At 41.4% G+C, this 60,344-nt stretch overlaps 1 protein-coding gene across 4 annotated transcripts; it reads left to right on the forward strand.

The window, feature by feature from the left end:
- Positions 1–630: 630 nt before the first annotated feature.
- On the forward strand, positions 631–46,968 carry STAMBPL1 (STAM binding protein like 1). 4 transcript variants are annotated; one of them, XM_028512096.2, is made up of 11 exons: positions 631–1,255; positions 26,211–26,293; positions 30,270–30,487; positions 32,424–32,499; positions 34,218–34,313; positions 36,864–37,233; positions 38,348–38,472; positions 40,819–40,956; positions 44,160–44,272; positions 45,209–45,308; positions 45,979–46,968. In XM_028512096.2, exons 2-11 carry the CDS (start codon positions 26,264–26,266, stop codon positions 46,033–46,035), a joined length of 1,323 nt encoding a protein of 440 aa, XP_028367897.1. In that variant the 5' UTR covers positions 631–1,255; positions 26,211–26,263; the 3' UTR covers positions 46,036–46,968. The 4 variants fall into 4 exon arrangements, with proteins under 4 accessions (XP_028367897.1, XP_035882856.1, XP_035882857.1 ...); XM_036026963.1 differs by lacking the exon at positions 631–1,255 and adding an exon at positions 1,365–1,563; XM_036026964.1 differs by lacking the exon at positions 631–1,255 and adding an exon at positions 1,579–1,645.
- The last annotated feature ends 13,376 nt before the right edge of the window (positions 46,969–60,344 follow it).

Raw genomic sequence — 60,344 nt, forward strand, 5'->3', positions numbered from 1 at the left:
TTAGTGGCAGAGCCAGGGCTGGCAGTTTAATCTCCAAGGGAAAATCAGGCTAGGAAAAACTGGTATTCCACTGCCCCTGTAGGCCGCCACTTCGCTCACTTGCAAGTCGCCTCCCAACCAAACTATGGAAACGGGGAAAGTGCCTGTGTTTCATCAAGCAACAGCAATGTTTGTAAAACATTTATAAATCAGTAGAATCTTCCTGGCCAATAAAAATAGCTTTTGGTGTTAAATCAGATTTTAAATCTTAACTTCTACTGTTCCTTCATCATGGATAAAATGAGAGTGTCATTTACAAGTCTGTGGAGAGGATGAAATAAGATTTCAAGTTGGAGCATCTGGCGTTATACCAGGACCATACTAAAGACACTGCACATGATAATTATAATATAATAACATCCAGATGATATTATAATAATTTGCATTACCTGTGGAGGGTAAAGTGGGCATGGAGGGAAAGAGGATTAAAGTATTTCACGGTGGGAGTAGGTTATGGACAAATCTCAAGGTGGGATTCCTAATAGGCGGTATAAGTGGGATTTTCCCCCAAACCCCATCTTTTCCCCAAGTTCATGGTCAAATCCATCTGTATCACAGGTGTGTGCACTGCAGTCTTCCGTGAAATTGATGGTAGAGTAAATTGGGAGTCCAGGTGGTTCGGGGCTGTGGAGCGGCGTGCCAGGTTTCAGATGAGAAAGTCGCACCCATTCGTTTCGCTCTCGCAGTAGGCCCACCGCAGAGATTTGCTTTTCCACCTGCGAGCTTCTTCTGCCGGTTGCGGGAGGCCGCAGCGGCGGAAGAGGGGGCGGAGGCAGAGGCGGAGGCGGCACCCAGAGGCCGGGTCAGGGGAGGCCGGGACCACAGCAGTGACAATTTCTTTCCAGCAGCGGCGGCAGAGGAACGACGGCAACAGGCTCGGGATCAGCCGGCCTGCGCGTGGGTTTGCGGGGACGCTGATCGCCCCGGCGCTACGCAGCCACTGCAGCCAAGGGGAGGACGAGAACCACGCACGCACCCGGAGCGAGTGGACCTAGCAAAGCTCCATCGGTCCACGGAACCCGGAGGAAGGACGGCCGAGGCGAGCGAGCCGGCACCTTCACGCTGGCTGCCTTAGCACCCAGCTGCAGTGCCTTCTAGCAAAAGCCAGAGCGGCTCAGGCTGCAGCGGCAGGACGGATGCCAAGGCCACACGACAGGCGCAGGTGCAGCCCCTGCAGTCGCCGTCCCACGCGGGGTCCAGACATCGGGGGTTGCTGGTGAGTAGGTGCGCGTGCGCGCATGTATGCATGAGTGTGAGCGCGCACCAGCGCAGGCGAGTGTGCACGCCGATTCTGCGTGCACGGTGGCCTGGCGCGCCGCCAGTCCCTCTTCCGCTGGCGGCGTCGGGTCTCGGGTTCGTTGCGCGGGAAGAGAATGCCTTTTGCTGGCTCACTTCCTTCAGGTGCCCTGATCGGTTGCCTCCGCCTGCGATGCTTCAGTGCCGCCCCAGCCGGCCCCTAGGGGTTCGTTTCACCTTGATGAGTCAGGCAGGAAGCTGTGGCTCTAGGTGGCAGGGCCGGACTCTGTAAGTGACCTACACGCGTGTTTGTGGTTCCAACTTGGACATGGTGTTGGCATTGAAAGAGACCACCGCTCTGCCTTTGGAGGTGCGTGGTGTGGAGAAGGGAGGGGCCAGGATTAGAAAAATAGACTTTTACCTTTGTCGGGTATATAGCATGCCTCTCTAGATGACGTTTACTTTTATGCCGTTTATGGGCAACTCCTAACATTTCCCCTCACCTGAGCAATTTAGGCCTTAACCAAATGTCTTTAATGAAATGCACAAAGTGTAATGTCACTGGAACATAATTTTCCAGAACTCTCTAAAATAACCCACACTGTTGATATCCGAGGGCCTAAGATGGTGTGATTACTGAAATTTTTTTTAAATTACAAAACCTATATAATTTTATTAACCAATGTTACCTTAATGAATTTAATTTTTAAAAAACTTTAAAAATACGTATGTAATAAGTAATTCAAGAAACAGAATCTGATCTAGAGGAGTGAAAAAAAATCTTAAGTGTTTGAGTGGCATGGGGTGTGGGTGGCTCTCTGGAAATCAGTGTTTGGTAGAAAGTAAGAACAGACAGCTTTCAGATTAAGCTCCAGTGAGTGCACTGCTTTCCAAACATCTTGCTAGCCACTGGGAAGAAAACGGAGCCCTAGATTTTAGGGAGTTTCCAAAATTATTGTATCGGTAAGATGCTGATTTATGATTTCATGATTCAAGGCCTTGTCAGTGTCAGGTTTGCTCCAGCAGATAAATTACACCTGGATTTTTGACTTCCTGTGTGAAGTTTTTGGTGGTAGTTTTCTGTGATAGTTTTATAGGGATTAAGCCACTGGGTTTTATTTTTTCCCAAGACTTTGTTTCAATGAACAATCTTATGTTTGTGGGGTGGATCCTCAACTCAATTTCAAAAATGTACTCTATAGCTGAATTGTAGTAGACATTTTGTAGCTATAAATACTGATTTAAAAAAATTTCAGGTTCGTGTCTTTGAGAAATAGATTCCTCTTTACAATTACTCTGTTATAGCCTCTTCATTCAAAGGCAGGAACTGTCGTGGAATCTACCTGGAGAATGACTGGCTGCTGCTTTTCTGTTCAAGCCTATATCCAAGCATGTTGTCGGCCACTTGGGCATGTCAGCTGGAATTTATGTATCAGCTGATTCTTGGGAATTTTTTTAAAAAATTCATTTTATTATATTCTTTGGTAAAACAAGCACCATTGAAATTATGAGGCAGAGAATCCTAGTCACTTTCCCATGTTGTGGTCTTCAGGGCCAGTTCCTTGCCTACTTTTGCTGCTTCATAAGCTTGAGGAGAGGACCCGAGGGGAGCAGCATCACCAAGGGTGTCCTCAGCCAAGAGATTTGCCCCTGGAGCAGAGAATGTCTCTGGGGTTGGCTCTGGGACTGATAAAAGCAGTCAAAAGAGTTGTTAATAATAGTTACCTCTTTTTACTTTCATCAGCTAGGACTTAACAAAACCAGTCTGATCATCTTCCTCCCTCAGTGACTTCCCAGTCCTACTTACAGCATCAACCCGGGGAGTGAGGTTGCTTTTCACACAGAAGAGTCGGGTAATTCTTGCTCAAAATACGAAGGGTAGAAGAAATACGTAGTTGCTGCCTAGGAAATGGCAGGTGCCTTCGTGGAGCCTTCAGTTACAAATTAGACACGATGTAATCCCCTAGATTTGTGATTCTGTCTAATGCTAGCGTTTTTTTCTCAGCCTCGTGAAAGATTTATAAGTAACTTGAATGATACTACAAGAAATGACTCATAGTCATCGCTGAAAATATTAGAGTCAGCTGTCTCTTCCTTTGGGCTAATGGATCACAGATGCTCAATAAATATTTGTTAAATGAAAAACAATTCTAGAATGTCTTTACTTCCCAACTTAACTGCATCACATCTAGTGTTGATTATTTCTAGACATAACATTATATGAATCACCAAACTTTTTATCAAATTGAAGCCCATTGATATATTCAATAAAGTAAGATCAACTTCTTCCACAAAGGAACAGTAACAATCCCTTTGGGATACAACAAAAACAAACAAACAGAAGTACATTATTGGTATCTGTTGACTAGCTTATTCCAGCTGGATGAACATGTGACTTGCCCTGTGGCATATGTGAGTGTACATTCAGAAATCCTGAGTTGACAGCAGAATGTTCAACTCAGGAATAATCTGGATGTAGCCACATCCGGATGTACCTTTTGTCAGATATTATTTGCATTTCTAAGCAAGGCAGATGAACTTCTAGTACCGTCCAGCATCTCATGCTAAATGGAAAAGCCAATTAAACCTTTGGAAAATGGCTAAGTCATGAAAACACATGGTGTTTGGTTTTCTTTCTAAATTTTAAATTAAATTCATGTATGTTTGTCCATTGATGTGGCTGGTTCAGAGTCTAATTCAGACTGGTAGTTACTTAGTAACTTGCATTTATGAAAAGCAACTCCTTTATATAAGCACCAGTAATTCATATGTTTTAATTTGCTCTAGTTGGCCTTTCAAAGTCCTTTTGGAAATGGTTGCATTGTATGATCTGGAATATTAAGGCTGCTATGCCTTCCTCTTTTTTTTTAATAGTTCTGACTTTCCATACCCCATCATTAGAAGTTTATGATTCATGATCTAATTTCAGGACTAAAGATTAGAAAGATGTCTTAAGTTTGCCTGGATATTAACATTATCATGCATATTAATAATGCAGATTCTCTGTTTGACCTTCTTCCATTTATGTCCTCCAGTCAAACTTGTTATATTCTGAATAAAAAAATCAAATGAAATCTTTAAACGTTTATTTTTTTTCTAATGGGCTAGGTCCAAAATAAATAAATGAAATAAAAAATAGCTTATCACTGTTTTGAAGTAATACAAACACTGATATCCTCTGAAGAATGAAACCTGGCCATTTTTATCAGGTATTTACTTGGTCCTTGAACAAGTGTTAAAGGTGTGTTCCTTTCACGTTTTATTAAGGCCCTTGAAAACCAGGGAGCTGAATTTTGATTCGATAAGGTAGCCAATTCAAGATAGGTTCCCTGGAAGGATTAAGTGATGAAAACCTCTTTTTGGAAGAACACTTTGGCAATTGGGTGAGGAGTGAATTAGTAAAAGGAGGGAGGGCAGGTGGTGATCTCCTGCCAGATTATGATAGCCTGACTTTTAATCCAAACACTGAAAGGGAGAAGGGAAAATTTAAGACAGACATCAGAATTCTTTGTTCTATGCGGAAGGGGGATGGTAAGCCTGTGGCACGAGTCTGATTGTTCACATGTTCCACGTCCACGGGACAACACCCATTGACCGCAACCTTCTTATTTGCTGCTGAGCTTTGGTGTAACCTCAGTATCGTGCAAACGTTTGACTGATATTTAGTAATATTAGTTATTGAACACGTGCTACATGCTAGGCACTGTGCAAAGTCTAACACATGTTGTGTCTAGGATGATGGCATAGTTGGGAGTGTGAATTCTTGCCATTTACTAGTTGTGCATCTCTGAGCAAGTTACTAACTTCTCTAAGCCACCACTTCCCCATCGTTCAACTGGGATATCAATTTGTATCTCATGAGGCGTGGGGGAGGGTCAGATGAATACATAGGTATAAATGTAAAGGGATTAGAAGTGTCTAGCAAAAAGTTAAGTGTATATGCATTTGTTGTTATTGTTATTATTAATTTAGGAAACAACTTTATGTACTAGGTACCATTGTGCAGATTGAAACACTGAGGTACAGAGATGCAGGTGAATTGCTCCGGGTCATATGCTGGTAGGTGATAGAGCTGGGAGTCGGACCCAGATGGTCTGACGCCAAGGCCTGCTTTCCAGACTTGTACTGATAACACATCCCTGTCTCCTGTACTGCATGCTAGGTGCCGGAGGCTTGTGCTCATGGAGATTCCCGGGTCTATCATCTCCCTTGTAGAATATGCCATCTCCAATGTAGGATTCTGGCCCAGATTGTTGAACAAAATTTTTGCTATTTTTACTTGATTCTTTCATATTTTTAAGTGGTATTTTTCCTTAAGAAGCATTCCAATTTCTGTTATTATACTTGCTTTAAAAATCAGTTATTTTTTGGTTTTTGCCTAACAGTTGACATATGCAATACATATTCATTTGTAACATCTCTCCTTATACCCAGTGATTCTTTGCTGGAGGCAGCGAGGCTGTGTCTCCCTAATATAATGTGTAATATATAGCTCATATTATATATTATATAAGTAATGAATAATGTAATATTATCTAATTATATAATATATTATATACATTTAATATTGATGTAGATGTTACAGACATTGTATTAGGTATGCATCATATACTTTTGTATACACTATATTCCTATATGTATACATTCTATGATGTGCACATTGTATATAATATACAGTACCTTATATTAGGGAGACATTTACATTATATGCAACTTATACATAAAGAATCACTGGGTGTAAGGAGAGATGTTACAAATGAGTGTGTGCACATTAAGTTGTTGGGCAGGTACCACAGTCTTAGCATCTCTTATATCCCATTCATGAGTGATGGTGGAATTGTGACATTTTGTAACTATTTCTATTTACAATATTTTATAGAGTAACTGCAGAGTAAATTTTAGCTGTTCTTTGACTCACTGAAGTAATTATTGTCTAATTACAAGAGGCCAGATTTTAGTTTTAGTGGGAAGACTGCTATAGCAACTAAGAATATAAAGTTCCTAATTCCCCCAGAGCTGCTTTTTTTTTTTTATTGACTTTAGAAAGAGAGAGAGGAAGGGGTAGAGAGAGAGGAATAGGAACACTGATTTGTTATCCCACTTACTTATGCATTCATTGGTTGCTTCTTGCATGTGCCCTGACTGGGATTAAACCCACAACCTTGGCAAATTGGGATGATGGTGTAACCAGCTGAGCCGCCCCGCCAGAGCCCCCACAGATGCTTTAGGAGAGACTGACTGTGCCATCACCGATGCTACTATTTAACATTACATTAGTCTTTATATAGCTTCTTGTTCTTATCAATAATTTTCAGAAACCTGTAACTAGTATTGTTTTTTTCTAAGGAGGCAAAACCTTTTCTTGGTCTTGTGTAAAGTTCTTGGGTAAAACATGACTATTTCGTTGAAGAAAAAATGTTAAATCTCATCTTTAAAAACACAGTGTGCACCCTTTGATTTACCCTTTGGGTAAACTAGCATCGTTATTGAACTCAAGTTCAGTTCCTTTTAAAGGAGTTTTTTTTAAAATTTCATGAGTTTAAACTTGATTAAGGATGATAGAATTAGAGATTTGGTGAATTTGGTGTTTTGTTTTTTAAACTTCCCCTATACTTCTGTCTCAGTGGCATCACGGTGACTAAGCCACAGATTCGGTAAGGGTCCATCTAAGTGATAACGGTCCCCTGGGACCCATCATGAATTATTCATTTTGGTTGTTTGCTTTGATGACTGTTGGGTGAATTTGGAAGTGGGAAGGTAATGATGACTCATTTTTACCCTCCCTGGCTCTTACTGAATACTTCCTGCCCATTTTGCCTTTTCCTGTGTTCAGAGGGAAACCCCAGGATGGGTGGGTCCCTTGGGACAGTGTTACACTTCAAACTTGAGTGGTTGAAGCAGTTCTGCACCTTTTAATGAAAGGGGGTAGGAAGACCACAGTCAGTAATGGTGATCTTGGTTGAATTCAGCTCAGTTAAGGACCCTGTGATTGTATTTATTTTGTTGCTGGAGCCCTAGTTTTTGACACTGGAAATACGCATTTCCACCACTGAGAAGTAGAGGGAGCCTTTTGTGCCTGGGGGTTCATGCTTCAGCCTTCTGGTGGACTTACTGCAGTTCTTTTCTCAATCGATTTTGTCCTTGAAATGTTGGTTTATAAACTGGTTCATGAGATAAGTTTTCTTTAAGAGGAGGAAAAAATGGACACGTTGAAAGGAATGAGGTTAGAAAAGAGAGGGTTGGAGTAAGTCCTTCATGTGTTCGTGGTTTTGTTCAGTCAGGCAGAGAAACTGCTCTTTGATTCAATATAGTAGTTTAAGAAAAATTAACAAAAAGATGAAAATCAGTTGGAATCACTGGGTGTGGAACTTTATTTTCCCAATGAATAAATAATTCAAGAAATTAAAATGTAGGCTTTGAAAGAAATGTAAATTTCCATCACATTCTTATGACATAAAGGTTATTTTTCTTCGGCAAGTATAATGGTATTGAAAAGCTTTAGACAGGTAACTGGGGAGGGCAGTGCTTCTCAGACTCGTCTCTAAAAACCATGCCATCTTTCATCCCACCGCTATTGACTTCTATTCCATGTATTTGGGTGGGTCATCGTGACAACCTTCTTGAGGGATTGTGATGCAGGTGGTCAATTAAACCGCACTGAGGAAAACCTACTTAAGAGCTAAATCTAATTTTATATTCAGATTTGTATTTCTATTTTTACATTTTCTGCATTTTCCCTCCTGATTTCCATGGACATTTTTATGTAATAACATAATCATCAAGCTGCTTTCAGGTTTCTATAATGGCACTGTATACTTGTTTCATTTTCTTACTAACATCTGCTTTTCAATGGATGGATTCAGACAACCGCAGGGCCTGTGGGAATTTTAGAGGGCGTTGCACACTGAATGGCAGGTGTTTGGACAAGGCAGAGAGGGTGTGACCAGAAAAGGAAGCAGGGGAAGATGGGTAGTGGGGGGCAGTGGCAAACAAAGTCTAATGATGCAGCACAAGAGAAAAAGGGTCAGATCTCTGGCTCTGAAGGGCTGGTGAGGGTATTTAGACCTCTCCCAGTATGTTTTTTTTTTAATTATTGGCTTTAGAGAGAGAGAGAAAGAAAGAACATTGATTTGTTGTTCCACTTATTTATTCATTCATTGGTTGCTTCTTGTATGTGCCCTAACCAGGGCTTGAACCCACAACCTTGGTGTATTGGGTACCAATGTGTATTTTTTATTTTATTCTCACCAGAGGATATGTTTTTATTCATTTATTCAGAGAGAGAGAGGAAGTGGAAGAGAAGAGAAAGAAGCATTGATGTGATAGAGAGACATCGATTGGTTGCCTCTCATATACTCCCTGACCCTGACCAGCAATTGAACCCACAACCTAGGTATCTGTCTGTGCCCTGACTGGGAATCAAACCCGCAACCTTTTTGGTGTACAGGATGATGCTCCAACCAACTGAGCCACCAGGGCACCAGTGTGCATTTCTGAGCAGAGAACTAACCTGATGCAAACAAGTGTTACATCTTGAGCTACAGATGTACAGTACCTGGTCCAGATTAGAGGGTTAAAGAACAGGTGGGTAAAACCAACTGGTTTGTCACCATAAAGGCTGGAGGGAGCAAGGGTGAGCAGTCAGGGCCTTGAATTTGGTAGGACTGACTTTGAAGGGTTTATGCAGCAGGGTTTAGGCAGAGTTCTCTGGCTCTGTGTTCCAGGTCTGCAGTCAGTCAAGTTCTGTTTCCAGCAACTGCCTGTATGGTGTGTGACAGACACTAGGGCCACGCAGCTCAGCTGTCAGGCCAGACCAGTGCCTCTGGGTTGAGAAAGCCCTTAAATAGCCACTGCACCATGACTACCTTAATAGTATTGCAAAGCAAGGAGGATGCAGTTATTCTCCCTGTAGGCTAGAGAAACGCAGTAATTTATCAAAACTCACATATCTGGAAACACAGATGTGGCAGAACTAAAATTCAAATACGGAGCTACCTACTCAAATTTAAAGGCTTAAAATAAGTGTGATTTGTCTGATTAGGAAGTGATACACACTTGTAACAGATTGTACAGAGATAAATGAATTGAATGTGACATCCTTCATGATTCCATTCTTCATAGAACAGCTGAGAAAAATTCAGTGTATGTTGTTCAAACTATTTTCTTGCAAATGCCAATACACATTAAATACATTTGTGTTATAGCATTACAGAGATGGAGTCATACTTCCTATAGTATTCTACAACTTGCTTTTTTTCTCACTTAATGCTATAATTTGAACAACTTTCTGGTTCAGCACTTATAGATGTAAGTCCTCCCTCAGGGCTTCATCCACTGTACAGATTCTTTATTTTACATACCCCCTTTTGTAAGCTATTTCATTTCTAAAATGTTAATATTTTTATATCATGCTGTAATGGAGTGGGGAGAGAGAAAGGGAGAGAATTATTTGGGCAAGATAGTCTATGGAGAAATCTTGTAAATGCTTGGTCAATAGGAATGCATGTTAAAAACATTGCCCATATTTTGTCCAATTCTCATCATATTGAGTGTGACAATTATGTAAATTTTATCAATCATAAATAAAAATATCTTGTTCAAAGTCATAGTTTCCTAAGTACTAGTGAAGTTAAACATTTTTCTCGTGTTACTTAGCTATTTATATTTCTCTTATGACTTGTTTATTTGTGCCATTTTTTTTACTTTTTATTTTTTTTAATTTTATTTATTTTTAGAGAGGGGTGAAGGGAGGGAAAAAGAGGGAGAGAAGCATCAATGTGTAGTTGCCTCTCACATGGCCCCCACTGGGGACCTGGCCTGCAACCTAGGCATGTGCCCTGACTGGAAATCGAACTGGTGACCCTTTGGTTTGAAGCCCACACTCAATCCACTGAGGTACACCAGCCAGGGCTTATGTGCCATTTTTATTCAACTCTTTCTCTCATTCTTACTGTTCTGCAGATAGTCCCTGCAGTTTTGCAATAATAGATTAGCCGTTGGGAGTGTTGCAAACTGTTTCCCTTTTGTTGTCCTTTGACTTACAGAAGAGACTTGTAAGGTATTAATTGAGCATTTAAAAAATTATTTTAAAATATCTTCAGACTTCCAAAAATGCAAAAATTGTACACAGACTTTCTGTGTATCTTTTACCAATTTCTGTCCAATTATTAACGCCTTACATCATCACAGTAGTTATCAAAATCGGGAAATTAATATTGTTACAGTACTTGTTTAAGCTACAGATCTCATTCACATTTCATCTCGGGTTCACACTTGCATTTAGTTATTCTGTCTTCTAGGTCCTTTTTAATCTGAAACAGTTCATCTCTTTCCTCTGTCTTTCATCATTTTGACAATTTTTAAGACCATTGCCCAACTGTTTAGTAGAAAATCTCTCAGTGTGAGTGTGTCTCATGATCCTAGGTGAATATATAATTAAGAATGTAACCCAGTCTGGAGGTGGTAAAAATGTCTTGCCTGAGGAAGAGATGCTTAAGCCAACACTAGGAAGATTCAGAGGGAGGAGAAGTGTGAGAAGAGGGTGGGGTCCAGTTGCATAGACCTTGCTTCATGCATCTCAGAACTGCAAGATGCCAGGGTGTACAGGTGGCTGAGTTGGCAGCTGGGTCACACCCACCTTTTGAAGGAACTATTAAGGATACATGATATTAACAGTGATGGAAAGCTATTAAAGCTTTCTAAGTAAAGCAAAGACAATAGCTGAATGACATACCTATGGGCTGTAGAAATAATCAAAGGGGAGCATGCTGGAAAACAGACCAATTAGAAGGCTATTGTAGCAATGCAGAAAAAAGGGTGGCAAAGAGTAACAGCAGACAGCCACTTGCTGCAAGGAAAGATGATGAGCAAATGCAGATTTGAGAGCATTTGGAGGGCGGATTTATAGATGTAAGCAGTAGACTGCACCTGGAGTTGAGGGCGCAGATTCAGGGTGGGTATTTCTAGGTCTTGCCAGGTTTTGTGTAACTGATCAGATGTTGGTATCATTCAGTGAGATGGACAAGTAGTTTTCTGTTGAAGTCAGAGGCATCATTATTTTCAATGACCTTACAGGACATTTACAACATCTCTGCCAACTTTTGCTCCTGTATCATTATGCTCACTTAACTTCCAAGCTCTGTGTGGTTTTCAGCTCAGAATCTCCCCCAGTAACTATTTATTCAGCATTCTTTTTACCACTCTTAGTCTAGACCTCACTGCAGCTGCATACCTGCCTCCCCTCTGGGTTGCTAGTTATTCTTTCTGAAACTTTGTCACTGCCAGACTGTTTTTTTCAGCTTTATAGGGACATAAGAGACTATTTCAATTTAATAAATATGTACTAAGCACCTAGTTAGGGCAGATCACCTTTTTGGGCAGACTGAGAATTAGGTAAGAAGCTGAGCATTAACTGAGAAGATTCAAGGACATTTGCCTGGTGGTGAAAAGTAACTCCATCCTTGTCTTAGTCCTTACATTCAAGTAAATTCTACAGATCAAAGATATTTATCTGAAAATATCTAGTCATTACATTACTACAAGAAAAGGTTGTTGGACATAGTTAAAAAATTGTTGTCATCAGTGAGTTTGAAGGCCTTTTAAAGAAAATTGAAAAACCCAGATATCATAACATCCATTTGACAGCCTCAAATTTTAAAACTTTGTACAAAAATTAAATAACCTTTCAATGAAAACTTCAGCTAAACTAATAAATGTAGAAAGAAGATGAAAATAGAAAATTCACTGTTTTCAAACACTGCAATAGTAATTGTCTCAGAAAGAATCATCTTCAGTTGCTAAAATTAGAGGGGGAAACTATATTTGCATATTTTCAAAGTAACTGCCTATCTCATACTTTGTAAGTATAAAGGATACAGTGGTAGATTTGCAGGAAAGACATGAACAAGAGATCAAAGTTAGTATCACTGATAATGGGGCAAATCAATGTCTCCTGATGTACTGAGAAAGGCATGCTTCTGGGGAATTTTTGCAAAAAAAAAAAAGCATAATGTCTGCTTCCTGTATTGGCTTTGTAGCAGTTACCACAGTTTTAATGATACAATGGTGCAGATAATGGTTCAATATCTTTTTACCTGTCTGCCCTGCCCCCTGCCCCTAGCAAAATGTACATGCAAGTTTTATAAGATCAGATACAGTCTGTCTCTTTGCTCACCATTGTATCGCTAGCTCCTAGCATAAAGTAGTCACTTAATAAATAACTCTGGATAAAGACATGAATGAGAGAATTTATTTGGTACTAGCAGTATCTGTGGGAAGTACATATTTAGCCTGGGAACACACTGAGTGAGAAATCACAGCTGGATGTCCTGGTGGAAATGGGTGGAGAGCATGTGAAGACACAGTGCTAAAGCTCAGATTAAGCTTTAGTTGAAAGCATGAAAAAAATGTGTCTTATGGAATAAAGGTATATTAAGAGGAAAGACGAAAAATTAATAGTTGAGATGCAGCATGAATGAAATGGGAGGAAAAGGGAAACATCTCTGTTTCATTGAGGCCAAGGCAACAGTCCATTCTAAAGTAGGGTATTCAGCTAATCGGGGCCAGGCATTTGGGGGTAACTTGTAACACTCTTAGAGAAATTTTGTCTAAAACAGCGAGTCTCAAGTTTTAATGTGCTTAAAGTCTCCTGGGCTGCTCGATGAAACTAGAGATTCATGGGGCGCCCTTCCTAGAAAGTCTGGCTTGCTGGGGCCTAGAAGTCTGCTTCTTGTAACAAGAATTTCTTCCACCAAGTATTTATGGTGCAGGTGGCCAAGGAACCACACTTAGAGGAAACTTTACATCAGGTTAGAGGGATGGAAGCTTCAGGGAAGTAAAAAAAGGAAGGAGTGAGGGGCGAGCGAAGAGGAGCAGCAGACAGCCACCTGCTAACAGCTTTGGCAGCGAAGGGGCTCTGGAAGCATTTAAAAATGGACTACTGGGGAGGTTACGGATGGACACACAGACTTTTGCTTTTGTTCATTGCTCCGAAGAGATTATCTAGGGCAAGTGGTCCCCAACCTTTTTGGAACCAGGGACCCATTTTGTGGAAGATGGGGGTTGGGTGGGGGACAGGAGGCAGAGCTCAAGCGAGCAGCTACTCTTTTGCCCAGTTCCTAACAGGGTTGGAGACCCCTGGTCTAGGGCAAGACCGAATGCGTGAATGAATGCAGCTGTCTACTGGAGCATGCTGAAGTTAGGATTCCTGTGGTTGGGGGCAGTGAAGGAGCAGTAAATGGGAAGTATTCTAGGCTGGCCCCTGCTTTTCCGTGGTAGTGCTGGACTAAATTCATCGTGTCGAGGTATTGTTCTTGGAAAATTTATGAAAATTAAATAAAGTTGATTAATAATGCCCAAGAACTGACCTCATCTCTGAGCTTCAGGCAACTGGCAGGCTATAAAATGATGTTATTTTGAAATTTTATTTCTGACTCATTGTGCTTCATTGAATTAGATAACTTCTGGATAGTGTTTTCTTAAAAGCAAATCGCAATAAGAAGGGAAGTATGTGCTTTAGAGCTTAGTGGCTTATAGGGTGGCTTATCTTTAGAATGCATAATTTCCAGGAAATTTTAGGTTTTCAACAGTGAGATAACAAAATTAATGTGCTCCTGTGGATTTATGATGACAAAATAATTGTGTACAAATATGAATTTCTCCCTTACACCTTAAATTCATTTTCCAAATGTTTTATGATACATATTAATGAAATCATCACATTAAAAAATAGAGCAGCATCCATAAATTAACACATTTATGAGTGTAGGAAATCTTTTTGAATACCACAGCTTAGAATTTGCATTAAAAACCAGCACATATTTTGAATTAAAGTGTGTCTTGGTAGACTAATTATTATGCATTTGAGTTTTTTAACTACAATGTTCCAGGTGGTCAGTCCCCAGGTAATGAATCATTCTGCCTAAGAAACAAGTGAAAGAAATGATTGCCCTTTTATTTGTTTGACAAGGAAAGATTATGAATCAGATATTTGTAATGCTGAACTGAAATTTCATTTCTGCAGTAAATCTTATCATTCTTGCCCAAGGCCCAAGCATTTGACCTTCACCTGAGTTCACCATTAACTATTAAATGTTAGTTGCCAGTATCGCTGTGTGACTCAGAGTACAAACTCTGGAATCCTGTGCACCATGGTTATGAGCCCTGCTTCACCATTTGCTCAGTTACTTATTCTAGGCACTAATTTTCTCAACTGCCATTTGTCACCCTCTCAACAGCTCTTTCTCTGCAGTTTGGGAAGCTGGGATTCTGGGGTTGGCTGCAGAATCTCCACCCAGGTGGTCCGACTCTGGAGGCTGCATGTCTAATCTTTAAGCCTCTTTGAGGAGGCTCTTGTAAGGGCTGAGATCATTGGGTTGATACATTATTTTAGTTACCCTGAGAAGAAAAGCTGTCTGTTAGTAGTGCCTGTTATTATGATAGCTCTTCTGCTTCAATAAAGGTGATAATACAGTCCTACAATAATATCTCACCTGTCCAGAACTCAGCTTGCTCTTAGTGGAGGGAAAAAAATAAAGGTAAGAAAAATGCCATTTGAGCCGTCAAATTAGAAATCGTGTAGCACATACCCTCCAATCAGCATCGAGTTTACTCATAGGAGATCCCTTCAGATCCCTGTGCAATCCACCTTTTAATTTTACAAATACATTTAAGTTACGTTGTCAGTGTTCTAAGACTAAAAACTGAAGCCAGAGAAGTTTAGTGAAGAAGTTGCTTTTTTCTCCTTTTTGTCTAACAGTAGCAAACAGCATTTATTGAAAGGATAATGAGCCAAAGAATTACAAGAAGGTTATAAAACCAGCTTGGAAACAAGCAGAGAAAAGGCAGCTCAGGATGGGGGCACTTAGAAAAGGAAACTGTAGGAATGGTCTAATGGCGGGCAATGTGATCAGTGCCAGTAGGATAACAAATAAAAAACCTTCAGCTGTTTCTTCCATCTGGTGTGTTCCAGAAGAAAGCACTTCAGTGGCCAAGCACAGGCCATGCATCTGTCCCTGGATATGAGGATGATCAGTAAGGATCCGCCTCTCACGGTGTGTGAGCTGGGACCCCCCTGCAGTTATTGTCCTAATAAGACCATGCACTGTGGTGCATTCCCCGCAGGACAACGGAGGGGCTCCTCAGCAGTTGAAGGGGAGGACTCCCTGGGGGAGGTGAGCTCTCAGTTGTGATGTGAGGATCAGTGTGAGTCAGCCCAACCCATGGGAGTGGGCAGCTGAGGAATGTTCTGGGCAGAGGGCACTGCCGATGGCTGGATGCCGTACAGCCTGGAGCACTTTTGAAAATGGTAAGAACCATGTCTCCCCATTTCACATAGTTCCTTAGTCTTTTTTTCTTAACTAAAAAAATACATTATATACATGATACAAATTTTTTTTACTTTAAACATCCTTACCGAGGTGTAATTGGCCCAGTGTAAACTACACATTTTGTTAAGGTTTGCTATGTGTATGCACCTATCTCCACAGTGAAGATAAGGAACATCTCTATCACACTCAAAACTTTCCTAGTGTTCCCTTGCAGTTATCCCTGCTTCTCCCGCCCTCCCAGCCCACCCAGCACCCCAAACATACTGACCTGCTTTTCTGTCACTAGGGAGCAATTTACTTGTCTGCAGTTTTATAAAAAGGAAACCAGATAGTATGAACTTCATTTTAATATTGTGGTGATTAGATATTTATGTAACTTACGAAGCAGTCATCCTGATAAATCGAACACCATCTGACAACCTACACAGTCAGCACAATATTGTTGACTAAATTCCCAATGCTGTACTCTACATGCCCATGACTACTTCGTAACTACCAACTTGCACATTTTAATTTCTTCCCCTTTTTCACCTCTCCCCTGAACCTTCTCCCATGTGGCAACCATCAAAATGTTCTCTGTATCTATAAGTTTGTTTCTGTTTTGCTTTTAGTTTATTTTGTTTTTGATTTTTTAGACTCCACATGTAAGTAAAATTATATGGAATTGCCTTTCTCTATCTGACTTATTTTACTCAGCATGGTACCCTCTAGGTCCATCTAGATAGCAAGATTCCATTCTTTTTTACGGTGGAGTCATATTCCATTGCATGTATGTACCACCTCTTTTTTTCAGGTTTTATTTATTTATTTTAGAGACAGGGGAAGGGGAGGAGGAAGAGGGAGACAAATATCAATGTATGATTGCCTCCCACACACCCCACACTGGGGACCTGGCCCACAACCCAGGCATGTGCCTTAGATTGGGAATTGAACCAGCGACTGTTTGGTTTGCAGGTCCACACTCAATCCGCTGAGCCACACCAGCCGGGATGCACCACCTATTTATGTATTGATGTATTGTTGGACACTTGAGTTGCTTCTATATCTTGGCTATTGTAAACAACGCCAGAGTGAATATAACAATGCATATATCTTTTCAAATTAGTATTTTGGGTTCCTTCAGGTAAATATGCAGAAGTGGGATTGCTGGCTGCTTCTTTGTCTCTTGCTCCAATATGTGTTTAAAGTCTGTATTTTTCTGGTGTAAGTATTGCTACCCCAACTTTTTTATTTCTGTTTTTATTTTTTTACAACTAATCTATTTTATTTATTTTAATATTGCACTTTTTAAACTATTATTCTGTTATAGTTTCCCCCATTGCTCTCCCCTGCTCTGCTCCCCACTCCCATATTTCCATTTTTTATTATCATCCCTTTACTTTCAGTCTGTGTCTTTTGACTTCAAGGAATCTCTTGTCCACAGCATTTGTAAGGGTCTGTTTTCTTATCCATTCAACTACTGTATGTCTTTTTTATTAGAACATTTAATCCATTTACATTTAAAGTAATTCTTGATAGATATGTAGTTTTTGCATTTTATTATTCATATTGTTGATCTTTTTCTCTTTTTGTTCTTAAAGAAGTCCCTTTAACATTTTTTCTGATTTGGTTTGGTGGTGATGACATCCTTTAGCTTTTGCTTGTCTGGGAAGCTCTTTATCTTTCCTTTGATTCTAAATGACAGCTTTACTGGGTAGAGTAATCTTGACTGTAGTCCCTGCTTTTCATCACATTGAATATTTTGTGCCAGTCCCTTATGCAAAGTTTCTGTTCAGAACCAGCTGACAGTATTAAGGGAGCTCGCTTGTAGGTAACTAACTGCTTTCCTCTTTCTGCTTTTAAGATCCTCTCCTTGTCTTTAACCTTTGGCATTTTAATTTTGATATGTCCTGATGTGGGCCTCTTTGGGTTCATCTTGTTTTCTTGTTTAGGATTTTCTGTGCTTCCTGGGCTTGAGTATCTATTTCCTTTGCCAGATTAGGGAAGTTTTCTGTCATTATTGACTCAAAAAATTTGTTAATTCCTTGCTCTCTCTCCTTCTGGTATGCCTATGATGTGATGTTGATACAATTGATGTTGTCCGAGAGGCCTCTTAAATTATCCTCACTTTTTAAAATCCTTTTCCTTTTTTGCTGTTCTGATTGGGTGTTTTCTGCTCTCATATCTTCCAAATTGTTGATTCAGCCCCAGCTTCATCCAATCTGCTGTTGGTTCCCCCTCATGTTTTCTTCATTTCAATAATTGTATTTTTCATTTTGGACTAATTCTTTTTTATGGTTTCTGTGTTCTATTTTATGTTGTTGAAGTTCTCGCTAGGTTTCATGAGCATCCAAGGAGCCACCACCCTCTGCGTGCCAGCGACTTCTTAGGCTTGATTGACCCTTCTGGATTGCAAGATGGCCACCGCATTTGCGATCTTACATGAAGACACATGTTCAATTGATTAAAAGGCCCATATTCTCCAGAACATCTCTCTTGTTAGAGATGAAAATCTTTCATGGAATCCTTCCAACAGGAATCTCCCTGTGGGTCCCATCGTCCAAGATTTGGTCACTTGCCAACTGGCCAAGTCCTGCATGCACGGGAGCATTTGCACTCAGTTCTTCTGGAAAGTTGTTATTTTCCCTCATTTAACAGATTAAAGCACACAAAAAAGTTAAAAAGATGCTGTAGCATCCCGAAGTCATAGGTGGTAGAGGCTGGAAGTCCCTGGGTACGTGGACAGGGAGCCCAACGGCTTCATCCTGGTGTCAGGATGAAAATTGGATTACGCTAAGAGAAATAATTCTTTTATTACTTACACTGTGACTTGATTATCCTCAGGGTAGTCCAGACTTAGCTCAGAATAATTTAAAACGTACATTGGGAGTGCTGATTTATTCAATAATCTTTCCTGTAGCAGTTGCACCCTTGTTGATTGGTCTGCTCTAAACCATGGTGTCATGGTATGTTCAGCCTGGAATACTCCTCTAGGGATGAGATTCGAGCACTGGGCACTGAGAGGGTATTCACCTGAAGTACTTACAAAGTATAGAGAAAAGTGCAAAACCAATTAAAATCTGTTTCTAATATTCTGATCGTGTCTCATACTTCTCTTATCAATATATTAGTACATATCTTCTGGGTTATAGTGTATTTCTGATTTTCAGTTATTACAGATGAGTATAAAAATCAAAGTGATTGTTGATTTAATGTCTGAATTTTTAAATCTTTACAAATGAACAAGGGTTTAGGCCTAGGTCATTTTACCCCCCTGAAGCAGGTCCCAATCTGTCAGTGTAACTCAGGAGATTTTTCTTTCTGTCTATGTCATCTAAGGTAAGGGAATGACTTCCTACTTCCCTTTCTGTAAAGGCTGCTGCAGCCCACACTCTAAGTTATGATAATTTCCTTTTTTATTTCCAGCTAAGTACATTGTACCAGGTTCTTCCTGGAAAACGTAAACTCTGACCCAGTGGGGTAAAGAAAGGCTGCTGGTCGGCCAATTAGAAATGAGACTGCAGGAGGTGGCCTGCGGTCTTTGGGTCTTTGGCTTCTCTCACCTGCTCATCCAGTTCACTAGGCACTGGGGTGGAGAGGAGTGCCAGGGCGGGGGAGATGCGTCCGGGTGATGGCTCACGGGCTCTGCTCTGTGCGCTCAGTCTCTGAGGAGGTGGTTCACTGCCTGGAAGTGGGTCAGGATTCTGAACTTAACCACCAAAGATGTATTAAAACAGAAAAAAAAAAGAAAGAAAGTTAAGGGAATTAAGGCTGAAAAGGTCACACAGTAAACACTGGGCTAGGTCACATTCTTTTCTCTGTTCACTCCCGGCGTCATTTGCTGCTGGCTTTAAGGGGTAGAACAGTAGAGCTGCTTCCACGTTTCCTTGGGGGAAGTTGAGACGTGGAGAGACATCAAATGGGGACCCCAAATCAAAAGGATTCCGCCATTGGGCTGCAAACTGTGGGGGCATATGAAGAGTAAATGTTCATAAACTCAGGGCTGCAAAATGTCACTTTAAAGAGGGTTCCAGTCTCTCCTAGGCCACTCACGGATGGCACTCGCTTTTGCTACATGCCCTCTGGGCCCCGTTGGAACTGCTCAGTTGGTTCCAGGAGGTACTTAGCTGAACCCACAGGACACAGAGGGGTTTTCCTCTGTGTGCTCATTGTGAATAAATGGTTTTGATACCTCTGTGCCTGGTTCCCCAAGCCTTTGTATGCGAGGATTAATAGGAAGCAGTCACTACCCTCCTCTTCTTTGAGTGGTTATTTAAAGAAGAAATGATTGTGTCTTTGGAGGCTACAGTGAGGAAGAGAGGCTAGATCTATACAGACAAGAAGTTCTAAAGTAAAAGAGCCTCTCAGGGGGGTATACGACAGGTTAAACATGTCACCAGGCTGTAGTTCAGATGTTATCATCTCATAGGAATGTGGGCTGTACTGGGGGTGGAGGGTAGGGAGCAGGTCAAGATTAAATCAGGCTTCCCTAATGAGTGTTTTCAATTAGTTGTAAGCCAGTCTGGAGTGAAGAGGTGGGGCAGAGATGAGCCCCGGTGAGAGAGCCTGGCAGATTCTAGTAAGGATGACTAGCAAGCAGGTGTGGGGCCCACAACTCACACCCAGGCTCACTCCAGAGGCTGCCTTTGTGCTATGTGCCCCAGGGCCCATCAGGCCTCCAAATTGCAATATTTTATTTGTGCCTGATGTTGAGTATTTTCCTTCTGCCCTTGTTATTCTCTGGGTGGCTTGTTTCAGTGCATTTCTGATCCTCCAAATTGCAATGTTTATCCTATCTTTATAGCACTCTTCTGCTTGTCCTCCCACCATAGCTGCTGAAGTGTGAGGAGCTAGAGGAGTCGGCCGTCCTGCCAGCCTCCTGTGCTGTTAAACTTATGTGATTACTTCCCTGAAGTACCATTTGCTTATCATTGTGACACTTAAGCCGTTTGCCTTTCCTCCCGTTAGAAGTAGAGAACTTACATGAAAATACCTTCAATTTCCTCAGCAAAGACTAAACTTTCTACTCGCTTGATCCACTGCTGTTGTTATTGAAGAGACCCAAACTAAGGGGATCCCCTCCTCAGTTCTTGCCTTGCTCACAAGAGAAGAATTCAAGCGAGAGACAACACGTATGGTGGAAATCAGATAGCAAGTTTATTTATGAAATACACTTGAGCAAAAGGCTGTAAGTGGGCACACAGCTAATCTGAGCATCCCGACTATTAGGACTCCAGGAGTTATATACTTCAGCCAGCTGCCAGACCCCTTTCCTTCTCCCCTTTCAGACCTTGGGATTAATGTATAGTTATAAAGGCTTTCTTTCCCAGCTAGTAAAGGCTTGCTTTCTTAGCTAGTGAAATTGCTACAAAAGCTTCCTTTCTCAACATACATAATTTCAAGGACTCTCCTTCCTCCTGTGCTATCATACATTTACTTGTGATGTTTGGAACACCTGGCAATCTTATCAGAACAGGCTTAGGAGTGCTGAATTAGTGGGTTGAGACGTGTCTCCCTCCCCCTCCCTGCTTTGGCTTACTATCTATCTTACCTAACATTGTCACCACCTCCCCACACCTCCCAAGACACTGTGACCTCTCCCCGATGATATCCTGCTTCCTCCCTTGCCCCCATAGTCTATTTCCAACAGCACACCCACACACAGGTCTGTTTGTAAATTATAATGCCATTGACCTCAAGCCTTTGCTCAACACCTTAAATAGCTCCCCATTTCACTCCAAGCACAAGCGAAAGTCCATTTGGCAATCGGAAAGGCCTCCTTGCTTTCCTTGCCTCTCCTATGTCTTTTCTCACCACTCTTTCTTTTTTCAGGCAGACATATTACCTTCTAACTTACTATGCAATTTGTTTATTTAAAAGGTTTATTGTTAATCTGCCTCTCCTGATTACAATGTAAATTCCACAAGGGCAGAAATATTTTCCAGTTTTATACATGCTCCACATACCTAGAACAATGCCTGGCACATCCTAGGTGTTCAATTGATGTTTGTTGAATGGATGAGATTAATAATGAATAGGCCTGTACTGAGAGAATTAAGTGAACTACGTGTAAGTTTACTAACCTTCTATTAATATGCCTGGGAATGTGGTGGAAAGTATACTATAGATTTTTTAAAAAATTGTTTCTTCATTCATTTGACAAAAACATACTGAGCCTTTATCAAGTAGCAGGCACTGTTCTGAACTCAGGACAGAAGATAAATAATAACAACTAAATGTTCCAGGTACTGGGGCCTAGTTTTGCTACATCCTCTAATATGTCTTTTTGAAGAGAAGCCGAAACCTGAATTTTTATATGAATCTCCCAATTTTTAAATGTTGATAACTAACTTCAAATTTTAAAAATTTACTGTAACAGCCAAATTGAACATTTATGATGACCAAATGTTGCCTTCCAGGCTGTAGCTTATAATACCTGCTGTGTTCGAGGGATTATGTGATACTGATTCTAGAGAAGCGTGAAACTTCTAGATGGCTACGTGGGATCTCACAGGCTGGACAGGATCCCGGTGAGCTTTGGGAGGAAAGGAAAGGAGGAAATAGGATATTTCTGCCTCTCCCTGTACCTGGGCTGAAGCCGTGGAGGGAGGCAGCACACAGGCAGAGCGCTGAGAGAGGTAGGTGGGATGATGAGAGGTGTGTGCTTCATGATCAGTATTGACAAGAGTCTCCCTGGGCTGCACTGAATCATCCTTTCTCAGTTACACTTGCTGCATTTGTCAGGATACAGGCCCAGCTGCCTAAACAAAAACAAAGTATTAGACAAGATAAAATTCGTCTGTCATACTGGCCTGAGTGTAAGCAAACTGGACTGCTCCTCTTCTCTTTTGCTTTGCCGTGGCTCCTTCTTGCACCTGAAGGTGGCTCACCTCTGTGGCAGCATCCCAGCTCATGGATAGAGAAGGCCATGTGCCTTCCTTTGAAGGGTAGAATCCACACTCCCATCACGGTGCATCAGTTCATACCCCATTGGCCAGAGCTTGGTGACCCAGCCATACCTAACTCCAAGAAAGGCTGGAAAATGTAGGTTTGACCTGGATGGCTGTGTATCAGCTAAACATTATATTTCATATCAGAAAAAGAAAATGGGTGTTGCAGAATATGCAGTAGTCTGCTGCTTTCGCTACTGTGGGCTTCAGGTTGTATGAGGTAAGGTATCTCTTACTGTACCCTCAGTTTCTAATTATTTTAGCAGACCCTAGCGGCACAAATGGAAGGTGACACTTGACTTTTTTTTCTTCTCTTATATTTTCCTGGACCACTATATTTCTGGTGAGGTGGACATAACATGCTGTGTTTTGTTGTGATTTGTGTGTGTGTTTGCACAGTAGATCCAGAGCAGTGGTTTAGGTCTTCGGATCCCTCTGCACTCTTAAAAATGATGAAGGACACTGGGAAGCTTTGTTTCTGTGGGTTATATCTATTTACATTTATCATATTAAAAGTTAAACATACATTTATAGACATATTCAAAAGAGTAGTGCATGAACTTGGACCTCAGGAAATCTCTACTATACAATTGTGAGAGATTGATGGTAAAAAAATAAGCAAATACTGTTTTAGTAATATTATGAAAATGATAATGACCTTACACACCCTTTAATGGGATCTTGGGAACCTTTTCTACATTTTGACAGCTACTGATCAAGAGAATATAACCTGCTTATGTTGATTTTGGTAATTGTAACATATTACAAATAGTAAATGCTGGGGATTTTAAATGCTAGGACTGGGGATTTAAAAATAAAGGAATTAAGACAGGGCCACTGCCATGGAGTAGTTAATGGTAAAAATAATAACAATAATAATAATAATAATAATAATAAAGTTGACCAACCAGTCTATAAACTTCTTTCATCTTAGATTTGAGGAGAGTTTGTTTCTGTTTCTGAATTATAAATACATGTGTGGGAGTTCATAGTGATTGGTTTCCATCTATAGTAATTAAATAAGTTTCAGTGTGTAAAATATATTGAATTAAATCATTTAGAAGTTCATCACAGAGAAGTTCATTTGATTTTTGTGCACACTGACCAATTGTTTTGGGCCACCCTACCCTGAATCTGCCTTTTCTCACTTGGCACAACCCACCACCACCTTCTGAAGTGCAAAGCGCTCTGTATTTGCATTTTCAGCCAGCCTTGCCGCCAGGCCGCAGGCATGTGACCGAGGCTCTGCCAATCAGATGTTTCCTTCTAATACTCTGAAATGGAAACTAGTGACCTGAAGAAACTGAGGCAGCTCCATGTGTATTCTAGGGCAGCCCCAGGTGTTGCCGGTGGAAGGTACAGGCTCCCCAAACCGTCAGGCTGGTGCTGCTGTGTGATTTGGGGTTATCTTCCTGGATATGGAGCCTCCAAGCCCTATGTCTCTGGCCTTCCTGGAAAGTGTTTTTAAAGAGGTTTTTATTTTTCAGTTACACTCAACATTGTATATTCTTCCTGAAAATTTGTGATCTTTCCATTGTCCTTTGAACTCAAGAGTCAGTGTGTTTGCTTGCAAATGAGAATCCTGCTTGATACGTTCTCCAGCGCAGTGCCTTGCGAGGTAGTGCTTGGAGACCTCATGCTTCACAATCAGCTGGGCTGCACCCTAATGCTCAGTGCCTATTGGTGGGCTTAGAATTGATGGATTCAGATTCCTTGTGGGTGAGTCCCAGGAGTCTGCATTTTTAAAAAGTCCCAGGTTTATGTAATTTTTAGATAAAGTAAAATTTTAAGAACCGCTGTTCTAATGTTTCCAACTTTTTAAATTATTTGGTCTGTGTTTAAAGGTCTGAGTAGTCCCAGAAGATTTTGCAAGACCATAATCAATGACTAGTATTTCCTTGTTCCTTTCTCTTTCTACGCAGCTCCAAATTCCCCATACACCTCTTTGTTCTGCTTCTGTAACTCTTGTAATGTCTTTCCCTGCCACCGGTTTATTTCTTCTCAGTAAGTAGTGGTAATTCCCCAGGTGAGATTGCCTACGCTCAGTGGTACCAGAATTAGCTTGGGGTTTGAACTCCACTGTGACTGGCTCTCTCCAGCCCATTTCCTCCTTGAGTGTTTCTGCAGCCTGCAAGCTTATGTCTCCAGGGATCACTGGAGAGGATGGAGGGGAAACTCTAGAGAGAATATGCTGGGTGGCTTTCCGTGAAGGGTTTTTCAGCCATGGATTCAGACCCAAAACTGACATGATGGGTTGAATACTCGACTTCTGAGATTTCTAGAATCACAGAATGTTATAACTTGAGAGAATGTAGCTTAACCCCCACATTTTATAATTGAGGACATAAGAAGATATGTGTCATTCATCACACCAATGATCAGTGGAGTATAAAGGCCAAAATAATTTTGGAAGAAGTGGGAAGTCGTGATGCAAAGCTTGACCTAAACTAGCATGAAGAAGAGAGAGACTAACGTTTGAGCGACTACTTCAGCTTGGGTACATTCGCTTAACATCTCCTAGCCTCGGTTTCCTCAGCTGTAAAATAAAGATTCTAATAATACCTAATATTCATATAATATTGACTGTGTGCTAAGAACTACTCTAAGGACTTTATATGCTATTTCATTTCATCCTTCTCACAACTACACGTCATAGGTACTATTATTTATCCCGTTTTTCAGATAAATAGGAAAGGGAGCTAACTGACCTGCAGCCATACAATTAGTGTATTTGTTTTCTCTTGCTGCTTTACAAATCACCACCAGGTTCATGGCTTAAGACAATACATTTATTACCTCACAGTTCTGTGGGTCAGGACTCTGCTTGGGGCTCACAAGGCAGCAATGGAGGTGTTGACAGGAGTAAAGATACCATCTGAGGTGTGGGATCCTCTTCCAAACTTATGTGGTTACAGGCAGAATTTATTTTCCTGCAGCTGTGGAACTCATGGTGGCTGAGCCTTCAAGACTAGCAGGAGAGTGTCTATCTTCTTGAAAGGCCTCACCTGATCATGTCCGGCCTATCCAGGATAATCTCCCTTTTGGTTAATGTGACATCAAGTGATTAGGGCCCTTAATATAATGCATCTTCAAATTTATTCATCTTTGCCATATGATATAACATAATCACGACAGCAATATCCCATCACCTTTGCTATGTTATGGAGTAGAGACCAGTTACAGGCCTTGTCCAGGCCCAAGGGGAGGGGCGTGCACTAACCTGCGGATGCCGAGGGGCAGGAGTCACCGAGTCACCCAGAATTCTACCTCCCTGAAATAAGAGGGCTTAGTTTAAGTCCAGGCTGACACCAGGTTTTAGAGCCCACATTCCCAAGCCCATGCTCTCAGTCACTGTGATCTTTCTCACTCTGAAGACAGTAAACCTACTTAATAAGTTCTACATAGTAACCCAGCAGATTCATTCTGGGCACCGGGCAGTAATTAATTCTCTTCACATCTTCATTTTTAAGAAACCATAAACATCTGTAGTTTGGTATTTCCAGGAAGTTATTTCCAACAGCCCCTCTAAAAAAAACACAAAAAACAACTAATCATTAAAGTTATTTTAATTCATTCATATGCTTCTGAGGCAGAAATAATCCTGGGGCTTACAACTTGAGACTGGGGTTCTTAAAAAAAATAACCCACGCTTTGCTTCTTTTGTTTGCCTTTGAAACAGATGAAGTGATTGGGAAGAAACGGTGACCACCTTCACTCTGCACACAGAACACCATGGATCAGCCGTTCACGGTGAATTCCCTGGTAGGTGCACCCACTGACAGCCTGCCTACATGTGGTGAGAGCCCAAAAAGGGGAACAGAAGCAAACCGAGTGTGAAATGAATGGCAATTGCTTCAAGAACTTTCATGCTTGTCCTTTTTCATCCGTGTGGTTTTCTCCTTTGAGGAAGTGACTAATAAAGCCATCTTTGCTTGAATTAAAAATAAATTTGTTTCCCCAAGAGTGTGACATGTTGACTTACCTTGTTAGAGTCCAGGAGTGTAGTCCTTCAGCAGAACACCAGAGAGAAGAGTTTCAGAGTTCACTTTGTGTAGCAGGTCCATCTGCCTCTTCTTCGTGCCTCGGCTTCATTACAGATGGAAATTGGAGGCTTACCTCGAGCGGTGGTGACCAAGGAAAACATTTTATATTTAACACCTAAATGTTGCTTTGGGGACTTGTGTAAATGTCTGCACACTTGAAACTCTTCATTTTCTCACTTTTCCCCTTTCGGCCCCACACCATGCATGTATCTGTGGCTGAGTCTTAGAAGAAGCAACGTGCAGCAGAGGAAATAACAGGCACCTTGGGATCCCATGAGCTTATTCTGAGTCCCAGATCAGTCTTCGAGTGTGAATATAGGCACATTATATAACCTCCATGGTCTTGTTTTTGTACTCTGTGCCTTGTGACAATCGCAAAAAATATTTTTAATGTTCCCAGCCTATCGTGGGGGCTTGATAAATGGAAGCTGTCATTACCACTACCCTCCTCCTGATGACCCTCCCAACCCACTCACTGCAGCCCTTTGGGTAGCCCTGACAGCAGCAGTGTACTGAATACCCCCTACACACAAAGTTTAGCACTTGAATGTAAAGAGACAGAGGGCCTGGTGCTTGCGCTGAAATAGGTTAGGGCCCAATGTTCTCCCTCTTCCAAGAGTGTCTTCCTCAGAAGCTCAGTTGCTTTGAGAGTATGTTCGAAGGGGAGAGAATTGTAGGAACTTTTTCCCTTTCTAACCTCATGTTGTGGAACAATAAAGGCTGCCTGATTTCTAGCTGTGCAGAGGAAGTAAGTGTCTTTTGTGGTTTTCTAGAACGTATGTAGGAATAATTAAGATTTTAGTGGACAATGTAAAAATGAAAGTAAAGCTTTTTCACCTGGAAATTTTGTATTTTCATCCAAGAACCTCACATGCAAATGAAACATGGATTGATGAAGATTTTAGGCCATTGTCCAGATCATCTCTGAACTCAGTTTTAAATTTGGGAAGGATAGGACTATTCAGGAAAGGAAAGGTAAATCTTTTATCTTCCATTAAAAAGATAATCTAATTATGATCATGTTGCCTCCTTTTCTCTTTTTCTCCTTTATTTGGTTCATTTATTGATTGTCATTTATGTTGTAAAGATTGTGCTACAACACAACTAAACAACAGGGGTGAATGAAAAATGATTCCTTCAAGGAGTTAATAAGAAATTAAAAACACTTGTACACAAATAATTATAATTTAGTGTGGACTGTATAGTATAGTACTAAAAATGGACAGATTATTTCTATACATACAGGAGGCTGGAAGCCCCTTTTAGAAAATTCCCTAATTTCCATAGAATTTTTTCCCAGTCATCTTCTGATGTCGTTGAAGCATTTATCTATAGTCGAATAAAAGTGTTCTCATGGAGTGCTGCTGAGCTCTGCGGGTGGGTGTGACTGGGGGAGCGTGGAGGTGTGGCTGTGGGGTCTGAGACTTCCCAGTTGGAAAAGATGGTGTGTAGTCAGGCCTGAGCCTCAGAGTTCGCAAGCTCTGATTCCTGCCTCTGATGCGGAGAAGCCCTCTGACCACATCTCTAGAATTAGAATGTCTTTCAGAGAATTAGAGGAGCAGTGTCACAGGGTTTGGATAAAGGGAAGTGTGTGTTAATTTAAGAGGAAGTCACTTAGAAAAGGTCTGAGGGTTGGTGTTGCCGCCTGTCACACCTCTCTGATTCCAGAATTCTGGACCAAGTGAAAACAGATTTTAAGATGCCAGGAAAGGATCATAATCAAGTGTACCCTTTATTTCTTGTTACTTGGACCCCAAGAACAGAGGAGAGTGATTGATAAGTCTTCTTATCCCTTGTGGTCTAAATTGAACTGGCTTCCCCACCCAGTCACAGGAGGGACAGCTAGAGACCTTCGGGGTAGGAAGCCCAGGCTCTGAGAGCTTCCTCGGGGAGAAAGAAACAGAGAGGAGGCAAATCACCCATGTCACCACAGGCCAGGTCAAAAAAGTGATGGAAGGTACAGGAGGCATGGCCTGCTTTTAACCTCATGGGGCCTTCAGAAACACGGTTATGGCTCTCTGGTTATATATTAAACCTAAAGAGTCATTCCAAGTCTCTAGGGTTCCATCTGCTGTAAAATTACAACCAAAGTAGACCAGATGGCATTGGAAACACTGCAGGTATCTAATTCACCACGCCCTGCCCCTGAAGACTGGTTCAGTAATTTATGGCCAGACTAAAATTATGTCTACCTTGATTCCTTGTTTAATTTTCTACTGACCTTAATCAAATGCTCCACCCACACGGTATTCAGACTTGCTACCTGCCCTGAGAGCCTGAGGGGAACTTGGGAAGCTGTATTTGTTCTGGGCTAACTCCATTCTTCCAGCATCAAAAGACTGTAGTGCCTCTGGGAAGCCAATCTCCAGAGTCTGTGGCACTGAGGTGAGGCCTGTTAGGAATTCGCCTTTTTGAGAAGCTCAGCTGATGCTGAGGCGGCTGGTCCAGAGAGCACACTTGGAGAAGCACTTGTCTAAAGCCGTGTCGGCACACTATGGTCTGAGGGCCAAATTCATCTGCTCATTCTTGTAAATAAAAATCTGGATCACAGCCATGATCATTTCATTAAATATTGTGGCTGCTTTCACACCAGCAAAGCAGAATAGCTGAGATGGAGACCACGTGGCCCGCAAAGCCTGAAGTATTTGCTGTATGACCTTTAACAGAAAACAACAACAACAACAACAACACACACACACACACACACTTGGACCTTTTTGCCTTTCTGCAGCACTGATTTTTTAAATTGAATAATTACCTTGAATGTATATGTCTTGTGCTTTCCCAAATGTGTACAGATGCTGTTTTTATTAATAAAATACAGATCTATTAATATAACTGACTTTTTCTTAGTAATTATCATCATTACTTTTGCAGGCAGGGATGAATTAGTATAATTACTATTATGTGGAGGTCTAAGGGTTTACGTAATGATAAAAAATGGGAAGTATCTATATATATGTTTGGAAGGGCTTCTCCAGGACTTATTTGTGGAGTTTTGTTCACTTGGTGAGGATGCAGGGAGACCCTGAAAGCTTCTTTAAAAAAACAAAAACTGTTGATTGATAAGAGAGAGAGAGAGAGAAACATCAATTTGTTGTTCTACTTATTTATGCATTCATTGTTTGATTCTTGTATGTGCCCTGACCTGGATTGAACCCAAAACCTTGGTGTATCCAAACCAACTGAGCTACCTGGCCAGGGCTGAAAGCTTCTTATTAAATTAGGAATATTCTGGAAGAGAGTTCTGAACCCTTATGATAACTTTGAATCCAAGCTATCTCTGGGAGATCCTTCAGGGTAGAGAATGACGTGAGTCCTACCCTGGCAAGAATCCTTCTCCTGGTCTGCTTGACAAGACCCAGGATGGAAAACATCCATGAGGAAAAAGAGTCCATGCTACTTTACTCAATATGACCTAAACATTTTTATACCAGGAACAGCCATATAGTTGTACCCCAAACCCTGAAAGAGATCTCCTCACAGTAACAATGTATGTTTTTTCTGTAGGTGTGTGTCTTTTTGTGTTTAGATCATGTGTTGAAGCAAAAAGACTTTGCTTTTATCATCTTATTAACTCTTAGGAAAAGCTTTCCTTAAATATTGCTGTCAGGCATTTAGTACAGAAAATGCATCCATAATTTCAGTCAGATTCATTTCTTCCTATAATCTAAGGTTCAAATTTTGCTTTGCAGAGAAAGTTAGCTGCCATGCCTGACCACACGGATGTTTCCCTGAGCCCAGAGGAGCGAGTGCGGGCCCTGAGCAAGCTCGGATGCAATATCTCCATCAATGAGGATATCACTCCACGCCGCTACTTCAGATCCGGAGTGGAAATGGAGAGGATGGCATCTGTGTACCTGGAGGAAGGAAACTTGGAAAATGCCTATGTTCTTTATAATAAGTTTATAACGTAAGTCTTTGAAATGAGAAAATTGAAAAAATATGGACATGATATCTTGGTGGGACAGTTTGTATGCCGGGAATGTTTTTGTGTTCAGACCAATTTTACAGCCTCCAAATATTCAAGATGTAGGTTTTAAATTCATTCAGTGTGTAAGCCTTATGAGAGCAGGAGCCATATTACAGCTCCATCTGCAGCACCTGGAACATGCCGTTCACATTTTAAAAATTTTGTTTGGTGCAGTGAAATTTTGTTCAACGGGGGGATGAATTGGCAATCGTAGGGCGGATCTGATTCAGGAATAGACTGTAGCTGTCAGTTTCACATTGAATTTTTTTTAGCAATTTATTTAGCAATGTCATAATGCTGAGGAAAAAGGAGCTTCCAAAAGGTTGAAGGAAAGTGGCTACCTCAAAACAGCCATGTGAAAACATCATACTTCCCATTCGATAGCTATTGTTAGTAACAGATCCTAGTTTAAGACTTAACAGAAATGGGGTTTGGATTTTCCTTATCAATTTGCCATCTTACTATTTGGAAAGATCTGTTACCAATAATTATTTAATCTAAGCTGAAGCCCTTATTTTATTTTATTGAAAGTCACTTGTTGATTAATTTCACTAGTTCATTTGGGGACTTAACCTGAGCATTTGAGAAGTCAGTGGTTGGCAATATTCAGCCTGCTCGGGAAAATCGATTGTTTCTAGGAAGTTAAACAATAAATGTTAAATTGGAGTTTATCAATTGTCATTGATAACACCTTTTCCAAAAATTTCAACTTCCTAACTAGTATAGGTTACCAGTTGATAATATTTCTTTTTCACTTTCTGCTTGAGTTTTGCACACACTCCTATGGAATCGTAAGTGATGACTGACTAATCGAAATATTTGAATTCTCTTCTGTCATTGACTGTGTGATAATTTGTAATTCACTTCCATGGTCCTCAATTACTTATCCTGCAAATGACTTGTGAACAAATATCTCTGAGGATTCTTCAATTCAAAATGTTTGTGATTTTATTCTATTTAAAAAGACTTAGGCAACTAACAAGTTATGCAACCTCTTTCAGCCTGAATTTTCTCATTTGAGAAATGAGAGCTGTGATACCATTCCAGTATACCCTACAGGTAAAATAATGAATGCACGTGTGCTCTGTAAACAACAGCACATTTGTAATTATAAGGCAGCACATATTATTTGATCAAAAACAGTATTTATACCCCATCACAATCTATTAGTGAAGGGCTCTATTGTTCATTCATTTAACAAATATTTATTGAGCAGTTATTGAGCTGGACAGTATCCTACAGGTTGGGGATACATCAGCAAGAAAATCCAATGGAAACAACATCTTGTAGAAGCATTGCTTTTCTCTTTGCCTGGTTTGCTCTAAGGATTTCCCTTTACTTCTGCTGTCCTTTGTTCCTTAAAAACGTGATGAAAATATAGTCTTCACTAGCACCTCATCCACTAGAGATTTCCCCTGTCATTTCTCTTAGTTACAAATTTTCAGTTAAGATATATATATATACCATGGTGTATTAATTCGTCATTGGTCCTTTGAGTCTTTATCAGTTGTGAGAAGGAATTACATTGGTCCTTCCAAACTCTTACATTTATACATGGTCCTCTGTGTTGCCAGCTACACACATGAGTAAGATGGTGCTGTGGTGGGATTAAGTACCCAAGGCCTGAGAAAGACCAAAGCAGCCTCAAGGGAGCATCCTGACCCTCTTAACCTAGTTTATTGAGTTTAACTCCCCTGTGATGCCAAAATCATGCTCAATGCCAGCATTGGACAGAAAGGCAGATGAAATGAATATAGGTGAAATAATAATTTATTTAACATGTCCTTTGTGAAAAGGAGGCTCGTTCTCATAGTAGAAAGCATCATTGAGCTTTTTCTGTCATACCATGCTAAGGATGTACTTTCTTCTTCTCTAGCTTGTTTGTAGAAAAGCTTCCCAGCCATCGAGATTACCAGCAATGTGCGGTACCCGAAAAGCAGGACATTATGAAGGTATTGTGGGGTCGATGCTCCCCTGCGGGATCCATTATCAGCTCGTACCTCCTTTCTTTCCCTCCATCTCATCCTCTTGAGTGTTTAAGTACAAAAATTTATTCCATTAGCCATGATGTTTCGATTTCTTCTTAGACCTCTAATCGCCATTACTGAGCCAGTGCGGGATGTCTGATGGGACCTGGGGCAAGGGAAGGGGAAGAAAAGACAGAGATCCAGAATGTGCTCGCTCACTTTACAGAAGGAAGAAGGAATTACTTCACCATTTCTCCCAGAGATTGAGAGAATGGTTTCCTATTTCTCTATACTTGTTTGAGACCATCGCTTTGGCTGGTTTTCATTATTCCACACAGTCCTGAACCCCAAAACTGTTTGAAAATCACTGTTGATTATTAAGTTACTAGCCCAATAGATAATAAAGTGTTTAGGGGGTAGCCTGAAATATTCTCAAGGAAAAGGAAGATTGTTGAAATATATTTATTCCTCATCAATAATATTTGTAGCATATATAGTATAAAGTATGTTTAGCTGAGAATGTATCCTTTAAAATAATATTTAAAAAATGTTTTTCACGTGTTGGTCTTAAGTAGTTTGGGTTGATCTTACATAAAGGATGATAAATGATGTACACAAAGCCAATCACAGCATGACATTTTAACTAACTCCCAAGAGTTATTTTATCATATAAGGGAATGAGGGCTCTCGTCCCAGTTACGTAGGGCCTGAGGCTGCCTTTATGCAGAACTTGAATTTTGTCAAATGATCATCTACATTTTTAAAAAAATTCTATACACACTTAGCTGAAGGGTCATTAATTTCCATGCTTTTGTGTAGCTTTTCCCCTCACTTCTCTTGTTCATTTACCCTCAGAGAATTCTGTGTGGGAAACAAAGGTCCCAGGCTGCTGATGTGACTCGTTTACTCTAATGTAGGGTTATTCTTGTTTTTACGTGTAGGAAGACTTCTCCAAAGGCATGAACATTTTCTTTATTTATGCTTGTTCAGTGAATGGATGGATGGATGGAGGGATGACAAAAGATTAAGAGAACAGAAGTTTTATTGGAAGAGCCTGGCTAGAGTCAGGAGATTTGTATTCTAGTCATAATGGGGCCACTAGCTAGGGGTATGATACTGGACAAGCCTTTTCATTTCTCTAGGCCTTTGTTTCCTCATCTCTTAAAAGATGGAGTTGGGAGATTGTGCTTGGACTATACTAGATTTCTCATCCATTGAGAATCACTGGGAAGTTGTTTGAGATCCAGATTCCCTCACCCCTTCCCTTCCAATAAAGATGCTGATTCAGTAAACCTGGGACTACGCTTGGGAATCTGTATTATTATGAAAAGTTCCTGAGTGCATTTTATAGTCTCTCAAACCTAGGAGTCCTTATCTACCATGTTTTTCGGTGTTGCTTCTAACTATGATGACATATCATTTGCATACTGTGGAATGTGCAGTTATAAACCCACTGCCTAAAAATGGGGTACTTATAGACACAATGCAGATTAGCATTACAAAGGGGATGATTTCTTCCTTTCCTTCCTGAGACTTTCTATTTTGGAGTCCTAGAAAAGAGAGATTTCTTTTTCCACCATCATCTTTGGTTACCTGTGTCTTGATTTCTAATACACATTCCAGCTATTTTTCTTTCTCAGCTGATGATATGAAAGACTATAATGAGAATCTCACTAATCAATATGTATGTATATTTTTAAAAGAAACTGAAGGAGATTGCATTTCCAAGGACAGATGAATTGAAAAAGGACCTTTTAAAGAAATATAACATAGAATACCAAGAATATATGCAAGGCAAAGTAAGTTCAATTGGTGCATTTATTTACTGACTTTTCTGTGCAAATGTATTTTTGAATTTCATTTTCATGTGAGTTTTTAAAATGTCATATGCATTTAAATTAAAAATTAAACATGCAGTGATGTAACACCAATAAAAAATTCATGTTGATGTCTGGGTTAAGCACTCGCACAAAAGATGTGGTTTTTTAATTTCCCTACGACATCTGATAAAGTGGTGCATTAGAAAATAGATCTCCCACAGTGATTTCAGTAGAGCTTTTGGCCAACTCTTGCCGATGTGACCTTGAGCCAGGGAACTACTCTTTGCTGATGAATGGAGGTAGTAGGCGCGAGGGAGAACAGAATATGGTCCCTGATGTATCTAATTTGTAGGCCTTGGAAATGTGAATTAGATTCTTAAATATGACACCCAATGTTTCATCAAGGTAGAATTATAATTCAATGAGTGAAATATGATCATATCACCAGGAGGTGATGGCTTCTGGATTCTTATTAAATGAAGAATGAGAGTGATGATGTCTAAGAGACTGAAAGGCATTGAAAGAAGAAGCTGGTCAGTCAGTGTGTAAATACTCAGGTTGGAGACATGAATTCGTAATGTTTTCACCTTTGTTGTGAGGCTGTTTTGCTTTTTGCTATTGTTGTTTATGTGTTTATGTCCTCCGGAAGTTGTCACTTTCACTGACTCTCCCTTCAGTGAACTCTGAACATAGTCACAGAACGCTACTTCTTTGGGCATAGCCAGAGGTCAGGTTTGAGTGAAGTGTTTTGACAAACTGACAGAGAGTGTTGAAATCAGAAGATTCCCACAAGTGTGGATATTGATGATTTGACATGAGCTACAAAAGAGAAAAATGACTCCGGAGGCTCAGGCAAAGCAACAGCAAAGGAGAGAAAAGCCCAGTGAAGTCTGCCTTCCACATCCAGCAGTGCCTCTGGCTGTCCCCTCAGGATTTCCTGGGGAGAAGCAGCCTCAGCAGCTGTTGCATGGTGTACCTTTGGCAACACCAATCACGTCACAGTCCACGGTAGTGGCATCCCATGTGTATAACGTGGAAATCCCTGGGGAGATGGTGTAGCAGCCTTTAAGCCTAGGAGAGATGAGCAGACACACGGGTAAGCCCTAGCTTCAGGCAGCACCAGCATTACCTGGGAGCCTGTTAGAAATGCAGAATGTGCCCTCCAATGAAACCCAGGATGATTGTGTGCGTATACATGTGTGGCTGTAAGCTTGCCTGCTTCCCTCTCCCGCCCCACTACTTTACAGTAACTCCCAAAGTCTAGTTTTCATGCAATCATTTGGGAAGGTTATTAAAAATTTGTGTTTTCTTACCTAATAATGCCTGGATATAAGACTGGGGAGCTTGGGAATCTTGAATTTTAACAAAAGTACTGGTTGGTTATATTAGAGATGACTGGAACACATTTTGAGAACTGTTCCTTAGTGACCCCCCTTCTCCACACAGTTCCAGCAGTGTGAGTTCTAGAGCCACATGCAAGGACCGCCTAGGGCAGCACTGTCCAATAGAACTTCTTGTGATAAAGGGAATGTTCCGTGTGGCACTCTCTGATATGGGAGCCATTAGCCACACGGTAGTTAAAATGTGGCTAAGCAGGATTCAGGACCAGAATTAAAATTACATTGTGTTTAATTAAATGAAATGTAATTTTAACACATTTAAATTTAAATAGCCACTATAGCTAGTGGCTACCATATTGGACAGTGCAGTCTAGGGTGGTAGAACCACTCCTGAGGTATTTTGTTCCACGTGGTTTGGTTGGTTAAGCTGAGCAGACCATCCTGACCTTGATTTTCTAATCTTTAGAACACAGGGGAGTTGAGTGAACTTGATTGTCTTGGCCCATCTCTGGTAAAATATGAGTGGATTTAGAATTGCTTCCAAATCAGGTTACGGGGCTTTTGCCTTGATGTTATATATTTTCCTCGCTGTCACATGAATGTCCCTGTGGGCAGATCAGAGTTTCTCGCTGTGTCTCTGTCTGCCGGAAGATTGAATGTCTAATCCCAGTTTGATGTTCTTGCCTTGGAAACTAACCTTTTCGTCTGGCAACCACATTTTCTCAGAACAAATGTGTTAGGTAGGAGTTGCTCAAGAAACCAGATGGACACAGTGAGCCAAGGAGCAGGGTTTTTTAGCGGGGAATAAAAGGGAAAGTGGGGCCAACCTAAGGAGGTTGGGGAGCCCACCAAGGGGGGTTAAGACTTGCTAGGTTGTTCATAAGGCAGGGTTTTTAAGCTCAAAAACCTGCAAAGTGTAGCTGGTTGGGGTGTCAGAGTCTGATTGGCTAGAGCTGGTTGCTGTGTGCCGTTTCTGCTCACCCTTGTTCTTGATGCATCTTGTCAGCCTCGGGTTAAAGCTGCGTCCTGTTATGCGGGACAGGCCGACCCCAGACCCCAGTGTTAGCCGAGTATCTGCTCGGGTAGGGTCCTGGGCGGGGTTGGCAGGCAGTTTCCCAGGCAGGTGGTTTCCCATGGTACAGTTTCCCACGGTGCAGTTTTCCCACCTGGTTATTTTCCATTCTCCTAGGCCTGCCCAGGTCTGGCAAAACGAAAAGCCGAATTTCTCAAGAACTGGGAACATCAGCGACTGATAGAGGCAGAAAGGAAGCGGATCGCTCAGATGCGCCAGCAGCAGCTAGAAACGGAACAGTTTCTGTTTTTTGAAGATCAACTGAAAAAGCAAGAATTAGCCCGAGGTCAGATGCGAAGCCAGGAGACCCCAGTGCCGTCGGAGATCGATGGGAGTGCTTTGTCCTGCTTCCCCACACACCAGAACAATTCCATGCCGAGTGTATGTGCTGATCAACCTAATAAAAGTGATGTAACCAATTGTACTAGCCACTCTCCTCCGGTCAACAGGGCCTTAAAGCCAGCTGCTACTCTAAGTGCCGTTCAGAGTAAGTGATGAAATGTGCCCCTGCAGGACACTGAATCTCTTCCAGCGGAGCTCTATTTCTGGAACATCTTGGCTGGGGAGGGGGGGTGGAGTCCTCATTTCATTACCGATTGTAATAGGACCCTGTCCATGATACTACATGCAGACAGAGCTAATCTTTCTGTACTGCTTGGCACGTCAGGTACTCTGTGTAACCTGACAGTGCAGGAGTCGTGAGTTCATGATTTGCCCGTGGTACAGCAGAGACTCTGATGAACAGGACTGCACTGGGTCATGGTACAAAGATTTTAAAAGAGTAGAATTACATGCATTATTTTTTTCTTGTATGTATTTTAACCAAGAACCACATGGACCTTAAACTCATACTGGAGATGAGAGACAATGTCTGTCGAGAAACTTGTTTGTCCAGAACTTTGCCTGGCAATTTAAATGCAAATGGCTAGCATTTCCCTGGGCCAGGAAGATCTGCACCTGGGGGTTAACCCCCAGTGGGATTATGCGTTTCTGCCAACAATTAGTGCTGCTCGGTACTGCTGCGTCTGTGCCTCTGCGCCGGCAGGTTTCCGAGATTAAATGGGGAATTCTTTCCCTGCAGACATTGTCAGATGGAGTTCGAGTTTCCATTTATTTTTTAAAAAGTCATGATAGGCCACCATTTAATAAGTTACTGCCAATTATTGTTGAAAACATCATCTACTTACTTAACGATCACCGACTGTCATAAAGATCTAAGTGACATGGGAAACATAGTAAAGAACATTCATCCTGTGTCTTACAGGCTATGGGATGTAGTCACTGCAGCCTTCGCACTTGACAGTGTCTTTGCTTTGTGCCCAAAGAACACTCATGCGTACATGTAAATATTTTATCTAGGGCACGAGGCTGTGAAAGTGCTTGTACTTTGCCACTTGTTTATGAAATAGTTTATATGCAGCGGGTAATTTTACCTTTCTTCGAGTCTGTGTTTACTTTTAAGTGTTTTAAACTAACGCAGGGAAAGTGGAGCATCTGATAATTTCATTTTTGATACTTATTTTCAGTTGCTTGCCAAAAACAGTTTTGAAGGATGATGTAGGATTTGTTTTTTAGCTTCTTCTCCCTTTTCTGTTTCTTAGATTTAGTGGTTGAAGGACTGCGATGTGTAGTTTTATCAAGAGACCTTTGCCACAAATTCCTGCAGCTGGCAGAATCTAATACAGTGAGAGGAATAGAAACCTGTGGGATGCTCTGTGGAAAACTGGTATGGCCTTTGTTTCATGTCTTGGCACAGGGAACTTTCAAAGGTACTGACATTCTTGTCATAAGCAGAGTAGAATAAAATCATCCAAAGAGTTATACATATTATGAAATTAATTTTACATAGAATAATTTCTTAAAACTGTCATTATTCATGAATTATTCTTCTAAAAAATGGATGATAAAATTTCAGGGATTATAGGTTTTTGAATTTTCAAAACCATCTCGTTTTCTAAGGTGAATTTTCATCGCAATTATTAGCTTCACATATATTTATATAATTAACTCTACCTGCTTTTATCTGTGGGGGGTATCATTTCGCCACCCTTTATCAGATACATGTGGAATACAACTAGGGTTTTGTTGCTTTCTTTAAGGTAATCATCCAACAACTGAAATCTTATGGCATAGGTCATATTGAAGTATGGAAGGTTTTATCAGAAATATGTGATGAAAGACAGTGTCAGAATATAAGGAAATAAAAAAGAGAAAGTACATTTAATTTTCTACTTGCAAGAAAGATGAATTTCTTTGGAAGTGTCCTTTCTTAGTCTTTTTGAGTCTAAGTTTATATTTCTGGGTCCAGGAACATTTTTAGTCATAAACATTTTGCTTGGAAACTGTTGTTTAATTACATACATAATATGTTTTATGTTTTATATGTTTAGCCCTGGCTGGTGTAGCTCAGTGGTTTGAGTGCAGATCTGCAAACCAAAGTGTTGCCAGTTGGATTCCCAGTCAGGGTACCTGCCTGGGTCATGGGCCAGGTCCCCAGTAGGGAGCACGCGAGAGGCAACCACACATTGCTGTTTCTCTCCTTTTCTTTCTCCCTCCCTTCCCCTCTCTCTAAAAAATAAGTAAGTTAAAAAATACATACATACATACATATGTTTTATTCAACACACATTCTCCTACTATATTCCAACATTGCATTATCCCTTTTTCTCCAGGAGAGAGGAAGAACCGATAACTAGCACAGGAGAATGGCCTGCCATCTCTTCCACAGCTACCTTATTTGCCCTCCAGGGGGCAGCGTACTGTGGATGCATCCTCCCCAGGACCATACATTGTACTTAGTTTAATTCCTTCCTCCATTTCTTCCCCCCTCCCTCCCTTCCTTCCTCAGATAAATATTTACTGAGTACCTGTGCCAGGTGTTGGCATTCAGTAGTCCACAGCAGCCACAGTCTTTGCCACATGACGCTCACATGATGCTTGTAAAGAACCAGACAGATTGTTAATTATAAATGGGCTGAGTTGCTCTCAGTTGGAAGTGCAGGCTCACAGGGAACGTGTAACTAGGAAACTAACCTTGTCTGGGAAGGTCTAGAAGGGCTTCCCTGAGAAGTGATGCTGGAGAATTTATAAAGTTAGCCATGAATGAGAGGCTGTAATGAAGGCTGAAGGAAGAGTGCCCAGTTTGGCCCTGGCTGGTGTGTCTTAGTGGATTGAGTGCCAGCCTGTGAACCAAAGGGTCATCTGTTCAATTCCCAGTCAGGGCACATGCCTGGATTGTGGGCCAGGTCCCCAATAGGGGGCGTGTGAGAGGCAACCACACATTGATGTTTCTCTCCCTCTCTTTCTTCCTCTCCTCCCCTCTCTCTAAAAGTAAATAAATAAAATCTTTAAAAGAATTTTTTTTAAAGTGCCCAGTTTGTAGGAAAGCCCGCTATGGCTTCTAAGACCCTCCCTGGGTTGGCCAGCTGCACACAACACAAACATCTGTCCCCTGAGGCCCCTGCCACTGCTTCGCATGCAGCCCTCTTCCTTCCAGCTCTTTCACTTGAAGGGCTGACTTATTTTGACTTCCTCCTGATCTAATTACAAATCCAAAAGATCATCTTAATGATGGAAAATCCTAGCAAGTTCCCCCAATAGTAGAAGAAAGTCATAAGTCCTGAAGTGAAATTGAATATAACTAACATAAAAACAAGACATGAACCTCCAAAAACCTTAGCAATGCCCTCCAGCAGCACCGCAAAATGACTGAACTAGCATTTTCCCTCCAAAGAAGCCTATTATTTTGTTCTGATTTTCCCATTACAGATGTAACACTAGATCAAAACACTATTAACTGACTAAACTGCCATGGACCAGCCTGGGATGTTAAGTCCTCTTCATGGTACATTTTCTATTGTGCAAACGGGTTTCAAGTGTGAAACTGCTGATTCAGGTTTTTGGTAAATAATCCATTTTCTAGTTTAGTGCTTTGTTTTGGAATTGTGGTGGGGGTGGGAAGATGATGATGTAAATAGCAGGGCAAAAAAATCAGGATTATGTGTATTTTTTCTGCCAGGTGTTTTTTTCCCCTTCTGTCATTAGATTATTCGTTTTTCTCATTGTTTTTCAGACACATAACGAATTTACTATTACCCACGTAATTGTGCCAAAGCAGTCTGCAGGACCAGACTATTGCGACATGGAGAATGTGGAAGAGTTGTTCCGTGTTCAGGATCAGCACGATCTCCTCACTCTGGGGTGGATCCATGTAGGTTTGACCCTTGGGTCTCAGTTCATTCTGTGTGCGTGTGTGGTGTGTGCTCTTTTCCTCCTTGAGGAAACTCAGATAATTTAAATAGTTCCATATTTTTCCGTTTTTTCAAGTGTAATAAATGTCACCACATTAAAGCATTTTTTCAGCATTAGGCCGTGTCTAAATTTGTTAAACCAGAATTTGAGAAGGGTTAGCCTATGCTTTTTCTTACCAAGTTAAAAAGGAGAGGCATTTGGAAATCAGTGACTTGTTTTCATGATTTTTACATAGTGTGTTGGATGCCTAGTAAGAATTTTAACTAATTTGTGTGGACAGTTATTAGTCTGTCTCTCTCCCTTTGCCATGGGTCTAAAGCAGATTACTTTAGGAAAATTTTGGAACATGTTCCTTTTAAACAGGTGTTTGTACATATTAAATAGGAACCTAGAAGTATTCCACTGTACCTCCCCTACAGGCCAATGATGCATAAACTGTGTAAACAGCCATGGAGTAGAACCTAAAGGATGGGGCCAAAAATATTAGGATCTACCATCTGCCAGGCCATCACAGGAGCAAGAAAGGGCTTAGGAATTGAAAGACATGAGTTTAAACCTCAACTCTGCTAAGAATTCATTATAGGAACATCAGGAGAGTAGAGGAGACTTTCGTCTCAGGTCTACCTATAAATTACCGTGTGCCCTCAGTCAGGACCCCTAACCTCCCCATTTCCGGGTTCCCTCACTGACCAATGGAGGCTGATGCAAACCTTCTCGCCTCACCTGTAAGCAAGATACTGGGCTTGAAAGCCTTGTGAAAAGTATAAACTGCCTCTCAAATACAAGAAATTATTTATAATGAAGAGTTTGCAAAATATTTCTTATGTCTCTTTATTTGTTTTACTTAACAAGTAATGTGCCTTACTGTTTGCTTAGAAATTGCTGAATTTTAAAGGCATTATTTAGCTTGATGTGATTTTCTGTAGCAAGAATGTATTTTAAGGCAACAAAAATTGTAGCAAATAAATTATAAACTAGGAAGAATGACAGTTGATTAAATTTACTTACATCGGAATGTTAATCTTACAAAACATTTCCCAAATTAGAAATACAAGTCTTTCCCTTATGCCCTGTGTATATGATGTATGATGTATGCAATAATGAAGTTAGGTCACTTACATAATGGATTCGGCATAATTCTAGAATTCCAGGATTTTGCTTTTTTGTCTGTTTCACCAGACCAAATCGTTGTGGTGCAATGTAGACAATGTAATGTCATATGTCTGAACTTCAGTGGTTGTAATGACCTGTTGTGATGATTTTTATTGGCATAATAATAGCAACAAATTCCACAGCTAGTTTTGTTCAGATATAAATTAGTCACAGGAAAGGACAGCTAACTCAGAATCCCACATATCTGGAACTGAGTTTAGACTTCTCAGCTTGACTAATTCCGTGCCCTTTTCAGCTCAGTGTGAGCTCTTCTGCTTTGCTCCGTTTCCTCCTTTGTGACACGGGGTAAGAATAGCATTCACTCATCTTGTTGTTTTAAGAATTACATGAGATAACTCATGGAAAGTGATCAGTTCAATTGTGATGAATGACATCTGCTGCTACTGTTATCATCATCATCATTATCACCACCACCACCACCACCATCACTTTTATTTCCCTAGAGGTGGTGATGTAGGAAGCACCATTCTCCTACAGGACAGGTGTCCTCACTGAGTGCAAGTGATTCCTCCTGGCAGCAACAAAGGGCTCAGAATGTCTGTGGTGTGCATTCAGTCTGGAAAGAGAGTGGCAGGTGGAGTGGCTTGTCTACTTGCCAGTGTGCTCGCTGTCTCCAGAGCACTAGAGTCCCTTTGAACGTGTCTTACTTTCTCACCGAGGCGTAGAAGGCACTCTGTACCAAGAGAATGTTTTCACTGAACCAGAAAACAGGCAGTCAAACCCTCACACTTGTGCCTTCACTAATATTTGGGTTTTAAAAGTGGAATTTCCGTTCCTCAGTTGATCTAGGTCTTTGCAGATGGAGAGTTATTTTTTCCTTGCAGAACATGTATCTTTCTATAAATAGGTATCAGTGGATTTTTATCTTCATTCTAGTCAATAAAATAGAAAGGGGTTTTTAAATCTTACATATCTTGAACAAGCCATAGTTATATGTAATGGTGTGAAGCTATTCCTATAAGCCCATGCCCATCAAAACGTTCAGATAATAGCAATACTAACAGTGAGTGGTTCTTACTCTCATCTGAGTGCTAGGCACTGTTCTAAGCACTTTACATGGACTGTCTCATTTAATTTCCATAATCCTGTGAAGAAAATGATTACCCATATTTTATAGTTGATGAAAAGGGAATGAGTTGCTGAAGGAGCCTTCCCAGTACTGTACAGCTAGTGAGTGCTGGATCAGGACCCAGACGGTGCGTGCCAAGGACCTTGGTTTCGTGACTTAAGTGGTCACAGATTTTTTGCAAGGATGATTGGGGTTGACTGTGAATTCTAAAGTCATTATGGGTGCATGTATTTTTCATATCCAAGTATGAACCTCAGTTTTATCTCTTATAACACAAGTGTGTGTATAGCCCAAAACCTGAAAGATAATTCTTCCAACTTATGATCTCTTCCTTCTCATTATGCGTGCATTTACCGGCTGCACATGAGTTGCTAACACCTCCAACAACCAGGAGAGTTCCATTCTCCCACTCCTAGGGAAGGATGATCCATCCACAAACGGATACACAGAACCATGTGGTAAATTTAGTGAAAGCTTTCCTTTTGTGTCCATGGTTTTGTATAAAGTATCTCTGGGTTTCTAGTCACAGCTGTGCTCTTGACCAGTCATGTGATCATAGGCAAGTCACTGAAAGATACCTCAGGATCCTTGTATATAAAATTGAGATCATAATATAACCATCTCCTAGATAAATTAATGATTAAATGAAAATCTATTCAAAGCCTCTGGCAAATTAGTGTCCAGTTCTGTCTTTCCCAATAAGCAGAAAGTACATGAGCCCAAGAACCTCTTCAAAGTTGTGGTTATTCCAAAGATGCAAAAAGGAAGGTGCAGGTCAGCAAGACATTTTTAAAAATTTGCATTTGATTAATCATTGTAAAAAAGAAAAAGCAGATAACTAGAGTTTTCTTTTAGAAGGCTCTGTGGCCTTAGCTAAGACTCAGCTACCCCAATGAGATTGTCCTCTTTTCTTTTTATAGACACATCCAACCCAAACTGCTTTCTTATCCAGTGTGGATCTGCACACTCACTGTTCCTATCAGCTCATGTTGCCAGAGGCGATTGCCATTGTGTGTTCACCAAAGCATAAAGAGTAAGTGTAACTACGGAGGGGCAAAAGTAAGGCTTTGTCTGGGGCCACTGGGTTCAAGGGTGTCCCTGCAGCAGGTTGTGGCCCTTGAATGGGCAGGCACAACATGCCCCTGGGAAACAAAGATCAGTGATTGCCGAGTGTACCTGTAGCTCCACCGGCTTGCTTTTCAAGGTCCTTTCAATGGTAGAATTACTGGTTCTCTTTCTTCAGTTATGTGACCTTGAAGTGGATAAACTGGGTGTTACAATTCCAGTTTGCCATTTGAGATTTTGGTTGTACTGTATTATTTCCTGTTGTAGGAAAATTTCCAGCCTTAGTTTAATTACCGCCCAAACCCTTCTAGGTTTGGGAGACAATGATTATTGTAGCATGATTACAAACTGAGGACTCACGTAGACTTTTATAGGAATCCCATCTCCGCCCTCAAGTGGTGTGTTTAGCAGGACACCTGCCCACCAAGAGGCTCGGGCTCTTCAACCCTGAGCCTGCCCATCACGGACTGATGTGAGGATTAAACTGTAGAGGGTAGTCTGTGTAAAGGGCTCAGCATCATGCCTGGCACCATGACCAGCGCTCCACAAGTACTTGCTGTTGCTACCACCACCATTACCACCGTTAGAACCATTAGAGATACCTGCCACCCGTAATTTCCTCCAGGGGGCTCGCCTTTTCCTCTGTGCTCTCACCCAGCAGTTCAGCCACCTCTGGCCCGTTACAGTCCTACAGGTGTTTGGAGCCAGCTCTGGCCCCCCCAGTGTTTCTCACCTCTAGACCAGTCATCATAAGATTGGCTCAAAAAATCACCATGGCAATCCTAGTTGGTGGTGTCTTCCTCCGTCCCAGTTGAGGAATCTGTTTGCTTGTGCCATTCAAATAAAGCATCCAGTAGACCCAAACAATCCTTAATTTTTACCTCTATTTCTCCTTGGAACTCAGCACTGGCATCTTCAGGCTCACCAACGCCGGCATGCTGGAGGTCTCCGCTTGTAAAAAGAAGGGGTTTCATCCACACACCAAGGAACCGAGGCTATTCAGTGTGAGTAGACACTGGTAGTTATTTTTTTCAGATATTTATTTTTTACCTCCTCTTTTTTTTCAGCAGTATAATATGGGATGAAACATGAAGCTGCTTAGTGTGGACTTTTCTCATCCAGAAAATCATTCTTTGTAATTTCTTCTGGCTGATTTTGTTTATAAGAGAATGCCAAATTTCTGTAGGACAGTTAAGCTACCTTTCCATTGATGTGTCTGTGTGCCATTTAAATACAGTTTTCTTTAGACTCTAAGTAAGGAAATAATTATTAAATAAAATGATATCAAATATCTTGTGAATGATTTCTGCTTAATGTGGCCACGAAAATGATTGCATGAAAACTGTAATCACAGTTCCTGATTAGCCTAAAAGAAACATTGTTTGTCTACAGCTCTCCTTTCTAACTGATTTCTCAGTAGTTCTTTGGCTGTAACATCCGAGAAACATTATTTTGAAGTTAGTATTTATTGAAACAGAAAATTACTTGGCAACCTCTGTAAATATTTTCTTATTGTTGAAAATGAATTAACGTGTTTGTATTTGGCATTTGTTCTGATTGAAATCTTTTTAGTATTAGGAACATTTTTAAATTAGGAAATTGCTATTTCCTCCCTAAAGAGAGTTCTGTTAAACATTATGATCTAATTCTAAGGCCAATGTTTTTCTTTCCTAGATATGCAAACATGTGTTGGTAAAAGATATGAAAATCACCGTGCTGGATCTGAGGTGATGTGTTACGAAGATCAGCACCATCAACACCAGGCACCTGCCCATGGATGTCAGTTGCTGGATTTTCTTAAGATGTTTCCAGAAGTGACTGATATTTTATATTTATACATTTTAGATCAGAAAGTTTGATATTTATTGCTTTTGCACATTTTGAAGTTTTCTTTTTGGGTTGCTCTGTCCCAAAAGTGGTCACAATGATGTTAAATCAATACCTATTCATGTACCCCAAAACTATGGCCAGATAATAAATTGTGCTGCAAATAATAATATGACCAGTATTTATTAAGGTCTCCGCATACATTTTCAGAGCTTTAGATATTTTCCTCTATTTTTTCCTCATTCCTATAAAATGTGATTCCAAACAAGAACTTCTGAGTACCCGGCAGTCTCCAAGACAGCCCGTCTGTTCTGCAGCCTTTCCCTGTGGCGGAGGATGAGCCGTTCCTACCTGCGGGAGGAACCCTGGCTGCATGGCTGCATGCAGCAGAGCCCAACCTGTGTTTCCAGCGGCATCAAGTCCTGGGCCCGCGTGTGTCTGCAGTGGATCTCAGCGTGAGGCATCAGGACAGGGAGCTTCTGCTCAGGGGTCTGATGTTAAAGGACTTGGGGTCACAGACAGTTCATCACCTTGATTTGGAGGACTGGAGCTGCTTAAGAGAGGAAGAAAGACTCAAATGAAAATGGAAAGCCTCTTACTGTGAAGGTCAAACAGGAGTGATGGGAAGAAGAAATGAGGCCTAGGAAGTTACTGGTAATTCTCAGCCAGAAAGAATATCATTTGGAAAGAACACATAATTTAAAGACTCTCTGTATAAATCAGTGCACAGGGACTAGGAAGAAACATATGTTCCCATTGAAAAAGGTAGCACAAATACAATGTTGTGGTACTGCTAAGGCTTGGAGTGAGATGTGTGCCTAGATAATAAAAGCACTTCCCTGGATCAAAAGATATGGATTAAATAGAAGGAATGGGAGACTTATGCACCATTTTGGCAAGTAGAATGGGTAGGAAAAACCCGAGGGTGGAAACATTGTGGAGAAAATTTAGCTGCAGATATAAGGAGGGAAGGATGAGGGAAATGTCGATGAAGGAGCAAAGTCCGGCTCTTGAGGCGGAGGCCTTCTGAGCATCTACACAGACTGACAGTGAGGCACCCGAGACAGCGCTGGGGCTCAGACTGCCCACCATCAACAGAACGTCATGTTCCATGAAGGTGGGTTATGGTAACCCCTGGCCTTGCCTAACTGACTGTTTAATTTCTCTGAGGAGTATTTAAATGTTAGCCTATAAGGAAAGACAAATGGATGTTGAATTGACTGAAACATCAGAGAAAAGTACTCACTCGTCTGAGAGGTGTCTGCAATGGAACTATTTGGGGAATACGACATTTGCAGTGACCCTCTAAGGGGCACTTTACTAGGGACTAATGACTGAAACACATGGGAAAGTCCCTGAGAAATCACATGTATCCTCTGGCCCCTCAACATTCCTGGTGAGGTGAGCACAGGAAGGTGGTAGAGAAACGAGCCTGGCAACCCAGCAGACTCACTGCTCTGCCCGGGTCTCAGAGGAGGCTGTGTCTGAGCCGGGATGCAGGCTCTGAGCCCAAGAACAATTCTGAAAGAGACAAAAATTGGCAACTGAAAAAACAATACAGGATTGACAGAACTGGTCAAATGACAAAACAAAGAATTTAGTAACGAGTGTGATGTCCTTTATTTAAGAAAAACCAATCTACGGATCTGGGGAGTACAGGACCTCGCAGTGGTGGAGATCTTGTTCCTAGGATGCTTGGGCAAGAGCGAGTTTGTGATGTTAGAAGAGGCAATACGGAACTGCCATGGTTGACTAAGAGGCTGGGAGTTTCCTTGGAAGGCTCGCCGGTGCCACTTTCCAGGGTAAGGGGAGCAAGCTCCAGCTGAGATGGAGGACTGTGATTGGTGGATGGTAGGAGCCCTTGACAGGTGCTTCCTGTAAGTGCAAGCTGATACAGGTTTGGGTGTGTGATGTGGGGTGGGCCACTGGGTGGCCTCTGTTTTGCGGGTCCTGACAGTGAATTAACTTGATCAGAATTAACAGCTTCTCTGGGATGCCACACATTTATATTTCATTAATAGGTAGGTGTGTGACTAAGTAGACCAGGAAAGTGGTACAGACCTGCAGAAGAAACAGGACAGCAGAGTCTGGTGTCCTGCAGTCTGAGGACCTGGGTTCAAGCTCCAGCTCTGCCCAGCACGGACAGTACCTTAGGACAGCGTGAAAACCAAAGTACAGGATGCTGGTAGACAGGGCAGTTTCTGGGATGTGGGCCAACCACGCAGCCCACCTTGCCTGGCTTTAAGGATCAGACTTACTGGGTATTCGCTCTGTTTCCTGTTGCTGTTTTGCTCCAGCTGTTATACAAGCTAATGCCCTTGTGATATTGTGACTTATGAGAAAAATGTACTTGGTCGAAAAGATAACAAAAATATATTTTTCATATAGAATTTGTCTTCTTCCATTGTTCTTGGCTCACAGCTTCTCAAACCCTTGGAATTTCCTGAGCTCTGTGGGCAATGGGAACATCTTTGGTCAGAATATTTGGTCTGCTGTCCTCAGTTCTGGAAAGTAGTTCAGAGTCCTAAAGGTGAACCGGAGCATTGTTATTCATGACAAGCTCCTTCCCACCACAACCAAGTTTATGTTAATAAGGTGACTTGGAAATCATGTAAGGAATGGGTCGGTTGCTGGAGGAACCAACCCTGTGATTAGAGGATGGGAATGAAAAGTTGCCAGGAGGGGAGAGGGGCTGGAGTTGAATAGATTGCCAATGGCCAGTGATTTAACTCATCATACCCATGTACTGAAACCTCCGTAAAACCCCCAACAGAGAGGGTTCTGAGAGCTCCTGGGTTGGTGAATCAGATGTTTCCACTTGCCACCGGGCCCCAAACTCCACAGGGCTAGGGAACTTGCACTATGTGACTCTTTATCTGTCTGTGGATTTGTATCCTTTAATATCTTTTGCAATAAATTGGTAATATAGTGAGTAAACTGTTTTCCTGAGTCCTGTGAGCTGCTCTAGCAAATTAATTGAACCCCAAAAGGGGTCATGGGAACCTCTCCTTTATTGCCAGTTGCTTTGAAGCACAGGTAACTTTGTGCTTGGTATCTGAATTGGGTTGGGGAGGTTGCAGTCTTGTGGGGCTGAGCCCTTAACCTATGGGATCCGATGCCGCCTCTGAGTGGTGTCAGAATTGCGTTGTAAGACATCCAGCAGGTGCTCAAGAATTGCTTGGTAGTGTGAAGAAAGTCCACAAACATTGAAACCGGGGTGCAATCCCCTCACCCTGTCTTTGAATACTCGAAACTCTTTTGACTACTCAGAACACTTGTGAAGGAGGTAACTTTCTATGTACTATAAATTCAAATGTATAAAAAAGCTGGAAGAATCATATAAGCAACTATGCTTTACCTATTCTGCTTACATGTTTCTCCCTTTACTTTACCATCTCCTCACTATCTATTTATCTAAACTACATCTACATGTGATAAAGAGACTCACTGTTGAGACAGCTTATTCAAATGGCTTAAGGAAAATTATCTAGATAATTTCTCTTTTCCCCAAAAATAGATAATTTCCTTTTTCCTTAAGCCATATGAATAAGCTGACTGGATATATTGAGTCTCTACCACTAAATAGTTCAGTGTATATTTTCTAAGACAAAAGATTCTCTTAACCACAGTAAAGTTATCAAAATCAGGAATTTAATATTTATACAATACTATTATCTAATCCATAGTCCATACATAATTATCATCAGTTCTCTCAATAATGTCCTTTGTTGCTTTTTCTTTCTGCCTAAAATCCAGTCTGGAATCAGACATCACAGTTAGTTTTCATATTCCTTTAGCGTTCTCTCATCCTCTCTTTTTTCTTTAGTTTCACATTTCTAAGGAGTACAGGATGTTTATTTTGTAGAATTATTCTTAATTTGTGGTAAGCTCATGCTTCCTCATGATTATTATTGTTACACAGTTGTGGCAGAAATGCCACAGGAGGATTGTTGTAACCTTCTGTATGCATCATATAAGTGGCATGTAACGTTGATTTTTCCCAATTTTGGTGGCCTTAACTTATTGGGTTGGCTAAAAAGTTTGTTTTTCTATAAGATGGCTGTAGTAGCCATTAGTTGTCTTTAACTTCATTTGAAACAGATTTGTTAGATTGTATTGTGACAGCTGTCACATCAACGTGCATTAAAGAAAAAGTTATCAAAATTGGTGAATCTTTGTGTGATATTTTAATGTTGAAGATAGAGAAATATGCAACATTTTCAGCATATAGTGCTTTATTATTTCTAGAAAGTTCTAAAGATGCAACTGCAATGCCAAACAAGATTTGTTCAGTGGATAGAGAAGGTGCTGTGACTGACTGAACATGTCAAAAGTAGTTTGCAAAGTTTCATGCTGGATTTCTCACTGGACGATGCTCCATGGTCCAGTAGACCAGCTGAGGTTGATAGTGATCCAATCGAGACATTAATTGACAACAGTCAACATTATACCATGTGGGAAATAGCCAACAAACTCAAAATATCCAAATCAAAGTTATTGGTGAAAAGGAAAAATATGTCTTTCATTTTACAGAAAATAACTATATGAATTTTTTGGCCAACCCAATAGATTATTGGTGAAAGTAGAGTCGACAGATTTCTCTTGTATAAAGTTACTTTTCTCCTTGGCAATTAATAAATAATCTGGGGGGAGACATTTTGAGAATATGTAAATATTCGTCAGGAAACCGAATGCTGGTTCTCCAGGCACACCCTCAGCCCAGCAATCATTGCTGGGTGCCTTGAAAAATCCTGAGCTGGCCATCCTTTTCTTCTTGACCAACAGGCTTCTGTCGCCTCTCAGTCTCTCTACTGATCCTTCAGGGTCTCACCTTACTCCAACCCACCTTTCTTCTCTCTTTTCAATGTTTGCATTTTCTTCTCCAGCTGTTTTTCCCCGCTGTATCTCCAGTTTTTCCCTTGGCAGTGTCAACAAACCTCATCTAATTTCCTCTCTTCCTGAGGTCTTATGGGTCGACCACAGCTTTCCCAGACTTTGTTTCCCAGTTTTACACCTGAGTTGCCTAAGTGATGTTTGCATGTATTAGCATCCACTGAAAAGTGCAGTGATTTCTGCACATTATAAAGAGGGGTATTCCCTGTTATCCATGCAGACACGAGGTAACATGCTTCCCACACTGGTTTATTCCCTCCTACTGGAACTGTGCCACCCAGATTGTGCTCCCCTTCTCATACATGCCGAGCCTACTGTGGGTAGCTCAGTGGCTTATTTCTGCCTTATGACAACATGTAGGCTCGGAAAAGTTCAGATCCTGGATTAGAGAAGTAGAGCTCAGCTTACCCTGGGCATGGGGGCCTGAGTCTCCATCACCACCAGCTACGGGCATGTTAACTCTGCACGTCTGGCTCCACAGACAACCCACTGTTCCCTGAGTGGTGCTGTCCTTAATGTGTTAGCCTCTGAAGACACTGTGATACTCTGACATGTTCAATCAAAGCAAGACATTATACAGTTTATTTAAGTAGCAGTGACTGTTGGGGCTAGGGATAGTTGAGAAGTGAGTGACATCATCAGCTCAGAAATCAAAAACACAGTAGTAGACCAAGAGGATGTAAAATGAAAGGTGTCTGGTGAAAAACTATGAATTTGAATGGTGCCTAGAGATGCAAAAAGGGCTTAATTAAAAGCCAAGAACATAGTGTCTTAGATTTGTGCAAAGAATAGTACAAGTGGCTATGAGTGTGCAAAGCCTATTATATCCCTTCTGATTAGCAAATTAGAAAATAATCCAGTTTTTACAAATACACACACACACTCTAAAGAAGTGCTGGGGGTGGGGGGGGTGGGCATTCTTGACATTTGCATTTCCTTTCAAGGAGAAGCAAAACCTCAGGCATGAGGTGAACTTTGAAAAGTTGTTCATGAAGGGGATGTGGTTTTCTTATTGCCAAGTACAAACCCAATTAACTAGACTTCCCAGGAGGACCTCGTCGCAGGGTGGAAGGACTGCCTCTTGCAGGCAGCAAACCAGTGACATGCTGTCACCTGGCAGGATGAGTGCCTGGTGCCTGAGGTTCTGTGTTGGAAAGAAACAGCATCAGAAATGCAACCAGACCATTGAGGGATGGGCTAACCAGGGAGTGGAGCCCTGTCAGCTATCCTGGAGGCCTATGTGAGTTGAGTGTGCACAAGTGTGTCTGGGTGAGTGTGCACACGTGCATAGTGAGTGCATGACCACCAGTGTTCCCTGAGTGAGCTTCCTCTGGAAGATCTCATTCACAGTAGACTGGGCATCTCCTTTTGAGTATGAATCAGTTCTGGAGTCCCATTTACCACTCTCTCACCTCCTACGCCACAGACAGTCCATTCCTGTTCAGATCTGTGTTTCCGTAGAAAGGAAAAAGGAAACTGTTGAGCCTGAGTGTCCTTTGTTTTTTGATGCTAGTCTGTATTCAGTGCCTGACACTTACAATGTCCTTGTTATGGGCTGATTTGTGTCTCCCCCTAAACATTTATGTTGAGGTCCCAACCTCTAGTCCCTTAGAATGTGACTGTATTTGGAGAAAGAACTTTGAAAAAAGTAATTAGGTTAAAATGAGGCCACGGGAGTGGGCTCTAATCTGATATGACTGGTGTCCTTATCAGAGGAAGGGATACGGACACAGGCAGAGGGAAGATCATGTGAAGACACAGGGAGAAGACAGCCGTCTACAAAGAGAAGGGCCTAGGGAGAAGCCAAGCCTGCCGACACCCTGGTCTTGAACTTCTAACCTCCAGGACCGTGAGACAATAAAGTTCTGTTGTTTAAGCCTGTTGTTGGAGTCTGTGGTATTTTGTTACGGCAGTCTGAGAGCAAACTAATACAAATGCTTAATAAGTACTTACCGAAGTTGCTGCTTGTTTTCTTTTTTCTCAAGGACTGAATGGAAATGGAATTTCTTTGTTGTCATGCAGAAATCATGCTTTTCTCTACAGACCCTGTGAATTATGGAAGACAAAGCGGGATGTCTGTGGGTTATTCTCAGCTACTGAAATTGTTTCTGGATTCTTTTCAGTAGAATTTTGTCTGTGGAAAGCATGAGCATTTTATTTGAAGTACAACATCATTTAAGGCCACAGCCTGGAATTGGTTCACTACTCCACCCCCCCTTCCCCCCATCACCAGTTCTTTCCACGCTGCGGTCTCGTGGGTCGTGCTGAGACTTCATTATTACAGCGGTTTGGATGTAGAGTTAGGTTTCTGTTACGAAATCAGCTTCAGTGGTCCCCAAATGCGGAAAGCAGATGTTCCTGTTGTAACATGTCTTGCAGAGTTTTCTATCAAGAGCATGTCTTCTTGTGAAAAGAATGCTTGAGAAATGTCACGTATATGGTTGTGATGAAGGGAGAAAGGTAAACTTACAGCTCCTTGATCTTACTAATTCTAGCTACATTCTTAGCTTGTTATTTATTGTGAAACAACAAATATGCAAAGAATTCATTTCTTTCTTTAAGAATCTCTTTCCTTTTCTGGAGCTCTTCCTGAGCTCTCCCTGAGGCAAGATATAGGAGACCATTCTGTGTGGCATGGGCCCAGCCCCCACTGGGAGATGTACAGGACCCACGCCCACGGATAGGGTCCCCTGTGGGGAATCAGGCCTGTATTGTACCTAGGCTACTTTGTGACTTGCTTTTGCTAAAACTCCCCACCCTGAATTGAGGTACAAATGTTTACTGCATATCTTTAAAGTAACTTCCTAAAATCCATCCTAAATCAAGGGAGGTGAACTACCTATCTGCATCAGATAAATAGTTCAACCACTTTTCCCTTTGCATTTGCAAGTATCCTTCTTCTGTGATGTGATTAGTGGCATCCTCTCCTTTGTTTTCTGCAAAAGGTAACCACCTAAAGTTACCTGTGCATAGTAAATGAGGACCATCATGTGAAGTGCCCAGAAAAGCAATAAACGTCTGTCAAGGCAAGGGCCGAGGCTTTTTTTCCCTTGAGAGAGAAACCGAGCCGATCCTTTTCCTCCACAGGACTCGGTAGTCATGTGAATTTGTCTTGTGTCATCCATAACTCTGCGGACCCCATGAGCCGGGGTTCACATCAGCAAGAGTGTATTTTCTTTGGGGACCGCTGACAAGAACATTGTTTGGTGACTCTTAGAGATTCATCATACTAATATCAAAAACGACTTTCTAATTATCAAAAGACATGCCTTAGTTTGGGCTGTTATGACAAAAATACCATAAACTGGGTGACTTAAATAACAAGTATTTTTCACAGTTCTGGAGGCTGGAAGTTCAGGTTGGAGTGTCAGCCTGGTTCGGTTCTGGATAAGGGTTCTTTTCCTGGTTTTCCAACAGCCGCCTTTTTGCTCTGTCCTCCCCTGGTGGAGAAAGGTCATTTCTCTCCTGTCTCTCCTTATGATGGTGCTAATCCCATCCTAAGGGCTTCACCTGTAGCACTGCATCAGCTCCCAAAAAGGCCCCCACCTCCAGAAGCCATCACATTAGGGATTAGGCTTCAATATTAGAATGGACGGGCGTGGGTACACGAAGATTCAGCCCATGGTAAGGCAGACACCAAAAAACCTTTTTTGCTTGTGTGTAATGCTTTCTGGAAGCTCCGCTGTACCTCTGGGATCCCATAGTTATTATATAAAAAATTGTCATTCATATGAATATGTGAATACCTATTATAGTCCCTCTGATCTGGTGTTAAAATGCCTTCAAACAGATTTTAGGAATTACTCATTAAGAGAGTGTTCAGAAAGAATTGCCAATTGATTGAATCACACTAGGTATTAGATTCCAACTATGGCAGCTCAAACTTCTTAAAGAGAAAGAGGTTTTTTATTCATTAAAGTAATATATTTTTATGTCAATAGTGTTCTGTAATTATGCTTTTAATTTCATAATTTTTAAAACTAAAGGAACTGAATAAAATCTACGTTGATTTGTATGTTTGAATAGTCAAAGAAGGGTTAGGGAAATGGGAAAAATGAAGACAACCGGGGGAGAGGACACTATTCAGAAAGGAAACGAAGATCTGAACACTCACATATCTGACACTGTGGTCTCCTGGAATTCAGGGTGCAGCTAGGGAGACGCAGAGGACGAGGGAGAGAAAACGGAAACACACAGAAGGACCCCGGGGGCGGGAGGGGAGAATGAGAGTGCCCGGGACAGGCTTTAATTTGTCTGTTTGAAGTAAATGTTTGGGGCATTCCTGGACCAACAGACTTTCTAAAATCAAATGGAGATCATTAGGTTAGTTTTTTTTTTTTTCTCTCAAGGAAGGTTAACTACGTATCTGCATCAGATAAACAAGAGTTGACTGGGGAAAGGTAAAATGGTTTGTTCGTATCCGGCATTGTCCCAGTGGGCCCTGGATGCAGCAATGGGATGAGCAGTGAACCTGCCTTCTTGAGTCCGAAGAGGATGTTTAAAATTCCTCTCCACGCCTTTTGCAGAAGAAAAAGCACTTAAGGTTGTTCAGGAAGGAAGCTTCATTATGTTTCCTCCTAATATAGAGGCTGATGACCCAGAAAACACAAACAAGTAACTAGACGACGTTTGTCCTGCTCCTGACTTCCGGCCGGGTTCCCGTGCAGAAACGAGGTGTGTGAGCCTTAGCAGGCTGCTGGCAGCAAGAACATTTTTTGCCTGTCAAGGTTTTTTTTTCCAGGGAAATACGCTACTTTTAATTTGTTTTATTAAAAAATGAACTTTTAAGTGAAGTTTGCATAACATAAAAATTAACTATTTTGAAGTGAAATATTAGTGACATTTAGTTCATTCATGATGTGTAACCACCTCTTTACCCAGAAACTGGTCACCAATCTGCCTTCTGTCTACAGATTTATCTATCCTGGCGGTTTCAAACCACGGGGTCATATAACTTGTGAAGTTTTGTATCTAGCTTCTTGTACTGCACATACCTGTTTGTGAAGGCCCGTGCACATGGTGCCATGTATCACCCGTGCTGTGTTCCTCTGTGGCTCAGTGATACTTCATTGTACACACATACACAATTTGTCCATTCAGCCGGCAATGGAGGTTTGGGCTGATTTCACCTCTTGGCTATTGTAAATAATGCTGCTTTGACCACGTGTGTAGTGTACTTATTTGAGCATCTGTTTCCAGTTCTTTCTGGGTATGTATTTAGGGATAGAATGGCAGGGTCATATAATTCTATGTTAACTTTTAAAGGACTGCTGAAGTGTTTCCCACAGCAGCTGAACCATTTTACATAGCAATATATTAGGGTTCCAATTTCTTCATATCCCCACCAACGCAATTTTTAAAAAATTATAGCCATTCGCCCTGGCTGGCGTGGCTCAGTGGATTCAGCGTTGGACTGCAAAACAAAGGGTCCGCGCGCGATTCCATTCCCAGTCAGCGCACGAGCTGGGTTGTGGCCAGGTCCCCAGCAGGGGGTGCATGAGAGGCAACCACACATTGATGTTTCTCTCCCTCTTTCTCTCTCCCCTCCCCTTTCTCTAAAAAGAAATAAATAAAATCTTTTTTAAAAAATTATAGCCATCCGGGTAGGTGTGAAGTGGTATCTCGTTGTGATTTAGAGCAATGCATCATGAAGTTAATTATTTTAAAGTCAGTAAAAGTCTGATTTTACTTTGACAATAAAATCAGAGTTGACAAGGATGCCTGAGGCTTCTAGAACCCACTCTCATCACACTCATTGTTTGGGACTCTAGTCTTAGGTCATTGGAACCATGTGAAGAAGGAGAATTTTATCAAGGATAGTCCGTTCTGACTGGGTAGGATTAGAAACGCAAAAGAGAGAATGAGCAACAAGAGCCCCCAGAAATAACACTCAAAAATGCTACTTTGCTTTCTACTGAACTCAATGTTTTATGCATTCGTTAGGGAGAAGACTGACTACTTTGGAACATGCATCTGAAACCACAAACTTCTCTTCTTAAGAACAGGCAGTTCTAAATTTGTAGAATAGAACTCACCTGCTTAACATATTTTTTGCCTGACTAAATGGTGCCATTTTTTGAAGAGAGACTAAATTAAATGATCGTAGGCCATTTCTTAAGGAGTTTCGGGTTGTGGCGCATGCAGAGAGATCTGAGGAGGGGAGAAAACAATTGATCCGATGAAAGGACAGAGGAATAAGTTTCAAAACTGATATGGAGGGGAAAAGCAGAAAAACGTGATCTAAGAAGGATAAGAAAACAACCTCTTTTGGTTGGATGTGTCCACAGTGTCACACAGGAGAGAAAGGAGACAGTGTCCTTTCTCTCCAAGGACAGGAAACCTACTTCAGGACACCCGAGCTTCGGGCCTCTGCAAAACGATGTCATCAGCTGCCCTGTGCAGGAGCCTGGTCTGTCACCAGTTGTCTTTGAAGATAACATGTTTATAAACCCAATCGGGCAAATGGTTATCATTTATATTCCTTTCAGCCTTTAGGGGGCACAAATTACTACACAAAGGACATTCTGGAATAGCTCTAGCCATCAGAAACAAATTCGAGTGAGAGGTGGTAGTGTTTGGGTGTTCACTTCCCAGATACATTTCTGAAAATGAGATGGAGAATTTAGCCTGCCAACACGAAAAAGCCCAGGAATAGCAAATGAATCAGACGTACCAAATTTCTCACTCAAAATTTCCCTAATTGCTTATAATTGGTGTCTGATTGCAAGACAGACATTTCATAGAGAAAATGCTATGAGCTCTACTTTGGGAATTACAGTCAAGTCAGAGACCCACTTTCAAAGTCTATGTGTGGTCCAATTTTGGGGGGTTCTCTTTTCAGTTCCACATCTGCAGCACCCTCTCCCACCTCTGGGCCTCTGCCCTGAACAGGGTCTTTGCATCCCTACATCCTCCACCCCAACCTCAGCCCTTCGCACCCCTCCTTTCTTTTCCTAGTTAATTCTTAGTCTTTTTAAAAATATTCATTTTATATGTATTTTTACCTTCAGTATTATTCTGTACTAGTTTCGGGTATACGGCATAGTAGTTAGACAATCGTACACTTTACAGAGCAGTCCCCCTGCTATTTCAAGTACCCACCTGGCCTCACACATAGTTACCACAATAGTATTAGCTATATGCCCCGTGCTGTAAGCTCCATCTCCGTGACTGTTCTAGAACTACCAATTTGCACTTCCCAATCCCTTCTCCTTTACACCCAGCCCCCCAACTCCCCTCCCCTCTGCCAACAGTCAGCCTGCTCTCTGTGCCTGTGAGTCTGTTTCTATTTTGTTTGTTTATTTTTTTTCTTTAGACTTTGCATATAAGTGAAGTCACACGGTATTTGTCTTTCCCTGTCTAACTTACTTCACTTAGTATAATGCCCTCTAGGTTCATCCCTGTTGTCACAAATAAGATTTTGTTCTTTTTAATGGCTGAATAAATATTCCATTGTGTAAATAAACCACAGCTTTTCAACCCAATCATCTATTGATGGGCACTTGGGTTGCTTCCTTATCTTGGCTATTGTAAATAAAGCTGCAGTGAACACAGCAGTGCATATTAGTGTTTTGGGTTTCTTCAGCTATATACCCAGAAGTAGAATCATTGGATTGTACTGGGCAAGAAATATTTAACTCTTACTCTTTAAGCCTCTGCTTACACACCAACTCCTCAGGAAGGCTTCCCCTAATCCCCTGGCTACGTAAGACCTAGTATCCCATTTATTTCCCCGTTTATAATCCTCACAGTACCCCCAAACTACCATTCATATATGTCCATCTTCCTCACAAGACTGTAGGTTCTAGCCAGGCGTAACCGAGCCTCCTTCTCTTTGTGTCATTCACACATCCCTCTGCTAGCTCCTCAAACACTACTTGAATTGACTTGGCTCTCTCAGGAGGAAATATTATTTAAACATCTGCTTTGTATACTTTAATGTGGAAGAACCACATTCCATTCTTATTCCCTTTTTTTTTTTGTCCCTTTTTGAATAAGCTTAGGCACAGCAATGGCTTCTGGTCGGACTGGGAGCTGTGTTTGCCCAGAGAGCCACACCCCCGCCCCCCCACAATGGGAAGTGCTTCCTGAGGCTACTCTGTGTTGTAAACCCTCCTAAAGGGACTCACACTCAGCCTGACTGCACAAATGATGCCACATTGACAAATGAGAATTATTCACTTAAAAAATAAGTCATGAAACTGTACTCGAACAACAATAATAAATAAAAATAAAAACTAAAAAAAGTCATGCTTTCTCCCACGCATCTGCTCACAACAAAAGCTGCATGATGTGGGTCAGTTTTACTATAAACCCATGTTGTCCTCGGGGGGTGCATTCACCTGTTGTGGAAAAATTGGTGATCACAGAAGAAGGCTCCTAAGGGTCTGGTTTGCTTTTGTTGGTAAAGAGAAGAGGATTCAGGAGGCAGCCAGGCCTATATGCTGCTGGGTTTAGCTCCCCCGGAGATTCATGTGTGGCTCGTCAATGGGACTCTGCCGCTTGTTCAGCCCTTCCAGTCTCTGGACACCGTGTGTCATCAAGGGAAGGAGTCACTGACTTATGACTGGGAGAAGGTGTGTAAGCACTGCAGCTGGGTGCTGGCAAGGAAAGAACATCAGGTTTTTTGAGACTAGGCCAAGCACCCATTCCTTTACCAGAGAGCTCGCGCCCTCTACTGGTAAACATCAAGTAAAGCAACACACAGACGTATTCCTTTAGTAAACACTGTACTGATAACGGAAATCATTGGGGCTTTTTGCTTAAATTATGAAAGTGATCTGTTGCAAGTATCTATACACTAAACCTTCAGTTTAAGTCTTGTGGGTATGAAGTTTCCTTGCACAATCAGCCTACATTTGCAGCTGGAAAGTTTCTCTCAATCATAGCATGTTATAATGGTTCTCAAATTTTGGTGTGCATAACAATCACCAAAGAAATGTGATTAAAACTCAGGTTCTTAGGCTCAGTTCCAGAGGTTCCATTCAGCAGACTTTGAACGTGACCCAGGAATCTGGCCATTTAAAGTGAGCCCCTGATGAGGTTGATACCTGTGCGGCCTGTTGTTTGAGAATGCTGGCCATGGCTGAGTATGGCATTAGGTATACTCCTTAACCACTCATAGCCTCAGCTGTTCTCTCTGTTAAAAGGCAGCAAGAATACCCACTCCACAGGGCTGCTTAGGATAGGAGGATATCCTAATCTACAGGGCTTGGTACAGGATCTGGTCATGACAGGTAGCCAGTACATGCCAGCTCTTATAATTTGTAATATTAATTCTAGTTTGCTCAAACTACAGGACCAGAGAAGACCAGGGGGTG

This window comes from Phyllostomus discolor, chromosome 5 (genome assembly GCF_004126475.2).
Source record: "Phyllostomus discolor isolate MPI-MPIP mPhyDis1 chromosome 5, mPhyDis1.pri.v3, whole genome shotgun sequence".
NCBI classification, from domain to species: Eukaryota; Metazoa; Chordata; class Mammalia; order Chiroptera; family Phyllostomidae; genus Phyllostomus; species Phyllostomus discolor.

Excerpts from the sequence above, each read along its gene's own strand:
- STAMBPL1 (XM_028512096.2), top strand. The coding sequence starts at position 26,264 with ATGGATCAGCCGTTCACGGTGAATTCCCTG. Across the intron at positions 26,294-30,269 it reads CGTTCACGGTGAATTCCCTG|AGAAAGTTAGCTGCCATGCC; the intron begins GTAGGTGCACCC and ends TTTGCTTTGCAG. Across the intron at positions 38,473-40,818 it reads GGATGCTCTGTGGAAAACTG|ACACATAACGAATTTACTAT; the intron begins GTATGGCCTTTG and ends ATTGTTTTTCAG.